General features: G+C 45.7%; 2 long non-coding RNA genes across 6 annotated transcripts; one reads left to right on the top strand and one right to left on the bottom strand.

Moving 5' to 3' along the window:
- Window positions 1-12367: 12367 nt before the first annotated feature.
- LOC132022804 (uncharacterized) lies at window positions 12368-26440 on the bottom strand. 5 transcript variants are annotated; one of them, XR_009405730.1, is made up of 6 exons: window positions 26211-26426; window positions 25989-26074; window positions 24245-24360; window positions 18932-19080; window positions 17303-17519; window positions 12368-13994 (listed from the first exon to the last, which is right to left on the bottom strand). It is a non-coding gene; the product is annotated as an uncharacterized LOC132022804 (long non-coding RNA). The 5 variants fall into 5 exon arrangements; XR_009405731.1 differs by having other exon boundaries at window positions 17381-17519; XR_009405732.1 differs by lacking the exon at window positions 12368-13994 and having other exon boundaries at window positions 17223-17519; window positions 26354-26440.
- Window positions 26441-61885: 35445 nt separating this feature from the next.
- On the top strand, window positions 61886-64113 carry LOC132022802 (uncharacterized). The gene is made up of 3 exons (XR_009405727.1): window positions 61886-62436; window positions 62930-63136; window positions 63602-64113. It is a non-coding gene; the product is annotated as an uncharacterized LOC132022802 (long non-coding RNA).
- The last annotated feature ends 7976 nt before the right edge of the window (window positions 64114-72089 follow it).

Genomic DNA, 72089 nt, shown 5'->3' with positions numbered 1-72089 from the left:
AGCAGAGAGCCCGATGCGGGCCTCGATCCCAGGACCCTGAGATCATGACCTGAGCCGAAGGCAGCGGCTTAACCCACTGAGCCACCCAGGCGCCCTCCTATGTGGTACCTTAACTTGGCTCAAAAGCTCTGCTGTTGGATTATTGTTCCCATAAACTGATGGAGAACCTGAGGCTCAGGAAGGTCAAGTCCATGTCCCGGTCGCCGGACGTCCCCTCCCTTATTCCACAAGTTTGCATTAAAAGTGACTGACATTTATCTCGTCTTTTTGTCTTTTTGTCAACCTGGGCTCCATCCCACCTTCTTGCCTCCATCTACCTCAGAGTGTGTGTGTGTGTGTGTGTGTGTGTGTGTGTGTGTGTGTGTGATGTGAACTCACTTTTAACTTGTCATGTCCCATTGGGATTTAGAAAGTCAATAGACGCTGCTGGGCACCCTGGGAACAGGTTTGCATCCCAGTCCTGCCTCAGAGTCTCAGTTTCCCCTGAAGGTCCGGGCCCTACAGCGCTTGGGGGAGGATTGTGCGCTGTGAGATGTAGGAAGCCCTTTGCTGGCACTTAACTCTCATCCATCATCATCATCATTATTATTATTCCCCCACCAAAGAAAAGGTTCCAAAGAAAATTTTGATCATAGACCCGTTGAAATGAAAAGAATTCATACCATTTGACCCAGGAAATCCAGAATTAGAAATCGGCGGATATACTCCAATAGAACCAAAATTCAACAGGGACGACCAGAAGGACCATAATGATGGTTAAAATGTAGGAAGGTTTTCACCCCAGTAGGCCAACAGCTGCTTCCCCAAGCTGGTCAATCCTTGGTGTCTCCCCAGAACCTTCCAGAGGGTCCCAGGGATGGGCAACTAAAGGGTTAACCCGGGCTTCACAGGGGACCCTCAGGACCCTGCTCCCACCCCCACCGACTGCCAGCTGCCTTCTGATTGGTGAGAGCCAGACTCTGGCCCCTGCCTCCAGCTGCCTTTTCACAAATTCAAGGGTGTTTCCATGTTTCTTTTGCTTCCTTGCACGTTGTTTGCTTTATGGCACAAGTCGGGAAGTAACCTAAATGCTTCATGAAATCAATGAGGATGTGTCCCTCCTACTTGGCCATGAGGCAGCCTTATGAAAAGGAATGAGTTGGCTCTTCTGGGTAGAAAGTAAAGGCCGCCGGGTCGTGCGTTCGGCCCCAAACGTGTGTATTGTGTAATTCCATTTGTGCAAAACACATCGAGCGGACAGTTACGGATGAGTATGTCTACGTAAAACATGCAGTGTGCTTCGAATAACGGCACTCAACTGGCATCGTTTATTATTATTCAGAAAAACTAAGTATCCAGGGAAGGAAGACCGCATCTTCTAACTTGATGCTACACATGGAAAATTTGAATCCATCCCCCTCTGCATGTGTGCTGCGCTTACCCACGTCAAGGCAGTCGTTGATCTGTAGAACCCGTTTGTGTTCAGGAGACGCTGTGGGCACTTGTGTCTTCCAGGCAGGGAAGCTAGGGTGCGGGTGGAAAGTGTTCAGACAACGGCTGGGTCTCACCTTCACACTTTGTCCTGTTGAACATTGTTGGCCCCGAGTCCATATCGCCATTATTATTACATTATTGTTGCTGTTGTTTTGCAAAGGACAGACTCAGAACAGACCACCGCCGGGGAACAACAATGAGGCAGAGAGGATGCGTGGGACCTGGGATGCGCCGGGAGGCACAGGGTTAAGCCCCCTTCCGGGCCCGCCTGCTGCCACTGCCTGCCATCCTGCAATTAGGCTAATGAAGCAGCGGTTTCACAAGTAGGATGGAAATGTAATTGGCCTCCGACACCTGAGCTCTCAGAGGTGGATGCTCGAAGGCTTCCGGATGGGTGGAGGCCCCGGCTCACTGCCCAGAGAGCCCAAGCAGGGGCTCATCGGTGAGGGCTCACTTTCCGGACTTCAGAGAAGGTTTGGAGCGCGCTGGCCCCCTCCTTGTGCTTTCAAAGGGTTCCAGTCATGGATGAATCAGTCCAGAAAGGAGTGAAAAAGAAAGTAGGAACTCTCCATTCGTTTGATTTTCTAAAGAGGGGGTTTCCCTACTCATCGAGTAAAAAGGGGGGATCTCTAGTGAAGGAATAGATACGATTGGGTTCTTTCAGGATGAGAAGACCGGCACTAAGCTTTGGGGATGGAAGGGCGAGCCCCCCCCAGGGGCTGCGGATGGTGGGAATGAGGCCGCCCCGCTGATTTAAGCTGTCCTACCACAACCTCTAACCTTTGCTGAGTGCCTACGAGGTGCCAGGCCGTGATCTGAGGCTTTGCCTCCGTTAATTCCTTCACCCGAACCTCCCAAGGAGCCCCACACTACCTTATTTCACGGAGTCTCCGGTATCTATTTTTGGCTTTGTAACTAGACCTGGCAAACAAAAATACGAGACTCTGATTAAATGGCAATGGTGCACAATTGTTTAGTATAGATGTGCTCAAAGTCGTGGGTCCCAAGTGGGATAAACTAATCCTAAAACATTTATTTTTTTTTATCTGCAATTCAAATGTAATTGGATGTCCTCTGTTTTATCTGGCCGCTCAGAACGTTCCTAAAGTCCACATAACTCTTAGAATCAATGGGCTCCTTATAACTGGTCACAATTTTTTTCTTTCTTAGTGGTTTACAAAATAATGTTGCATTTCAGTGACTTCTTTGATTGACTGAAATGTGATATTATTATCCCCATTGGACAGAGGGGCAGACTGAGGCTCCCGGGAGTTAATTAACTCCCCCAAGGGACAAACTTCCCAAAGCCAATGGCACAGTCAGGATTTGAACACAGGCTCTAGGAGCCACACCTAGCAACTGTGTTTCTTTTTTTTTTTTTTTTTTAAGATTTTATTTATTTATTTGACAGAGAGAAATCACAAGTAGATGGAGAGGCAGGCAGAGAGAGAGAGGGAAGCAGGCTCCCTGCTGAGCAGAGAGCCCGGTGCGGGACTCGATCCCAGGACCCTGAGATCATGACCTGAGCCGAAGGCAGTGGCTTAACCCACTGAGCCACCCAGGCACCCAGCAACTGTGTTTCTAATTAAGGAGCCACTAGGAGCTGAATCTTAAAAAGCAGTTAACACTGGATCACGAGGAGCCCCTTTGTTTACGTTTCTGATTTCTTTCTACTCAAAATTATATAAAGCGATGTTGAATCTGTATCTTTGGCTTCTTGGCATGGAGAGTTGGGTTTCAAGTTCAAGTCAGAGGTTACAGTCTTGACTTTAAGAGCTTCTCCGTCATTCGGACATGAAGTCGGTGAGGAGTGCTTGCAGCGCTAGGACCCGCAAGTCAGTCCAGAGGATATAAGGGGCGTGGGCCACGCTGCCCCAACTTTAGTCCCCAAGGGATGGTGGTTAAGGAAACAAGTTTTTAAATCATCCGTCAACACTTGTGCTCAAACCCGAGCGTTTACTCATCCGACAAATATTTCCTGAGGCCTCCTCTAAGCCAGGCACAGTTCTAGAACTAGAAACATGGCAGAGAGACAAACAGGAGAAAAAGGTCCTCATAGAGTTGAACCTTAGAGTGATAAAAACAGAAAATGAAAAACCAAATTATACAGAATGTTAGAAGATGATAAAACGGAGAAAAATAAAGCAAGCAAGGGAGAGAAATAGGAAAGTGATGAGAAGTGGTGATTTTAAATAGGCAGGGGGTCCTGGAGAGATCTCAGTGTGAATCTCTATGAAGATCTTAGAGGAGAACATCCCCTGCAGAGTGAGTGCAAAGGCCCTGAGACCCGCAGGTGTTTGTGCTATCTGAGGATGCCACTGAAGCAGCTCTAGGGCAATGGAAAGGAAGGGGACACCTGCAGGCCTTCACAGACTTTGGCTTCTGCCCTGAAGGCAATGGAATGTTTGCCAACCTATGTATGGCTTTAGGCAGGTGTCTTGATCTCTTGAAGCTTTGCAGATGTTTCTTCCTTTAAACAACGGAGCTGCTAATCGGACCCACCTCTTGGAGTAGTTATAGGAAGTAAGGCAGCAGTACAGTGCATATGAGGGGAGGTCCCATGCCACATTGCTGGGCTCACTATTGTACAAATACCCAACTTCTTAGTCCCTGGGCAAGTACACAGTTTTATTCATGCACCCAAGGGAAAGCGAGAAATTGAGATGGTGGTTATAGGTTGGAAAGAATGTTAATATCTTGGCTGATCCATTTGTTTGCGGACTCATTCAGTAAGCATTTCCTAGGTTCCTCCTTGGGTAGGTTCTGTGCTGAGTGCGGGGGGCTTGGGGATGGAAAGACAGCTCTGCAGACTCGGGAGGGTTCCACCTCTAGCTTGGGCTGTGACTGGTGGTCTGTGGGCCGGACTCACCTGGTCCATTCTGGGGTCTTTTTATAATCTAGAACAGTTGCAGCACTGAAAGATAGAAATCTGTCCTCCAAATCCAGATTTCCAGTTCTCTCTCTCTCTTTAGAGTTTTTATTTATTTATTTGACAGACAGAGATCACAAGTAGACAGAGGGGCAGGCAGAGAGCGGGGGGGAGGCAGGCTCCCCGCCTAGCAGAGAGCGCGACATGGGGCTTGATCCCAGGAACCTAGGATCATGACCTGAGCTGAAGGCAGGGGCTTAACCCACTGAGCCACCCAGGGACCCTAGATTTCCAGTTCGCTTAAAAAAATCAAGAGCTCTGGCTACGCTGGGCTCTGGTCCCACATGGCAACCCACAGCTAGACCTGAGCAGCACCCTGGGACCCGGGTCCCACTGTTCCCTCCTGGTCATACCTGGTCCACTGGACTCATTCTTTTTTTTTTTTTTTTTTTTTTTTTTTGACAGGGGGAGACCAAAAGCAGGCAGGGGCGGGCAGAGAGAAAGGGGGAAGCGGGCCCCCCGCCGGGCGGAGCCCCCCCCCCCCCCACCCAGTTCGGGGCTCGATCCGAGGACCCCGGGATCATAAAGGCAGAGGCCCAACCCGCCAAACCACCCAGGCACCCCTGGGCTCACTCTTAGAAAATTTTTTTCACCTTCTTTTTCACCAGTGTCCACCAAGATGGACACTGCCCATCTTGGACATCTATGTTTCGACCTCCAGGAGACAAGCTGCAGTGGAGGCAGTGATGGCCCTGGCTGGCTTCACGGTGGTGGGATGCAGGAGCTGGGACATGCCAGATCCTGGGTAAGGCTTCAGGACACAGAGGGTTCATGCACCGCCCCTCAAGGCTGCCACAGGCAGGTGATTTCCAAGATGGTACCTTCTGCCAGTGCTACGCTAAGTGGACATCAATTTGCAAATAAAAGCACAAAAAGGAAAACTGTAGGCATTTGAATCACATGGTAAACATGTGCCTAGACTACCTTTCATGAGTTCCCATAAAGCAGGGCAAGGGGAGGAGAGAAAAGGTTTAAATGAAGGCATCTTGGGGTCAAGGTTATTTCACCAGCAGGCATAAGCTCTGGAAGGAACCTGCGTTTCCACGCTGAGTCTGGTTCCTGCCTACCTCTTGTGATGGGAATGTCTCACCTCACTGAGTGTGACGCTAGTGTCAAAGGTACAGAACACTTTGATGAGGCGTCCCTGAGATACACCCCCCTCTTCTTCGTCCAGTACTGGCCGGGAGAAAGAATGAAGCTGCATGAGATCAGGGATCAAATGGCCATGGTCACACATGGCGATCTTATCTCTGTGGTCGTATATTGTAAAAGTGTTTGTGAATAAACAGGTGCCGTGGGAAGAAGTGTGTGTGCGCGTTGCCTGGAATTTGCACAAGTTAGTATTTGAAGGACCCTCAGCAGGAGCTCACCTGCCAGGGTGGGAGTTAAGCTCTTCAGGTGTACCGGTAGGGATTTTTTGCTGGAAAAATGAGTAGTGTCCAAGCAACCGTTGGTTAGAAATACCATTCGAGTACAACTATCTTTGCACGGCCTAAGAATACAGCAGACCCCCCTGTTCCTACTTCGAGAGCTGTGCTAGATATATTTATTTCCTTTGTTTTGTATATAATTTAATTGTAAGTTTGTAGAACTTAATTTTCAATAATGGGCATGTTGAACAACCGGCTTACAAAATTCCTGAAAATTTGGCAGTCCATCCTCATCAGCTTGTATGCACAGCCCGGCTGAGCACAGCTGGAGCCTGGATTTCCGACCTCTTTGTTGCCTACTTAGCACCTACCCACCTTCCTTCGGGTCTCAGCCAAGAACTACTTGGTCAGGGAATTCTCCATGCTTTCTGCCACAGGCCCCATCACACTAAGCTAATCACACTAATACATGTGATTATTGTTCTATTGTTCTTGACCCTTTATAATGTCAGTTCCGTGAAAGCAGAGTTCTGGTCTACCCTGTCTCCCATGCCGTCGGTAGGGCCTGGTACACAGTAGGTGCCCAAATATTGTTTGTTTAAGGAATGAATGACTGAATGAGATATTTACACGATGGCATTCTCAGCCTTTTACATGTGCAAGTTTTGTCGATACTGTAGAGAAATTACATAAAATTTTGTGCCCAAAGAGTGAATCATTTATTAAATAAATGGCCTGCTTCATAGCTCTTTACAAGAGCTCAATCTTTTTATGTACCACAAACCCTGTTGGGAGTCTAGGAATGCCTGTGACCCCCTTCTCAGAATTGTTTTGATATATATAAAGAATGTATAGGCTTGCAAAGAAAACCAATTATATTAAAATGTAGTTATCAAAAATATTTAACAAATGAGTGATATCGTAATATATATGCTTTTTTATTAACACACTAAATGACAAGACCCAGTAGGAAGTCTAATTTAGACTGTAATTTAAAAACAGCAATAACTATCAAAGATATTATCTATAACACTGATATGATATGAAATCATCTGGCTTCCACTGGTGACAAAGTTTGAAGTACTGCTAATACTATGTGCTTTGCCTACCTTCCAAGTGAGACAAATGACATGGTTCAGGTTATTGTGTATGTGTGTGCGTATGTGTTTATGGTGAATTCTATCCAAGAATGCCTGGGAGGGCCCACAGACCCCAGCTTAAGGATTCCCGTGGAGAAACCAATGAGCTCAAGGCCTCAAGGAGATTCAGATCAAAGATCTCCCCACCAGAAAGAGGCCGTCCAGATGAAGAGCCAGGATTTGGAGTCAGACATTCAGAATCGATTGCTGTGTCTGCTTCTTACAGGCTGTGTGACTGTAGACAGGTTCCTTAACTACTCTGAGCCCAAGTGCCCTCATCTGGGAAATGAGTCTAATGGCAGCCACCTCCCAGGAATTTTCTTTAAATTTAAATACAGTTGACACACAATAATGTTACGTTAGTTTCAGGCATGCAACCTAGTGATTCAGCGACCCAGTGTTACTCTGTGCTCACCACAGATGCAGCTACTGCTGGTCACCATGTAACACTGTTACAATATGCTTGACTATATTCCCTAGTTGTGTCCTTTGTTCCTGTGACTCATTCATTCCCGAGGAATGTTTTGCTGCGTCAGTGACATCAGTGACGTAGAGCCAAGCGTGGCATGTAACTGACACTCTGAAGACAATAGCTGCTATTTTTATACAACTCTGCCAGTTCTTTTGGACCTGGACGCCTCAGTGCTTTTGGCAGAATCAAAGTGGCTCATTGGTGACTCGAGATCCTACTCCAGTGACGACTAGGCTTGAAAACCAAACATGGACACAGAACAGAGGACCCATTTATCCCAACTGGATTCTTCAAAGAGGACTTTGAGCTTCTTAGCAGAAAAGTGCTTTGATTGGCATTCGTGTTGCTGAACAGCCCAAGAGAAACACACACGAGCGAGGGAACCTCCTGTCCCAGCGGGTGTGCACTGCCGCGCTATTATGATAAGGACTAAGTGAGATAATATTTTATTATAAGGATTAAGAGAAGGAACATAAAGTCACCCCTCCAGTGACTTCCATCCCACTTAAAATGAAACCCAAAGTCCTTATCACGGCTTCTGATGTCTTTCCTAATCCGGGCATGCTCCAACTTAATCCTCTGTCCCGCCTCTGTCTGTCCCTTCCCTTCGCCTCAGGCAGTGGCCTTCCTGCTGTTCCTCGCACACCCGGCTTCCTCCTGCTCTGGACTTTGCGCTTCCTGTTCTCTCTGCCTGGGATTCTCTTCCCCAGAGACATCCTGATCCTGCCCAGCCTCTGTGCCAATGGCTTCTCCTCAGAAAGGCCTTCCCTTATCACACCACCAGAAAGAGCTTCTCCGCCTACCAATGTCTATCCCTGGACTCCGCTGTACCTTTTTTCCCAACAGCATTTTCACTACCTGATATTATAGTCTATATGAATACATTTAGTTAAACAACTCAATTGTTTGCTTGATTTCTCCATTTATTTATAAAAGAAGCAGGTGCTTGGTTTTAATCAGCAGCCCTTGCCCCCTGTGCCCTGAAGAACGCCTGGCACAGCCCATGGGCTAGTCAGTACCTTCTGGAAGAAATGAAAACATCATACACAGCTACAGGGCCCTCAGAGCTCAGGAAATTGCCGTGCATCCTTGTGGCTACTCCCCCGCCCTGTTTGGTCTGCCCGTTCGTGAGGGGTGATTGTTAAATTTTCTGGAATTTCTCAAGTGGGATGAGAACAACCTTTAAAAAATTAAATTTGGGGGCACCTGGGTGGCTCAGTGGGTTAAAGCCTCTAACTTCAGCTCAGCTCATGGTCCCAGGGTCCTGGGATCGAGCCCCGCATCGGGCTCCCTGCTCAGCAGAGAGCCTGCTTCCTCCTCTCTCTCTCTCTGCCTGCCTCTGTGCCTACTTGTAATCTGTCTGTCAAACAAATAAATAAAATTTAAAAAAATTAAATTTGACAAACTGAGAGTTAAATACATGACGTGAAACACCAAGGATATGCTAAGGGAAATCAGCCAAACAGAAAAGAACACATGTGTGATGCCATTTTTACGAGGCACCTAGGATAGGCAAATTCATAGAGACAGAAAGAATCAGGGTTCGCAGGGACTGGGGGGAGGGAGGAAGAAACAGAGGTTCCTGTCTGATGTATACAGAGTTTCTTTTGGGATGATGAAGAGAATTTTGGAAATAGTGGCGAGGGCTATGTGACGCAGTAAATGTACTTAAAGCCACTGACTTGTATATTTTTAACCACTAAAATGATCATTTTAATATATATTTACCACAATTGCAACTTCAAACAAAGAAATAAATACTCAAAATTCATCACTTTCTGATGATTTTCCTATATCATGCTCCCAAGATTACTTACGTGGATGGTGGAAAATACGATGTGATCGTGTCAGTTCGCATCTCCTCCCAATGTCATGGTCAGTGGCTAAAGCCCAGCCGGCATGAGGAGGACCACCGCTGCCCAGTTGAGCCTCGTCAAGCCCTAGAATCAGGATGGAAATAAGTTATTCTTTAAAGCCACTAACTTTTTTTTTTTTAAGATTTTATTTATTTATTTGACAGACATAGCGAGAGAGGGAACACAAGCAGGGAGAGCAGGAGAGAGAGAAACAGGCTTCCCGCTGAGCAAGGAGCCCGATGCGGGGCTCAGTCCCAGGATCCCGAGATCATGACCTGAGTTGAAGGCAGATGCTTAACGGACTGAGTCACCCAGGCGTCCCTAAGCCACTAAATTCGATGTTGTTCTTATTGTGATAACAACAACAACTGCTTACCTTTAAGCTTCTCTATGAAAAAATAATAATAATAATTTCCTATCACATTTAAACTATTAAAATTGCTGTTTTCCTCGCATCCAAACTGGAACCTTATCCGTTTGGGTTGGATGAGGCCGGGTGAGAGCGAGAACAAGCATCACCATTTCTGACTTAGAAACTCAGATTTTAATCCCGAACGGGCTGTGTGACTTTGTCCGTCCTCTGGTTCTCTGGGTATCAGGATCCTCATCTGTGAAAATAAGATTTATTCATTAAAATAAAATTTACTAACTGCCGAATAAAATGTTGGTCATTGCTCAGAGGTTGCCTTTTCTAATGAGGCTTACAATGTAGCAGCATCAAACAATCAAGACAAAGGCCAGTAAAAAAGCCACTGAGAGCGCTCCAGTTGGCTAAGTGGGTGGAGCCTGCAACTCTTGATCTCGGGGTCCTGAGTTCAAGTCCTGCATTGGGGGTTGAGCTTACTATTAAAAAAAAAAAAAAAGCCACTGAAATAACACTGGAAAAGTGCATGAAAAAAAACACAGCCAGATGGGGCACCTGGGTGGCTCAGTAGGTTAAGCCTCTGCCTTCACTCAGGTCATGATCTCAGGGTCCTGGGATCGAGCCCCACATCGGGCTCTCTGCTCAGCGGGGAACCTGCTTCCCCCTTTCTCTCTCTGGCCGCCTCTCTGTCTACTTGTGATCTCTCTCTCTCTGTCAAAAAAATAAATAAAATCTTTAAAACAAAACAAAACAAAACAGAACACAGCCAGAGGAAATAAGAGAGTGGTGGGGCAGAAGGAAGGCAGAGGATGGTCTCTTCAGAGAAGGAGGTAATTAATATTCTATTTGAGCAGCACTCTGAATGGAAGCATGCGGTGGCTATGTAAAGACCCGAGAAACAATCTTTCCAGGCAGAAGCAACAGCAAAAGAGCTAAGAACCTTTTCACGGTTAAGAAACAGTGAGAAGCCTAGTGCGGATGGAGCAAAATGAGTAAGAGAGTGGTAATAGATGAATTTGGAGGCGTTTAAGAGCCAGAATTAAGCAAGCTCGAGGAAAGGCTGGTCCACACAGGGCCTTGTATATAGACCACTGTTGACCTTGATCAGTGGTTACCAAACTTTGGGCCATAGGCCCCAGAGATGGTGGAAGTTGGTGAATTTGCAAAGATAGGAGATTATTACGAAGAGCCTATGATTTCGTGTACATGCAAAATAGTATCTGCCAACAAATTAAATGTGGCTTGTATCTTGTATGCCACCAGCTTTTAACTACATTGGCAATGCTATTATAATTTCCCAAAATACAAACCTGCAAAAGTACTTGAGAATTTATAATTGCACATTTTCCATTATACTTTTCTCCATCAATGAAAATGAAGAGCTTAATTCTATCATCTGACCACGAACTGACTGGTGGAAAAAAAAAAAAAAAGCATTCATATCCCCACCTAGAAGGACAAATCTTGGGAATGTCCAGACACTTCTATTACTAAAGCCATAGATGATTCTGCTACGAGAAAATGAGCGGAGGCAAAAAAAAAAAGAGCACATGGTGGGTTGTTTTTTTTTTTTTTAACCATTGTTATTACTGTGGCAAGAATTTATTGAGTACTTACTATCACCGATGCAACATTGTGTTTTCCTTTCAGTTACTTATCTAATCTCCAAAACTGTTGTGTGAAATAAGCATTCCAATTCCCATTTCACAGATGAGGTAGCTTAAGGTTCAATAATGTTAGCTAAATGGACTGAGTTCCCATGGGTAGTAAATCGGAAAGGAACAGGTGAAGACCTGTCCTAATAGAAATGTGTCAGTTGGGTTGGTGAGAATGCAAGCTGGTGCAACCACTCTGGAAAATGGCATGGAGGTTCCTCAAAAAGTTGAAAATAGAATTATCCTACGACCCAGCAATTGCACTGCTGGGTATTTACCCTAAAGATACAAACCTAGTGATCCAAAGGGGCACATGCACCCGAATGTTTATAGCAGCAATGTCCACAATAGCCAAACTATGGAAAGAACCTAGATGTCCATCACCAGATGAATGGATAAAGAGATGTGGTATATATATATATATATATATATATATATATATATAGGAATACTATGCAGCCATCAAAAGAAATGAAATCTTGCCATTTGCGACAACGTGGATGGAACTAGAGGGTATTAGGCTTAGTGAAATAAGTCAATCAGAGAAAGACAACTATCATATGATCTCCCTGATATTAGGAAGTGGAGAGGCAACATGGGCGGTTTGGGGGGTAGGAAAGGAATAAATGAAACAAGATGGGATCAGGAGGGAGACAAACCATAAGAGACTCTTTTTTTTTTTTAAAGATTTATTTATTTATTTATTATACAGACAGAGATCACAAGTAGGCAGAGAGGCAGAGAGAGAGAGAGAGAGAAGGAAGCAGGCTCCCTGCTGAGCAGAGAGCCCGATGCGGGACTCGATCCCAGGACCCCGAGATCATGACCTGAGCCGAAGGCAGCGGCTTAACCCACTGAGCCACCCAGGTGCCCCATGAGACTCTTAATCTCACAAAACAAACTGAGGGCTGCCGGAGGGGAGGGGGGTAGGGAGAGGGTGGTGGGGTTATGGATACTGGGGAGGGTATGTGCTATGGGGAGTGCTGTGAAGTGTGTAAACCTGGCGATTCACAGACCTGTACTCCTGGGGCTAATAATACATTATATGTTTATTAAAAAATTTTTAAATTATAAAAGAAAGCAAAAAAGAAAATAAAAGCTCTGGGCATAAAAAGAAAGAAAAAGAAAGAAAGAAAGAAAGAAAGAATGAAATGTGTCAGTTGGGAATTGGCTATGTGATGTATCATCCTGAAACGCAATGTCTGAAAACAATAAATGATTATTATTGTTTATGGATCTATGGGTTGAGCCAAAGGGTTCTTCTCTCCAAAATCGAGCTCACTTGTGCTTTCGTAGTCACCCAGGAGTTGAGTGGAGAGCGGGCTCTCTCTGCTGCTAGGACATCTGTTGGCTGCAGAGTAGGTCATCCACGATTGCTTCAGCTGGGACAGCTGAGCCCATTCCGTGCACCCCTCATCCCGCAGCGGGCTGTCCCAGGCTTGTGCATGTGGCAGTAGCAGACTTCCACGGATGAAGCCTCCTCCACTTTCTGGAAGACTGCGATTTCCACTGCACTGTGTGGGTCCAACCAACGAACCTGACTGATATTCAAGGAGTGGGAGATAGACTCCAGCTCTTAAAGGAAGGCACTACCAAAACCATATTGCCAAGGGTGTGGATATAGGGAGGGGCGAAGAGATGCACCTGTTTCTTTGCAATTGCTCTGCCCAGACAAAGAAAAAAAAAAGCAAGCTATGCCTGATTAGAGACCGGATAATGAGACACACAGTTTGATCAGGAATCTCAAAACCAAGTAAGTTCCAAATTGGAAAACAGGTGGCAGTTCCTGATACATACAAAGAACTCACACCTGCCCTATGACCCAGCAATTCCTTCCCACATACTTCCCCAAGGAAAATAAATAGACACGCCCTCCAGGAAGAGTCACACGGATGCATCCACTCCAGCTGTATTCACCATAGACAAACACTAGAAAAGAAATTATAAAAGTCTTCCAACAGTGAGTGGAGAAACAAAGCCCTGTACATCCATGACCCAGAAATAGTTTTAAAATGAACTTAGAATGAATGAATGAATGAATCTCAAAAACATGATAATATTGAAAGAAGCCAGACACAAGAGTATACACATTTTGTCTGGTCCCATTTCTTTTTTTTTTTTTTTTTAAAGATTCTTATTTATTTATTTGACAGAGAGAGATCACAAGCAGGCAGAGGCAGGCAGAGAGATGGGGAGAAGCAGACCCCTCACTGAGCAGAGAACTTGATGAGGGGCTCGATCCCAGGACCCTGAGATCACAACCTGAGCCGAAGGCAAGGACTTTAACCCCCTGAGCCACCCAGGCATCCCTGTCTGGTCCCATTTCTATGAAGATTTGGAATTGGTACATCTGAGCTCTGGGAATAGAAATCAAAACCACAGGGATGGGCATATTATTGCTGGAAAGAAGCATAAAGGAGCATACAGGAGGGATGGAAGGTTCTATACCGATTAGGGAGGTGGTTCTAAGGTTGCAGACATTTGTTGAAACTCATAAAACTGTACTTGAAATCCTTGCAATTCACTGTAGGCAAATTGGACCCCGATTAATAATAATAATAATCATAGTAATAATTAATAATAAAGCCAAGCTCCCAAAGGTTTTTGAAGAAAGGTTTGGAAGAACTGACAGGGTTTCACTGTAAACATGATGTTCCCTGAGTCACAGCATTGAAGAAGCATTCTTGCGGGGGGAGAAGCCGTAAGCTTCCTCCATCGTGTCCTCACCTGATCTGGCTGTAACAGAAAGAAAGATAATTCATTTACATTTTCAAGGGACACACAGGAAACATCGACAAAATGTGCTTGTAAGTTCACTGCAGCTAACCGCTAACTGGGGTTATGGGGATTTGAGTCGAGGGAGACCCGCTCTCTTTTCCTGGGAGGTTGCTGGCAGGGGGAGGCTTAGATGCCATCCCGGAGTCCCGGAGTCAGATGGCAGGAAGAAGAGGAAAGATCCACAGGGAGGCTTCTGCAGGACTCAGACCTCACACAGAAAGTTGAGAATCAGGTTCCTGGTATTTATGCTGCCGAAGAGCCAATAATTAGAGAATCGCTCAGAATGCGTCCAGGCCTTTGCTCAGGGAGACCCAAAGTATTTCTGAGCTCAGATTCAATGCGAGCAGCGGAAACGAAGCATTCTGTCGGAGAACCACCAAGAGTGGCTCAAGGGGCAAAGCTGGGATCATGGATTGTGGATCTTTGCTTTGGGGCTTCCCCCCCCCCCATTTGTAACTCATCATCCTGTTGCAGAATGCAACATTTTTTTTTTCCTGTAAAGATAACATAGTCTAAGTTATTTTAAAATCCCTTGGAAACCAACCGAGGCCCTGAGAACAGGCTTTAATAATAGTTGGTGTGTTTTTGAGCAGCCCGTGTGCATTATTTCTGCTCCATTCTCTCCAATCCCGTGACGGAGCGGCTGTTTGCTCCACTTCACACACAAGAGAACCGTGGCTCCGACTTGCTCCCAGCGTGTCTGGTGCTCCCTCTGGATGCTTTCAGTGTTTCGCAAAGTGAGGTTTTGGAGTCGCCTCTAAGGAGATAGTTTACATGTTCTGCTCTCTTTTACAAACAATCTAAAAATAATCTCTCTGTATTCTAACAGAGCATCCTGCTCCCTCCGACTCTTGGGTTTACAATGACTGGCCCCGAGTTATATGGCTTTATTTGTGGGTTGAATGGGAAGAAAAGAGAGGCAGGCTGAACGTGTCCAGGAAGGATTTGTGCCCCAGGAAGCCTTTGTTTCTCTCTGGTTCCGAGGGAGAAAAGTGGTGGGCGGGCTGAGCCAGGCTCCGCAGAGTCAGTCCTGCCTACAGGGATTGCGAGATGGGACTTCCTCGCAGCTTTCCATCCACCATATTAAATCACTGCTGCTAATTTGGGTTGAACAGTCTTCAGGGTTTTGTTTGTATTGATTCATAAACTCGCTTTGATCTTTGGGTTTTTTTAAGAACTAGAAATGTAAGTTCTCTGACGTTGCCGGGCATGTATGTTGTAGAATTAAATATACATGTTAACATCCTGAGTCTACAGGATTTTTTTTTTCCTTGAAATCGGTCTGAATAGGCCTCATATTTCGGAACTCTGTCTCTCACCACCGCTCGCTGCCCGACTGCTTCCTTTGAAGCGTGTACATTTCTTGTATGTTTCATAAACAAATTTCAAACTCACTAGTCTGCAAAGAAATGTAAATAAAATCCAACTATGATTTCCTCTGTTATATGGGCAAGATAGGTGTGTGTTGAGTTAAAAGCCCTGAGTTTCTTGGAAGAAACAAATATATCCATCCACACAACACCGGTAGAACATAAATCGATACACCCTTTGGTGGGAATGCAGTTTGACAGCTTGTATCAGACTTAAAAATATGATAATTACTACTCCAGCGTTCACCTGCTAGGAATTTTTCTTGAGTAAATAACACAGAAGAGGAAGGAAGAGGGGAGCGGGAAGGAAGCAAGGAGAGGGGGAAGGGGAGAGAGAGGGAGAGAGAGAGGGGGGAGGGAGAAAAAAACACATCCAGAAATTCTAACAATGGGAGACTGTTTAAAAGTCCTCCACCAGAAGGGCACCTGGTGGCACAGTCAGGTAAGCATCTGTCTCTTGGTTTCAGTTCCAGTCATGACCTCAGGGTGATGACCTCAGGGTCGTGATATCAAGCCCCATATCGGGCTCTGTGCTCAGTGCAGAACCTGCTCAAGATTCTCTCTCCCGCTCTCTGCTCCTCCGCTCATCTCTCTCTCTCTCTCTCTCTCTCTGAAATAAATAAATCAATCTAAAGCAAAAAGTTCCCCCACTAAAATGTGATCTAGTCCTTTCACATGCTAATGAACAATAACAAACATCATAATGGAAAAGTTTTCCCAACTGTCGAGAGAAAAGCATGTCTCGTCTTTTCTAGAGTACCCATGTTTTTAAAAAAGACTGCATAATTCATAACAAAATGTCAACACTGGTAGTTGCTAAATGGTAATATTAGCCATGATTTTGTTTTCTTCCTTTTGTTTTTAGATGTTTTACTGCCCTGCTTTGAAGGGACATTAATTTTGGAAATCAGTATGGAGAAGGAACGCCAGGGTAACACAAACTGGGGTCTTTCTGAGTGACCCTGGAGAAGTTACGTAACCTTCTTGGATCTCTGTGTCCTCCTCAAGCAAATGGGGGTGATGTCTATGCCCATTGTAAAAAGCTGTGAGTATTCAAATGAGATCACAGGCATTGAGGGACTTAGCACTGAGATGGGCAAATGTTCTGAGTTCAGTAAGTATCACTTGCAATGAGGGAAGGATGATAAAAATGTTTTCTTTTAATCGGGGATAAGTAATAATAATAAGTAATAATGTTTAAGTAAATAAGTAATAAGTAATAATGTTTAAGTAAACATTTCCCGAGACTTCTAAGTGTGCTCCCCAAACATTAAGCTTCCACTAGGAAGCTCTGCTAGTGGGAAAATAAGAGAGAGGAATAAATGTCCCAGCATGTTTTTACTGGCCTTGTAATCTAAAGATATTTCTTTGGAGCTCTGGAAGTCATTGGTAAGCTTTTATTAATCATAGACTAGTGGTTCTTAACTGGGGAGGGGTGGGGGTGGTGTTCCCTCCCCAGGGGAGATTTGGCAATGTCTGCAGACATAGCTGGTTGTCACAACAGGGCTGTCCAGTGGGTAGAGACCAGGAATGCTGCTGAACCTCTTACGAGGCAGAGGACAGCCAGCCCCCCACCCCAGCCCCGGCAGCCTCTGAGCTGCCAGAAGGTCAACAGTGCTGATGTTGAGAAACTCCGCTCTCTCGTTATCATGTATGATCTGACTGTTAAAGGAGCGTGTGACAAAATGAGCCTATTGTCCTATCACTTTTTGATCCATTATATGTCGGTGGGTGGAACCGAAGTGAACACGTTTGAGAAGCACCTCCTCTCCCCGCCCCCTCACCCCAGCCCACACCAACCGTTATGTTTCCCGCTCAGTCCCGCAGATCTCACGGCCCACTGTGCACAAAATCTCGGGTTTGTAACCAGAGTTAAGGGACGAAGTGCGTCTTTACCTCTTTACCTCTTGACCTTCTTTTCACGTCTTTTTACCTTTTTGAAGACAAACAAAGACAAGCTCGTAGGCAACTCACTGAAACCCAGAGTGATGAGCGGCAGGCGGTTTGAGTTTTGAAGTCTGACCAATAGGAGTCAAAACTCCGTTTCTTCACCTACTCCCTCTGTGATCCTGGATCAGATTTTGTTTCTTCTTCGGAAAGTTCGTTCTCTTATCTGAAAAAATGGAGCCAACTGTATCTAACTCCCAGGGCTACAAGGATTCAATGTGGGAGACTCCTAAGCTCTGAGTCCCAGGGCAGGGACAGGCATGGGGGAGGAGGGGTGAGCCCTCAGTAAATGCTGGCCGCCTCCGTAACTGAAATAAAAGGAAGAGAAGAAGGAGAAAAAAGGAAAGGAATGGGACAGCTGGGTGGCTCAGTCAGTTAAGCATCTACCTTCAGCTCAGGTCATGATCCCACAGTTCTCAGATCGAGTCCCATGTGGGGCTCCTTGCTCAGCGGGGAGCCTGCCTCTCCCTCTGCCTCCTGCTCCCCCCCTGTTTGTGCACTCTTGCTCCCTCTCTCTCTTTTGCAAATAAATAAACAAAATCTTAAAAAAAAAAAAAAAAAAAAAGGAGAGGCACTCCCAGCCATGATTTTATGAAGAGGCGATTTTTTGGTGAGTCGCTCCAAACGTCCATCAAAATCTCATGCATCTGACCTGAACGCCAACAGCACCTCGATCAAAGAAATCACCAGGAAGATGACAAACACAAGTTGCTGGACAAACCTGTTTCTAAAACAACAAGTGCTGAAGCAGTGATCATAGGTGCCAACGAAGGAATTCACCGGGCAGCCTTTGCCAAGAAATCATTTATCAGATAAGAAGTAAATGTCACTGGCTTGCCAGCATCAAAACTCAGCTCCAAATTGTGAAGCTGGAGAACATCTTCTTTGCAACTCGTCTGACAGACACTCATTTAATAGCCTTAATATGTAAAGAGAACTCATAGGTGATTTTTTTTAAAGGCAACACTCATACAGAGAAGTAGAGGCGGCCGGTCAAGGAATGCAGCTACATCAATCACGGGCCTCCAGGTGGGGGAGGCGGTGCTGGCACTCTAGTCTACGTGGGCTGCTCCCCCAGAATGGGATTGTTCACAGCCAGCCTGACCATACTCGGTATTCCTGCTTAGTAACCAACAGCATCGATAGTAGTAATTCAAGTAAGAACAAGAATGTTGTAATTTTTTTTTTAACATAAACTCTGTGCCCAGTATGGGGCTTGAACTCACAGCTCTGAGACCGAGCATCACATGATCTACTGACTGAGCCAGCCAGGAGCCTCTGTTGTAATATCGGTGGGATTTTTTAAAAAGGCTTAGTGGTATATACTTGACTTGCAATACACTGTGCTTATTGAAAAGGTATAACTTGCTATTTTCTGTCCTATGTATATACCTGTGAAACCATCACCCCCAATTAATTTAGTGAGCATATCATTCATCCCCTAAAGTTTTTTTTATAATCCTTCCCCTTCCTCTCCTCCCGACCCCCTATCATCAGACAACCAAATCTGCTTTCTGTCACTGCAGATTAGTGTTTACGTTCTAGAATTTTATATAGGTGGAATCAAACGATATATACCTTTTTTTTTTTTTTTTTTGGTCTGGCACCTTTCAGCGTAACAATTTTGAGATTCATCCTTATTATCACATGTACCATCTGGTCATTCCTTTTTCTTGCCGGGCAGGATGCCATTGTGTGGCTCGACCATAGTTGCCTAACCCATTCACCTGTTGATGGACATGTGGGTTATTTTCAGTTTGGGGCTACTGCAATTATAGTCACTATAAACATTTATACACAAGCCTCCTTATCGACGGATACTTTCTCTTCTCTAAGCGTGGACTGGCTGGATCATAGATTGGGTGTATGTTCGACGTTTTAAGAAACTGACAAACTATTTTCCATTTTACGTTCCTACCAATGGCGTATGAGTGTTTCAGTTCAACATATTTGCCAGCCCCTGGTAACGTCAGTATTTTCATTTCAACAGAGAATATCATAAATAATAAAGTAATCTAACAATGAGAATATTTTTAACCGTAAAACTGGCAGAAGAAAGTCTTCATTGTTAATACCCAGTGCTGGCAAGAGTACAGAGGAGAAAACGCTCTTGTTACTGAGGGGAGAAATGTAAATTAGCATCATTTTCTGGGAACCAGCTTGGCCGTGTGTACCAAATGCCTTGAAACCTTTTATTTTATTTTCCTGAGCAATTCCACGTCTGAAGATTTCTCCCTATAAAACAAGGCTGCTTGCAAACATATCGCACAGCCCCCTTGTCTGCGGCGGGAGGTTTGGCATTCATTCGACTCCTCGAGAAGCAGCAACAGCATTGAACGCGAGAGGTGAACGCTGTCCGCGCTTCGGCTGGACCCATCCTTCAGATCTGATTTCTTCGACCCTCACAATGGTTTTAAATTATTTGAATTTCTTGCCAGCATTTCAAAATGAGGAGCTGTCGCATAAAAATCTATTTTCCAGCCCCCCCCCTCTTTTTTTTGACAAATTAGGAGCTTGGACACACCCAGGGCCCACAGGGAAACAAAAGGCTGGCAGTGTCTTTCTGTGCCAGCCTAATTCACAGAATTGATTGTCCTGTGCTATAAACTGTGTCTTGGCTTGTCACTTGTACACTGAGAGTAGGGTGACCCCAGGATTTATTCTCCCCTTCCTGACCCCGCCCCAGTGTCTGACACAAAGAACAAATATTTGTTGAAAAATGAATGGTTGGAAATTACACTCAGTTCAAAGTATGTAATTACCGGGGTGCCCGGCCGGCTCTGTTGGAAGAGCGTGCGACTCCTAAGCTCTGGGTTGTGAGTTCGAGCCCCACGTTGAATGTAGAGATCACTTAAAAATAAGATATATTTTTCAAAGTGTATGTAATTACTTAAATTTAGATCAGCTAAAGGACAGAAGGACCATATTCTGTTGGGAAAGGTGTCAGCAAGCTGCAGTCTCTCCTTGTAGGTGAGAATGTAAATTAGTGTTTTGGGAGGACCTTTGGTAACACCTAGAAACATTTTATTTTATTTATTTATTTTTTTAAAGATTTTATTTATATGACAGACAGAGATCACAAATAGGCAGAGAGGCAGACAGAGAGAGGAGGAAGCAGGCTCCCCGTGGAGCAGAGAGCCCTATGAGGGGCTCGATCCTAGGACCCTGGGTTCATGACCTGAGCCGAAGGCAGAGGCTTTAACCCACTGAGCCACCCAGGTGCCCCATCCTAGCAGCATTTTAAAGCCACGTGCTATTTGACCCGGTTATATCAGTTGGAGGAATTATCAGACAAGTATACATGAGTATATGAGCATATGTGAACAAGATTAATCAGAGGGACACCTGGGTGGCTCAGTCCGTTCAGCGTCTGCTGTCAACTTGGGTTATGATCTCAGGGTCCTGGGATTGAGCCCCAAGTCATTGGGCTCCTTGCTCAGTGGTGAGACTTCTCCCTCTGACTCTGCCCATCCCCCTGCCCCCTGCTCCTTCTCTCTCTCTCTCTCTCTCAAATAAATAAATAAAATCTTTTTTTTTGAAAAAAGGAATAATCACAGCAATTTTTTATTGAAGCATAATTAACATACAGTGTTATATTAGTTCCAGGCATATAAGAAAACGATTCAGTAAGTCTCTACATTACTATAGCAATATTGTTCATTTGCGGAAGCTGGAAACAATGTAAATGTGTCTCAATAGGGGACTGAGGAAATGAATGACCCATCTATCCAGCAGAATATTCTGTAGTTTGTAAGGATCTGTATGTGCAGGTACTTCTCCAGAGCAAAGGGACAAAGACAAGACAAAGTCAAGTGTATGGTCTTATCCACAGTTTGTACATGGCAAGGGCATGTGTGTGCAGGTGTCTGTGTGTGTCGCTTGTATTTGCTAATACACATACAGCAAGAATCCTGAATCTCAGCACTGGTGGTGTTTGCGGCCAGACAATTCTCTGCTACGGGGAGCGGTCCTGCGCTGTTGTAAGATCTCTGGCTTCTACCCACCAGAGGCCAGGGGCACCCCTCCCTCAGCTGTGACAAACAGAAATGTCTCCAGATTCCGCCAAACGCCCCCAGAGTCAAAAATTGCCCCCCAGAGTCAACATCGTCTGCTGGTTTGGAACCATTGGCCTAGAACATCTCTGGAAGAACAGACCAGGACCCAGTAACCGTGGTCTCCTCTGAAGATGGGAACAAGGAGACCGTGACCAAGAGAGGAAGGGAAACTTCATTTTCACCTGTTTTAACTCTTAGGCTTAAACTTTTAATTCTTAAAATACAAATATTATGAAAGTTTTGTTCGTATTTTTTTCTGGCGTCCAGATACCTTCGAATCAGAAACTGTTTTTGGAGGGCGCCAGGGAGGATCAGTCGGTTAAGCATCTGACTTCGGCTCATAACCTCAGGGTCCTGAGATCGAGCCCCGTGGGGTGTCGGGCTTCCTGCTCACTGGGGAGTCTTCTGGTCCCTCTGCCCCTGCCCCTGGTCGTGCTCTCGATCTCTCTCAAGTAAATAAATAAAATCTTTTAAAAAACACAAACCTTTTTTAAAATGGAAATGTATCTGCCATGGAACCTTGTATAACTTTACAGTGTGCAACTTTTTGACTTGATAAATGTATACATTGCATGCATGATTGCCATTGTAGCGTTAGCTAACACCTCCATTACCCCCCAAAATTACCATGGCTCCTTTGTGGTGGGAATAATGAAGACCTAGCCTCCTAGGAAGTTTGGTGTTTATAACAGTGTTGTTGTCTGTAATCACTGCACTGTGCAATAGACTCCAGGATTCATTTCTCTAGTAGTTGCAGGTTTGTATCCTCAGAGAGCATCTCTCCTGTCCTGTCACTGCTGCCTCCCGCCAGCCCCTGATATCCACCATTCTATTCCCCAAAACAGAAACCACTTAAGAAAATACAGAAAGGGGCACCTGGGTGGCTCAGCCGTTAAGCATCTGCTTTCAGCTTAGGTCATGATCTCGGGGTCTTGGGATCAAGCCCCGAGTCAGGCTTCCTGCTCTTCTGGGAGCCTACTTCTTCCTCTCCCTCTGCCTGCTGTTCCCCCTGCTTGTGTTCTCTCTCTCTCTCTCTCTCTCTCTCTCTCTCTCTCACTCTCTGTCAAATAAATAAATAAAATCTAAAAGAAAATACAAAAAGTCCTAAGATACATTGGTAAGGAATTACCCTGTCTACTTAGCCCATTTTTTAAAAGTAACAGAATAGATTGTCGATTGCCTGAACTCATCCAATGTGCCCCATTTGCCAGATGAGAAATGGAGTCTCAAAGGAGTCCTAAGCCCATCTGACTAGCGACGGATCTACAGTAGCACCCCGAAGCCCTGAGACCCAGCCTTCGCTGCCATTTTGGATTTGCCTCCAGCGTAGAAAGCAGATCTTGACAATGACTTAGGAACTCAAGAAGGTAATGCCCATGACTCCGAGGTAGAACCATAGCTGCTCCCAGTCAGCAAGTGTCCATCTTGGCTCTGAGGCAGTTGGAACGGTGAAGTCAGGCTCCTCTACAGCCCCGAGACCCGATGTGAGACTCTTTCCGGCTAAAAATTGGCATCCAATCTCAAGCTTTTATTTACAAGAGAGGCCACAGTCTCTGGGTTGACCTGCTGATTATGCTCGTTGGGCGAATTATCTATGAATGGTAAGTAATATTTGTATGGTGCTGTGGAAAGCGCTTCTAGTTATGATCATGGCATCACAGAAACCTTACCAGAAAACTATGAACAAACTCTAGAGACGAAGAGGTAGCCTTGGACAGCTGCATTCACCAGCCCACCATCACACAGTGACTTAAATGCCGGAGCCAGGTTTGGATACCAAGATCAACCGAACCTCTACTCTTTACCCTTCATAGGAGTCTTACACGCGCCAAGAAAAATCCTATAAAAAAATAAAAATAATTTCCCAGCTAGGGAGTTCAATTCTTAACCAAGAACATACTAGTGAATAAGATAGGACAGTAAAGCAGGTAGCATCATGCCAAGTATATAATAAATCCCAAATAACCGTTTGCCATTAGGATGAGTCACGTATCTTCAAATGTTAAGAAGAAGAGTAGAGTATCATAGTTTAAATTGGTAGTGTAAAGTGAGATGAACCCATCAGGCTATATTATGTGGTTGCATAAAGGTTTTTTTTTTAAATATTTGAATTGGGGGCACCTGAGTGGCTCAGTGGGGTGAAGCCTCTGCCTTCAGCTCAGGTCATAATCTCAGGGTCCTGGGATCGAGTCCAGCGGACCCTCTCGAGTTGCCTATTTGTGATCTCTCACTCTCTGTCAAATAAATAAATTAAATCTTAATAAATAAACAAATAAATAAATATTTGAATTGGTTTCCAGCATTTCAAAATGGGGGCATTTCACATGAATAATCCCAACGTATGCCATCTGTTGGAAAACCCGCGCCTATGGGCTGGGTCTACGGAGCCACCATCCCTGTAAGATCGCCCCAGTCCTCTCTGGCTTACCACAGACTCTGCTCGGCTGCAGTAAGACCTGTGGGTTTGCCATTCCTCACCGGTGGGTGAGAGAGAGGGCTCTGGAGGGAGACGATGAGTCCTGCCTGGTTTTTGGCATCACTGCTTCCTAGCTGCCTGCCTCAGGGCGGATGATTTTACCTTTCTGAGTCTATCTTTTGGAGCTGTGGGGACCCGTCAACAGGATCACTTGCCTGAAAGTGCGTAGCCCTGGACCTGAGGCACAGACAGCTTTCAATAAAGGTTAGCTTTTTGTGCTGTTAGGTGGAGGAAGTTGGAAAGTGGCTCCCTAAAGATGGTCACATCCTAATCCCTGGAACCTGCGAATGGGGTACCTGGTGCAGCCAACGTGATGCTGCCGAAGAGACTGGGTTCCAGGGAGTTCCAGGGAGAGATTACCTTTGATGATGCAGGCGGGTCCAGGGTAATCATGGGGTCCTTGTCAGTGAAAGGGGGAGGCGGGAGGTCAGTGTCAGAGCAGGCGTGAGACAGAAGAGGGGTTGAAGAGGGGCGCTCTGCAGGCGGAGAGAGGGGCCACAAGTCAAGGAATGCACATGGCCTCTAGACGCAGGAAAAGCCAAGGAAGTGGGTTTGGGTTTTCCTCCAGAGCCTCCAGAGGGACACCGCCCTGCCAACACCTTGGCCTTCACCCAGGAAAGCCCATGTTGGACTTCTGACCTCCAGAACCATAAAAGAATAAATCTGTTCTGTTTTAAGCCGCTAATTTGGGGGCAGGTTCTTACAGCAGCAATCGGAAACTGACACATCGTCCCCGTTCTCGAAGATACGCCTGTTCTCCCCATCGTCCAGAAGGAGGCGCGGTAAAGGGGAAGAACGTTGCCCTCCTGTCCCGCAGCTAGAAAGTGCAGGGCCCAGAGTCAATGCCAAATCCTTCTGAAACCCAAGTCCAACCCAGTTCAGCTTCAAGTGGCTCCCAGTTATAGGGTCGTCCAGCTTCCATCTGAATGATCCCAGAAACAGACATATTGTTCCCTTCCCAAGGCTACTCTTTCAGCGGTTGGACAAGATCTACCATTATGTCGCCCATACACTGAGCTATTCTCTGCTGCCCTCTGAAAGACTTAAGATACTTTTATTTATAGGGGCGCCTGGGTGGCTCAGTCAGTGAAGCGTCTGCCTTCAGCTCAGGTCATGATCCCAGGATCCTGGGATGGAGCCCCGCATCGGGCACCCTGCTCAGCGGGGAGTCTGCTTCTCTCTCTCCCCCTGGCTGTAGCTCCTCCTGCTTGTGTGCTCACTGACACACTCTCTCTCTCTCTGTCAAATAAATAAATAAAAATCTTTTTAAAAAAAATTTATTAAAAAAAACAAAAAACAAAACACTTTTAATTACAAATGCAGAAACCCGGTTGACCTAGCATAAGCAAAAAGGGGGAATTATCACCAGGATATAAAGATAAGCCATGAGCCCGTGTCCAGGAAGGCAGTCAGGCTTTAGAAGAACCGAAACCACGAAATGGGAGGCCGAAAAAAATTCGGCCATCCAGGCAAGACCTCTGCTTCTCGGTATCTCTGCCTCATTCTTTTCTGTGGTTGATTTTCTTAGCTACTCCATTGTCATGAGAGCAAACGGCTGCTCACGGGCCCCAGATTTCCACATCACAGATCGAGTTCTCTGGAGACGCAGACTGACTGTGCCTCAGGGCAGATCTCACATTCCCCAGGGAGACAATCCGATTGTCCTGGCCTCCAGCAGCCATCCATCCCTCGGCCCATCAGCTGTCAACAGGAAGGCCAGTGGTGAGGAACAAATATGGCTTCCGGGAAGCCGCCTCCCTGGCAACTGTGGAGTGAGGGGCACGGGGGAGGGGTGGGGAAACTGTGAGCCGAGATGATACACTCAAAAATGAGTACCTCACATTGATTTCCCTAAGGCTTGGAAACACACACACACACACACACACACACACACACGAGATAGTAAGACGGCCTTAGAGCTTTGGAAAAGCTGTCTCTTCCCTTGTGGTCATCTCTTTTCCTGGGAACCATCTAGAACTTGCAGGCATTCCTCATTCTGACAGTTCCCAGATGACTCAACAACCTGACTACCCCCCACTCCCCCTCAGCCTACAAACTTTGGCAACACCTCCATTCAAATGTGTGATTTGTCTCCATAACTTACCTTCCTGCTCCGGACGTGCCTGTCGAGCTCATTTAAAACGGTTTTCTTGCTTTACCTTCCTTGAATCCACGATGCATACACTGGCTCTGTAAATGCAAGCTAAGATGGTGTCCTTGGCAGCTGTATACATCTGGCTCAAATTGAGCTTGTGGCCAGCTAGAAGCCCCAGATCTACTTCCCAGGAACCGCTGTCTGGCCAAGTCTCCCCATTCCCAGACTTACATAATTGATGCCAGAATCCACATCAATCCCTGGAAAATATTCTCTTATTAATTCCTCTAATCCTTGATCTGACTCTTTAGAGACCATAGTGAAGCATGATCCTATCATCCCAATTTTTTGTCTCCTAGAGTTTACCTGTATACCTGAATTTTTTAGTCTCCAACCAAAATGATATCCCACATGCAGCAAAGACACACCAGTGGACCCTTCCTAAGCTGCCACAACTCCATTAATCCACATCAAATATACTGAAAAAAATGCTGCAAATAGTCCAGGATCTTTTATTCCTGGAACAGGAAGGGAGGCTGCCCAAATTCCTCAAATATTTTGGATGTTTAATTTTTATAACAACAGAAAAGATCTAGCACGGTTATAAATAATCTAGGGCATCAAGCATATGGGAAGACCTCTGGAAGGCTTTCATTAAGATGACTCATAATAACCCAGCAGCCCAGAAATATTCATATTCCCGTTTTATAGGTATGTAACCAAGGTTACCCAGAAAAAAAGTACTAGAGCTGAGATTTGAATGCAGGCTGTTGATTCATAGCCCAAGCGTTTAATCCCAGCACCAGGAGTAGGCAGGATAATTTTTTTTCTGTAAAGGGCCAGACAGTAAATATTTTAGGCTTTGGGGACCATACAGTCTCTGCCTTTATAGAGCAAAAGCAACTGTAGACAATCCATTAACAAACGGGCATGACTGCATTCAAATAAAACTTTATTTACAAAAACCGGCAGTATGCCTGATTTGGCCCTCAAACTGTAGTTCGCCAGCCCATCTTAGAAGGCTCTGCCTCCCCCACCCGAATGGCAAAATCCTGCTCCAATATGCAGCTCAAACATGCCTTTTAAGTTGCAATACTGGACATAGATGGTTTTCAGCCCGTGGTTCACAGATTGCCAGCCCATTCTCAACCATCTTGCTTTCTGACCTGATAGGTTAATTTATCTCACTGAGGGGCGCCTGGGTGGCTCAGTGAGTTAAGCCTCTGCCTTCGGCTCAGGTCATGATCTCAGGGTCCTGGGATCGAGCCCCACATCGGGCTCTCTGCTCAGTGGGGAGCCTGCTTGCTCTCTCTCTCTCTCTCTCTCTCTCTCTGCCTTCTTGTGATCTCTGTCAAATAAATAAATAAATAAAATCTTAAAAAAAAAAATTATCTCACTGAAGGACCTGGAGTTACTGCCTAGTGTAGATCATGGCCAGAGCCAGCAAGACTAACAACTTTCAAAATACATCAAGATTCACTAATCTGGGGAAGCCTATGGCTCGGTCGGTTGATTTGGGTCATGACCCCAGGGTCCTGGGATCGAGTCCTACATTGGGCTCCATGCTCAGCGGAGAGCCTGCTTCTCTCTCTGTCTCTGCCAGCTTGTGTTCTCTCTCTCTCTCATCCTGACAAATAAATAAAAAAATAAACTATTTTTTTTTAAAGTCACTAATTTGTGTAATGCTGCAGCATGAGGAATACAGCAGTAATTCCTCATGGGGCTACTTGTTTTGATACCATTTGTCACAAATGCCCAAATAAATTCATAGCAACACACACACCTCCTATTTCTCATGCTCCGAGCCTCTCATACGATCTCAGCTTCCTGGTGGTTATGTTCTTTCCCTCTGGCCAGAGCGTTTTACCATTCCGTCATGCACACCGAAGTGCTGTACTGAGCCTGAGTCCTGAGGCCCATGCATTGAAAAAAAAGAGAGAGAGAGAGAAAGTGTTCCACTGGAAATTAGCATGCAAGCACATGCAAGGAAATAGCCCAGGAAGCAGAGTGGAGCAGACTGATTCCAGCATGACGGCTGTCCCGCCGTGGGGTGAAGGGGCTGTAAACACCAGGGTAACCGGGGGAAGAGTCACCTGCAATTTTGAAGAGCAGGTGGAAGAAATCGACGAGAGCCCGAAGAGAAGCTCGAGCAAGCGGAGGAGAGCAAAGCAGGTCCCGAATGCTGGTCTGGAGAAGCCCACTGTGGCCAGAGATGCCTCCTCTTGCTAACAGGACGGGCACAGCCTTGCACTACTCACTGGGCCCTTGGCAGGAAAGCCTACCACACCAGCTGGTGGCCTGCTTAACCTTCCGTTTCTCAGTGTAAACAGTTTCCGGGCAAACTGTGTGGTGGGACGCTTTAACCTTTAGAAACAGAAAATATCAACAGTAAAAATGCGCTGGTTCTAATAACAGAGGAAGACACGGGTGCAAATAACAGTAGCTTGGATATCTTGTACTGGGTTTATTATTGTTTTTAATGCGAACATAAAATGTGTTTGTTTGTTGCCCAACAGGCTTTAACAGATATGACACGGCAGAGCGCTTAAAGAGAACAGGAGGTAACACCGGACAGCTCTAAGCACCCAGCTGAGCTCCACTGTTTGGTAGCTACGCAACTGTGGGGTCCGCCCAACTTTTCTGGACTTGACCTTTCTCATCTGGGAAATGGGACTACAAATAGAACCTACCTCATTCATGTCATCCGTACCACCGGGTGCTCCCAATTTCTCCAACCCTGCAGACACTCTAGATATCCGCCCCCCACCTCCCCTCCAAGACAGTGGAATGAAGCCCAAATTCATCAAGTATCTAGAGGAAGCGGAGGTTGTTCCTGAGGACCCCCCCCCCCCCATCTCTGCCCCTGAGTTCACTCACTAGATATCTCTGGTCGTCGTGAACCTGCCTCCCACCACCTCAGCTCTCTCCCTCCCATCCTGGACCTCTGTATCTCGCTCTCCAGGTTCATGAGACTTCGACCCACCTCGAAATTCCACGATGCCAGGCCTGGACGGCTGCACTCTTCTACTCAGAGAAGCCATCAGGGTATCTGTCAAGAACATTGTCCTTTTGACCCCAGCCCTTCTGTATGAAATGAGGGTTTCTCTCTCTCTGATGGGTTCAGGAAGAGAATGGACACAGGCTGTGCGTGTCAGCGCTGTGGATAACAGACAAGAAAGAAACAACCCAAATGTCCAGCCACAGAGAACGTGTTAAATAAACCTGAGTGTAATCGTAGGTGGGATATTCTTTGGCTATTAAAAAAAAAGACGGGAGAAGTTCCGTTGGCACTACTGCAGAAAGATACCGGGGAAAGCTAAGTGAAAGAAGCAAGACGTCGGGGAAGGGAGACGGCGTGCAGAGTTCGTCTCCAGAAAAGGACAGAAGAGCGAACGGGAGCATGTTTGTGTGGGTTACATCCAGAACAACTCCGGGGCACCTGGCTGGTCCCATCAGTGGAGCATGCCAGTCTTGACCTCGGGGTGGTGAGTCTGAGCCCCATGTTGGGTGGAGGGATTATTTTAAAAAATAAAATCAAATCGGGGCACCTGGGTGGCTCAGTCGGTTAAGCATCTACCTTCAGCTCAGGTCATGATCTTGGGGTCCTGGGGTCAAGCCCCATGTCTCGCTCCTTGCTGGGGGTGGGGTACTTCTCCCTCTCCCACCACTCCTCCCCCAACTTGTGTGCTTTCTCTCTCTCTATCAAATAAACAAAATCTTAAAAAAATAATAATAATAAAATAAAATATTTTTTAAAAAAGAACAAAACAAGACAATTCTGAAAAGACACCCAGGAAACTCATCGAAAGGGATCCATGGACACCGTGATGACCGATGATGACCTTTTCACACTGTTTTATTTTCAAACCATATGAATGTGTTAACTATTCAAAAGCTTGAATTTTTTAAAGCACTCACAAGAGGTGTGCAATAATAACAATTCTCTCTAAGTGTGTGTAGTTACTAGACGTAAAAATACTATTTTTATTTCTCCGCACTAGGCAAAGAGTAAAATTGAAATTAGCTATATAGTGTGTTTAGGCTGGTCCGTCCTGCCTGGAATGTGGTGCGAGTTGGAACCGTGGATGGCAGCACATACAGGTGTCCAATGAGGAAAGCCCTAGAAATCATTCTCATCGTACTGGCTGCATATTCACGTGGCCCAAAGTGAAGAGCTTGAACTTAGACCTCAGATGGCCTTGGGTGGCGTCCAGATCTAGCACCTGCTGGAGGCGTTGCCCAGTTCCAGGGCCTGGGGAGCTCTGAACCGTGGGGATGACAGCACCATCTACACGGGGCTGATCACTCATTCCTCCAACTGGCAAGCAGTTGATCCCCGGTGTAGATGCCAGGCACTGTTTGGTGTTTTGTTTCAGACTTTAGTTTCTAGACCAGCGCTTCTCAACAAGGACCAGTTTTGCTCCCCGTCTCCACCCCGGAGACGTTTGGCAATGTCTGGAGATGTTCTAAGCTGTCACCAGTTAGGGGGGACGGGGGAAATGCAACCAGCATCTCGCGGTGCTGGGCAGGGACACCGCGGAACACCCAGGACAAGGCACCGGAGGGTCTCTACACCAAAAACTTGGCCTGGGCGCAATGTCAGTAGTGCTGAGGCTGAGAGCGCTCGCTCCGCCCTGTTCTAGAAGGAAAAAGAGAGAACACACTTAGAATATACAAATAAAAGACAATGCCAGATGTGGCTCAGTGCTCCGGGACACAATGACCCAGGCAGCTGTTTGAGCTGGGTCAAGGGGTGCCGGGAAGTCTCTCCAAGGACAAAACAGTTTTCCTGAGCACTAACAGTTACCAAGGAGCCAGGCAAACTCGGCCTGGGAGAAGGGCTCCTGAGCCTCAAAGGAAAGCAAGCGCAAAGGCCCTGAGGCCAGGACAAGCGTGGCTTGTTCAAGAAAGAGAAAGATGGGAAGCGCAGCTCAGAGAGTGAACACGGGTGGGGGAAGTCAATGTGTTGGGAGGAACCAGGGCCAGACCTCCTGTAGAGAAATTTTAATTTTTTTTTAAGATTTTTATGTATTTATTTGACAGAGAGAGATCACAAATAGGCAGAGAGGCAGGCGGGGGGGCGGCGGGGGCGGGGAAGCAGGCTCCCCGCTGAGCAGAGAGCCCGATGCGGGGCTCGATCCCAGAACCCTGAGATCATGACCTGAGCCAAAGGCAGAGGCTTAACCCACTGAGCCACCCGGGTGCCCCAGAAATTTTTATTTTTGCCTGAAATCCAATGAGGATCCATGGAAAGGCTGTTTGTTTGTTTTTAAAGTTTTATTTATTTATTTATTAGAGAAAGAGACCGAGTGAGAGAGAGCATGAGTACGGGGTGGGGGAGCCGGGATGGGCAGAGGGAGAGGGGGAAGCAGACTCCTCACTGAGCAGGGAGCCCGAGGTGGGGCTCCATCCCAGGACCCCGGGATCATGACCTGAGCCGAAGGCAGACACTTAACCAACTGAGTCACCCAGGGGCCCCCCGTGGAAAGGTTTTAACCATGGAGCTGGCATGACCAGCCGCGTGTTTTTAAGTCATTAGGGTTGCCCTGTGAGCAATGGGTGAACGAGACCCAAAGCAGCTGGATGGGTTTCAAGATGAGAGGATAGCAGGGCTGGGAGGCCGGTGGGGACCCTAGTGGAAGGGTCTGGGATACGCTTTTGGAGATAGAACCTGCCAGAACACTGTGGAGAGGAGAATAGAATGAACTGGATAGCACTGGTCAAGTGAATCACATATGGGAACCGCCTATAGTCAGGAACTCTAAGAAACAAAAGGCGTTTTAATCCTTCAATCTAAAAATTAAAACGTAGTTAAAACTAAACTGACAAGTGCAACCTAAGTGACCCAGCTCCCCCCGGTTGCCCCAGGGTGGCCAAGGGTCAGAATGAGCTGGCAATTTTGACTTGGAAAGTTTGGGGTAAAGAGCACTGAGGCTGAGCTCCGGGAAAAATAAGAAATCTAAAAAAGGCAGCAAGAACACCCATTTCTGGAAAGCTGCAAGAGACAGTTGATGCACCGAAAATGAAGGAACTATTTCAAATAAGAATCTTCTGGAAAACATGGGTCTCTAGTTAGGCATCTGAGGCTGGCATAAACAGTTGACCGTCAGCCCCACGGACAAAGGAAGATCCAAGTCAAACAAGGCATTAACTGTAGTCCGCGTCAAGCTGCTTACAAGTGGCCGTTTAAAGATTTTTAAACACAGGGGATATTGTTTATGAAACGTAATCTGATCGCCCAAGCAAAAATGACAGAAATTCCATGGCAACTGTAGAGATTAAAGAAGTGTTTTAAGGACAAAAATCCCTTATCTACCACCCCTCTTGTAAATTTACTCACCAAATTAAGAGCTCTCAGGAAAAACACTGGAGAGAAAGACAATTCACTCCATGGAGAAAGACTTTCAGAATCTCATTTTGTAAACTGGTGGATAAGCACCACCAAAATGGTGGGATTAAAAAGCATAATTAGGCATTATTATGCTTTGTACAGTGTCTAACAGTAATAATCAGTAATACTAATAAGAGCAGTTGCCATTTACCGAGCTAAATGTTTTATGTGCATTAACTCTAATTCTTGAGTAGATTTATGACTTTCCCTTATCAATGAAGGAAATGGAGCCCAGAGAGGCCATCTGACTTGCCCAAGGACACACAGCTTTTGAGCAGCCTCTAGGCTTCGGACCCTTGTAAGTCACTCTCCAAATCACCCTCCTCGTCACATCTTGAGCAAAGGATCGGTGCCTTTCAGCATGGAGGACAAAAGAACATGCTTATGGCGTTCAGAGACTAATAACAACAAGGCTTACCCGAAGACCTTCGGTGTGCCTGCAAAGCTGAGTGCTTTACTTCAATCATCTCATTTGGTTATGATGATAACACTGTGGTCGGGCGCCTGGGTGGCTCAGTGGGTTTAACCTCTGCCTTCAGCTCAGGTCATGATTCCAGGGTCCTGGGATCAAGCCCCGAATCCAGCTCTCTGCACAGCAGGGAGCCTGCTTTCTCCCCCTCTCTCCCTGCCTGCCTCTCTGCCTACTTGTGATCTCTGTCGGTCAAATAAATAAATAAAATCTTAAAAAAAAAAAAAAATCACACTGTACTTCTGTTATTTTCCTTCTACTGCTCAGGAATCTAAGGCTCGGAAGGGTTCCGTAACTTTTCCAAGATCACACAGCCACTGAGTGTAACACAGGATCTGAACCCCTATGGCTGAACTGTGAGTCTGGAAAATTTAGCCAACATGCTGTGGGAAAGTGAGTAGAAAAGGAATCACAGGTGGACAAGACATTCGATAGTTTAGGAGCAGCTGTGAATAGTCTCATTGCATTCCGGATACATTTCTTTTGATACCAAGTATCAAAATGGTAGTTAAACTGTTATTTGCAGAATTATTTGTTCAGTGTTAATTATCTGTAACAACTTTGTCTCCCTTACTATCTTAGGCCCAGTACCTGTTAACACAGGGGACACATATCGATGCTTCACCAATGTCTCTTGTTTTACTTTTTGGGGTTTTGTATGTTTGGTTGGCTGAGTCAATGAAGCAATCATTGGAAAGGCGAATGGGAAGTATGGAGAGGCACAACCTTAGGGACGTAGAAATCATGTTCCCAAACCAGAAACCGGGACAGTCACTTTTTACCTTCCCAAATACAATCTCATTCTTTCTACCAGAGACTTGATTCAAGCTCCTCTGTGATCACTAGATCACAAACTATTCTCCATGTTCCCCATCGAAGAGGGCGACTTAGGAAGCAAAGGCCACCTCTCACACACTCGGCTCCAACCTTGGGTATCATCAGGTTTATCTAAAATAAGAACAAAATAGTGAACTTCTCAGTGAGTGACAGCATGGGACTGTCATTCCTTTTATATCAGTCCCTGGGATGTAATTCTTGTCAGCTGGGGTCAGAAGGTGTTCTGTTCCAAGTCACTGTCATGTTGATTCTCATTGACCTACCTTCCTCTCTGCTCCACACATCTCTGTGGCATCAAATGCCACCCACCCTGAAAGTGACCATGTAGCATGACCAAAGCCAACACATTAGAAGAAACTGCCTCCAGCAGTCCTACTTGGCCATGGGACATGGTGTTGCCTAGTGGTTAAGTCTAAGTTAGCAGGAGACAGACCTAGGATTCAAAGCTCAAGACACCTGGTCCTAACTGGCTGCCTACCTGGAAAGCTCATCTTTCCTCCGTCCACCATTTTGAGGAAATAAATGGACTGGGAGGCACACCTGTCCACATGCCCTTCTCCCAATGGGATTGTAGTCTTAGATTTTTGAATCAAACGCACCCAGCTTCAAAATCTGGCTCTGCCACTCTGCAGATGGGCAGCTTCCTGAATTTCTCCAAGCTTTGTCTGTATGGGAATATTAATAGGACCACCTTACAGGGTTGGAACCAATACTAAATGAGATAAAGAGTAGAGAGCATTTAGTCCAATGGTTTAAAAAAAAATGGTTTGATAATTATTTGCTCTTAGTGATGTTTATTATTATTAACATCCGTTCATTTACAGAAAGAGGTTTTGGAACTTCATACAAAACAGAAATCTCCACTTTTCTTTCATATTTTTTTTCTTCCCCAATAGAAATCGCAGCCAAGACAGAAATGGTAGCTCTGCTGTAAGCCAGCACAGTGGTTTACTTCCTACGTCGCTGTGTTTATACTGGGATGATACCAGAGTATCTGGTAATGCCTAAAGCAAAGAGAAGTGTAGCACAGACATTCTAAATGACATCCCTGAGTTTCATTTTTTATTTAAAGTGCATTTTCTATCTCTTTCTTCCGCCTGGTCTCCTAGCGATCGGTTGTGTTTTTCAGGTATGGTTTTTTCTGGATAAATCCCACCCACCCTACTTTTTGTGAGCGTGAAGATTAAGTGGACAAAGACAAATTCAATTAAGCTGCAGGCTTTGGTGACCAGAAGCTATTTTTCTTGAGGAACTGAATGCAGACGTCTCAGGGGTGGGGACATGTACGCAACTGGCTTCTGAATGGAAAGGAGGCAGCAGTTGAGTATAAATCACGCGACAAACGGAGCCCTCCTGTATTAATCTTTTATTCAGAAACAGACACTGTTTTAAGGGGAAATTAAAGGCAATCAATAAGCAGGCTTGCCTGGGCGGCTTCTGAGCTTGAGATGCAAATATTATTCCAAATTCTAGATTCCAAAGAGATCCCTCCATTGATATGTTAATCGCCTCCTCGTGTTTCTGTGACCTCAAATCCTGGCAGGGCACGAAGCTATACTTACAGGAAACAAAAGAAAAGCACGTCGTAGAATAAACATTTGCTAAGTGGACTTTGACTGTAAACCCCAACTAGTCATGGTTAAGGACGGAATTCTCTAGGAGGCAGCTACTGATTCCCAGAATGTTTAATATGTTTCTGTGTTTAAGGAGCTGCCATGACTGACTCATTCTCTGGTGTCACCTGACATTCCAGCTTCACACTCCCGGTGCACAGGACAACAAATGCTCTGGCCTTGTCATCCCAAAGAGAAGCAACCCTTGGCAACCGGAAATAAGCAAAATTCAGCTGCCTATAAATCAAAGGTGATTGCCACCAAATGTTGGTCACCTATTTGTAAATTCAGAGATGGAGACAAATTCAGAGAATATTTATTTAGCACCTACTGTATGCAAGATACTGAGACATGATGGATGGAGAACCATGTTTCACAAGGAGATTGTTTTTCAGGGCAGATGGACAAGAAACAATTTAAAGATAAAGATAAATCAGATTGTGGTGAGTGCTACGGAGAACAAAGGCAGGTAGTGAACAAGAAGGGGCTAGAAGACAGCTCCCTTACAAGTGTATAGAAATTCAAGGAGGCCCCAGCACTGACGGGTTCTCTGCAGGACTAGTTTCCAGGCAGAAGGACGGCAGGTGCAAAGGTCCTGAGGTAGGAAAAGGCCTGTGTTTGAGAATCAGAAAGTCTCCTACTACAGCTATAGAGTGGTGGGTGGGTGAGATTACATCACATCACCACATAGGAGCCAAGAGCATGTTAGGCCTTGTAGCAAATACTGCTTTATAAAAAATTAAGTGTAAAAAAAAAATTATGTCATCCTATCAGCAGGGGCACTAAATCTCTAACTCTGGACACACTAAAAGAATCTCAAAGGTTGACCAAAATGCACTTTTCTCTCTCTTTTTTTTTTTAAGATTTTATTTATTTCTTTGAGATGGAGCACAAAGAGGGGGAGGGGGCAGAGGAAGAAGAAGAAGCAAGCTCCCCACTGAGCAGGGAGCCTGTGTGGTGGGGCTTGCTCTCAGGACCCTGGGATCATGACCTGAGCCCAAGGCAGATGCTTAACCAACTGAGCCACCCAGGTGCCCCCAAACATGTACTTTTAAAGGATTTGGGTATACTAATATTTATTCATTTACCATGTTCTTATATTACACATACGAAACTCTAGAACCACATATCTGATATCTGTTCACGAAACTTGAGGTTTCTAGCTAATTCACTTTTTAAAATCGAAATTCAAATAGAGACTGACCTCGTATGTTCTGTTTCTTATCTTTTACATGAAAGGAGTTTGTAATATTTCCCAAGAGCATTAGTTCTTTCCAAGTGAACTAATCATCTACAATGTGAGGCTGAATCTTTCATAAGAACAGACTTTCTAGTCAATGTCTATATTCTTCTAAAAGTTTTCTACAATAAGGGGCACCTGAATGGCTCAGTCAGTTCAGCATCTGATTTTAGCTCCAGTCATGATCTCAGGGCCCTGGGATCAAGTCCCAGGTTGGGCTCCCAGCTCAGCACGGCGTCTGCTTGGTCCTCTCCCTCTCCCTAGGCCCCTGCTGCCCCCACCAGCTCCTGCTCGCTCTCAAATGGATAAATTATTTTTTTTAAGTTTTTTTTTTTTTTTTATTTGACAGAGAGAGATCACAAGTAGGCAGAGAGGCAGGCAGAGAGAGAGAGAGGAGGAAGCAGGCTCCCTGCTGAGCAGAGAGCCCGATGCAGGACTCCATCCCAGGACCCTGAGATCATGACCTGAGCCGAAGGCAGTGGCTTAACCCACTGAGCCACCCAGGAGCCCTCAAATGGATAAATTAAAAAAAAAAATTTTTTTTAAGTTTTCAGGACGCCTGGGTGGCTCAGTCGGTTATGCTTCTCCCTTCAGCTCAGGTCATGATGCCAGAGTCCTGGGATGGAGTCCTACATCCAGCACTCCGCTCGGCAGGGAGCTTGCTTCTCCCTCTCCCTCTGCATGACACTCCCCATGCTTGTGCTCTGTCTCTCTCTCTCTGACAAACAAATAAAAACTTTTTTTTAATCTTTTTTTTTTAAAGATTTTTATTTATTTATTTGACAGAGAGAGACACAGTAAGAGAGGAAACACAAGCAGGGGGAGTGGGAAAGGGAGAAGCAGGCTTCCCGCCGAGCAGGGAGCCCGATGTGGGGCTTGATCCCAGGACCCTGAGATCATGACCTGAGCCGAAGGCAGACACCTAACCAACTGAGCCACCCAGGAACCCTAATAAATAAAATCTTTTAAAAAATAATAATAACCCTTTCTACAATGAAAACACTGATTTGAAAAGCCATTTGCATCCGTACAATCATTATAGTATTATTACAGTCAAGATATGAGCACCACCCAAGTGTCCATCAATAAATGAATAGATAAAGAAGATGTGGTGTAAGGGCGTCTGGGTGGCTCAGTGGGTTAAGCCTCTGCCTTCAGCTCAGGTCATGATCTCAGGGTCCTGGGATCGAGCCCCACATCGGTCTCTCTGCTCAGCAGGGAGCCTGCTCCCTCTCTCCACTCTCTGCCTGCCTCTCTCTGCCTACTGTGATCTCTGTCTGTCAAAGAAATAAACAAACTCTTTGGAAAAAAAAAAAAGATGTGGTGTATAGACATATATATACAATGGAATATTAGTCAGCCTTAAAAAAGAATGAGATCTTGTCATTTGTGCCAACCTAGATGTAACTAGAGGCTATTATGCTAAGCAAATAAGTCTAAACAAAGGTAAGTGCCATATGATTTCACTTCTATGTGGAATCTAAAAAGGCACAACAGGCGCGCCTGGGTGGCTCAGTGGGTTAAAGCCTCTGCCTTCGGCTCAGGTCATGATCCCAGCGTCCTGGGATCGAGCCCCGCATCGGGCTTTCTGCTCAGTGGGGAGCCTGCTTCCTCCTCTCTCTCTGCCTGCCTCTCTGCCTACTTGTGACCTGTCTGTCAAATAAATAAAATCTTTAAAAAAAATAAATAATAAATAAATACAAAAATAAATAAAAAGGCACAACAAAGAAATAAACAAACAAAACAGAAACAGACTCATAGATACAGAGAACAAACTGATCGTTGCCAGAGGGGAGTGGGTGGGGGATTAAGAGATACAATCTTTCAGGTATAAAATAAGTAAGACGTGGGGGATATAATACACAGCATAAGGAATATAGTCCATAAGATTGTAACAAGTTGTATGGTGACAAATGGTAACTAGACTTATTGGAGTAATTATTTCATAATGTATGTGAGTATTGAATCACTGTTATACACCAGAAACTAACACAATATTGTGTCAATTATTCTCCAATTAAAACAAAAGGTTACTGTAATACTGTATTTTAACTAAATGGAATTAAAATAAAAACTTTTTAGGGACGCCTGGGTGGCTCAGTTGGTTAAGCAGCTGCCTTCGGCTCAGGTCATGATCCCAGCGTCCTGGGATCGAGTCCCACATCGGGCTCCTTGCCCCGCAGGGAGCCTGCCTCTCCCTCTGACTCTGCCTGCCACTCTGCCTGTGCTCGCTCTCTCTCTGACAAATAAATAAATAAAATCTTAAAAAAAATAAAAAATAAATAAAATAAAAACTTTTTAAAGGTTTTCTACAATGTATGTTAGTGTGCCAACCAGCCTCTGAGATGGACCCCGAGCTCATGATCTCCACATCCCTGTGAGATCCCCTCCGGTCTTCCGGGGACTGTTCTGTGTGATCTACGGAGTACACAGCAGTGCCACGATGTCATTCCAGGATTAGGTTATTAAAGACACGGCCGCAAATCACAGAGTACAGCCATCTCCAAACTCTTGCTGCGTCTTTCAATGGTGGATATTTCTTTGGATTTCCAGAATGGCCTGTTTTCAACAGGTGACAACAACTGACCTTGGCAATGCCCTTGGAGGAAAGCCCTAAGATTCCTGATTATTCCAAGTCAAGAGGATCCTGGAGATGGAGAAAAATGAGACTTCTTCTGTTCTGGAGGGAAGATTTTCAAATTCTGAGTAATATTGAGGAAGCAGGATGGCAGGAGAGCAGCAGAGTTGAGCGAGTTAGCCGCCCTGGTCTCTGTCTGGTTTTGCACCTCCTCGCTGGGTTAGGGTTAGGGTTAGGGTTAGGGTGCCCTCTACGCTTCAGGGTAAAGGTTCGTTATCTATAAAGTGGGAACAAAACAATAGTTGTTTCCTATTGCTATATGATCAGTACTTGACTTAATTTGTGGAAAGCACCTAAGTGGCATGTGTTAGACCTATTTTTGCAAATTTTAAGAGACACAATAAAGGAGTGTTTCGAGCACTATGCTGAGTTAGGTACTACGATAACTCCCATTTACAGATGAAGAAACTGAGGCTTCGGGGTGTGAAGCACCTGGGCTGCTGTCCCACAGCTCACTGGGGGTGGCACGGAGATTCAAGCCCATCATTTCTCCTCTTTGTATCTGTGCTATGGTTGGGTCCCAAGATTTTTGATCTATAAATTCAAGGAGAGGAAAACTAGTTTCTAAGGATATTGTTGTATTATAACTTTTATAGTGATTGATGGGAGGGTTTTGTTCTAATTTGTTCTGGTTTCGTTTCGTCCGTCTGTGTACAGTTCCTTCCTGCTTTCCTTCCTTCCCTCCTGCCTTTCCTTCTGCCTTTTTCCCTTTTCATCTCTCTCCCCAACAATAAGAGTATGTAATGTAATGATTTTTCTTTAAACAATAAAGCTAAAATATACCATGCAGTTTGTCCCCAGGGGACGTTTAACAAAGCCCGGTGACATTATCAGTTGTCATAATTGTGGGGACGGGGGATGCCACGGGCATCTAGTAGGTAGGGACCAGGGATGCTGTTAAACACCCCCCAGCACACAGGACACCCCACAACAGTGGATCATCTGTCCCAGACTGTCCATGGAAACCCTGCCATAGGGTAAAGCCCCTTTGGTAAGGGGCCAATTCTCTGCAAGAGCTTCTCCTTCTGGGACACTGTGGACCTTGATGAAAACTCTCTCTTCCCTCCCGAGGTCATGCTGAGATGTGCTCCGGATCACAAGCTAGAGCCACAGACTGGAAAGGGCTGGAAAGGGTGTGATGGAAAAAGAACACATAGAAATGTTTACTGAGACCTTACACACGCTCCAAACTAACTTCTTTCCAGCAGGTTATTTTTTTGTTTCAGTAAGCTCTATGCCCAACCTGGGGCTTGAACTCAACACCCCAAGATCAAGAGTTCTGTGCTCTGCCGCCTGAGCCAGTCACACAACCAGTGCTTTACATAATTTAACCAGTACAACCCTGCAAAATAAGTGGTGTTTTTACATCCATTTTGTGGATGAGGAAATTGAGGCTCAGAGAGGTTAAGTAACTTTCCCAAGGTCACATATCAAGGAATTGGGAATTTGGGGATTCTGACTCAGGCTGCCTGAACTCTTCGTTTTCTTCCTAATGAACATTCTGTGAAAATATCCAAGTATGACCCACCGAGGAGCCATCAAAATGGGCCATCACGACAGCCAACATTTTCCAGTTGTTCTACTCAGACTACGAACAAGTTACATCAACTCCAAGTAATGTCAGAGCACAATCTTTTATCACAAAATATTGATCACCAGCTAGGCTATTTATTTTTCTGGAACGCAAGTCTATCATCTACCTGCCAGAGCCGTAAGTCCATAAAGAAAGAGTTCCCCATTCCAGAGACATTTACAGAGGACAGTAAAATCTTAATTCACTGGAAAGTGACTGCAAGAACCCACCTCCTTTTCCTCCTATTTTTGGCCCCTGTGCCCCATTTTTAGAAATCATGCAAACTGCAGGAAAATAACGTAATATTCAGATTTTGTTTTCAAACCACAACCAAGGAAATACCCCTTCAAGGGAAGTCTTGAGGTTAGTGTAAGTGTGGCTCCATTGGAGCTAAACTTAGGTCACTGGGTCCAGTGCGACAGCCCAGGTCAGACCAACAGACACTCCAGAGGGACTCGGTGATGCTCAGATACTTACTCAGAAAGGCAAGATTCAAACATGCGGAAAAGGTTTTCAACCACAAGGGATGATGCGAAACAAGTTTTCTGAGTCTCCTTGTGCTCTGTGACGAACGCCAGCCACCAGGAAAGGTCACAACACCTGAGCAAGGCGAGTTATTGAGCAAATTTCTTGAATAGTATTTGAATCAGAGCCCCTTGCCTACCTGGTCACACCTCCCCCCCCCCCCCCCCCTTGCTCCGGTGTTGTGACCTTTCCCCCCCCCCCCGCGTCCCCACCAACAAGGCTTGCCTTGACCACACCCCCTGGTCACGTGGGCCTCGTCCCCGCCCCTGAAATGTGCTCCTCGCCTTCCTTCTGCTCAGGTGTGTGCACCTGCTACCGCATCTCTCCCCTGCAGAGCTTTCGTCAGACCGCTGACCCCTTCTTATCCCTCAGGTCTGCGCCGGTCCCCTGCGCACCCACCAGTCACACTCCCCACCATCGCGCAGCCGACCTTCCTTGTGGCACATGGCAGGTCCTGTCTTCATCTTGGCCACTTGCCACTTGCTCCTACAGATCCTCGGGAACGCACTCTAAAATTCATATGGCTGGATTCAGGCTGACCTTCAAGTCCCGCTGGCCACTTAACTGCCTCTAGAACTTTTAAAAGATACTTAACACTTTGATTTTTTGATTTTTTGTTTGTTTGTTTCTTTATTTGTAAAATAAGGAAGCTTAAAGGTGAGTTGATCCATGCAGAGTTTAGGATCCCGTCTGCCATGTAATCCGTATTACATCGAGGTTTCATGTATCAATAAATACAATTATTTTAGTAATTGTAATTATAATGAATATAACAGTATTCTCTTCAGTTCAGTATTGATTTATAGATTTTTTTTTTTCCTTGTGAAGAGCTTTATTAGCCTTCCTACCCGAAAATAAGTGTCACAAGAGCTGGGACCCTGGGACGCGGTACCTGGCATGCAGTAGGTACCCTGTAACTATTTGCTGAATGAAATGAAGCAAAATGGTGTATTTTCTTTCACCAAGTATGGCGGTGAGACTTCCAGCGGGGCCTGGGATAATCTAAACAGAAAGGTTTTACAGATTCTGAGTAGAAAGTCCTGGAAGGTGATGATTTAATGGGTCATCTTGAGAAGTGGGAGAACGCCGAGCCACTGTGTCAGGCGAGGGCTCCTGCCCTGGAGAAGCTAACCGCACGCAGCCAGCGCTCTCGCCCAACGTTCCTCGGGAAGCTGGCTTCGCTGCTGCTCCCTGGAGAATCGGAAAGTAGTAACCTGCATCCTTTCGTTTCTGAACCTGGGTTTATTTGAGTTGGAAGGGAACTTTGAAAACAAACTTAAGATGTGAAGCGTAAGACTTCAAGGGGAAACCAAAAATAGCAAAGTGGGATAATCCTTTCCCACTATTGCTGTTAGCAGTATTTATGCCAGTGGGCCTTGGGAAGGAGGAGAAATAATGCCTTTCTTCGGAGGAATGTGGGAGGATTTGCAGTGGCAGATGGCCCGTGACCCCACGCGCGGGCACACACCGTCTTTAATAACATCTGTTTATGCAGAATGTTCTCACTTTCTTACCACTGACCTGGGCAGACAGCGGTTCTGAGACATTTGGTTTTTTTACATTTTTCACAATTCTCCCACATTTTGCCTGATGAAATATTTCAGGTCTCACGTCCAGTCACCTTGGGAAAAGCAAGGCCAGTGGCTCCTGGGGGCAAGGCCACCGCCTTTAAGGAGAGCCCAATCCCGCTGCCCCACTGAGGTGCAGGCCCCCCACGACACCCTCAGAGCTGCATGTTCATTACAGCTTGTCCCTAACAAGTAGATGAGATCAGGTTTGTTTTTTTAAAGATTTTTATTTTTAAGTAATCACGACACCCAGCGTGGGGCTCGAACTCACAACCTGGCGATCAAGGGTCGCAGGTCTTCTCTGACTGAGCCAGCCAGGTGCCCCGAGATAGATTTGGGGGAAAATTCTTGACTGATGCAGAAGTGGAGGCTCCATGAAAGCCTTGAGCAGGTCCACACAGCTAGTAAGGGGCAGGCCAGAGTTCAAAGTCAGGTGCTCTTGAGCCAACTTCGGCACTGGATCACCAGAATCCATATATTCATTATATGGAGAGAGAGAGAGAGAGTGCACGCGTGCAACCACTGTGTACCAGATGCTGCAAGAGGAACTGGCTCCAGGGGTCGACAAGAGCAAAAATGCTTTTGCTCTCATGGCCTTACATGCTACAGTGACGCAGTCAAGAAGTAAAGAGGGGTGTCTGGCTGGCTCAGTCAATGGGGCATCCGACACTCGATCTCGGGGTTGAGGGTTTGAGCCCCACCCTGGGTGTAGAGATTCTTAAAAAAAAAAAAATTAATAAAAATTTAAAAATAAAGAAGTAAGGGGGTGTCTGGGTGGCTCAGTCAGTTAAGCATCTGCCTTTGGCTCAGGTCATGATCCCAGGGTTCTGATCCCAGGATCGAGCCCCGCATCACGCTCTCTGCTCAGCACGGAGCCTGCTTCCCCCATCTCTCTGCCTCTACCCCCACTTGTGCTTATTCTCTCTCTTTCTCTCTCTAATAAATTAAAATCTAAAAAGAAGGAAAGAAGGAAGGCAGGCAGGCAAGAAGAAAAGCAGCGGGAGGACGTGGTGGGGTGGGGGGGACGAGCTGTGCTTTAGATGCGGAGTAAGAGAAGCCTCTCTGATGAGCTGATGTTTGAGTAGAGACAGAGTCAAGTGGTGGGTGCACCTAAATGGCTCACTGGGAGGAAAGCATCGGCGCAGAGGCAGTAGCACAAGGCGGGTGCCTACAGCAACAGTGCTCCTGGGCGAGTGAGGAGGGAGCCAGAGGAGATGAAGTCAGAGATGGTTATTTCTAGTGTTGAAAGGTACATTCACTCAAAACAATATTGACCCGTTCTACTGACGGTCACAGACAAAAGTATTGGTTAAAATCCCGTAGGGTGCAAGTAGCAGAAAACCCAGCCCACAGTAGCTAAATAATAAGGCATGTTATCATCTCACATTTAAAAAAAAAAAAAAAAAAAAAAAAGTCTGAAAGAAAAGTTTCAGCTAATTCGGCAGCTCAGTGGCCTCCCGAATGACATGGTTTTTTACCATCTTTGCGTTATGTCAACCCCAGCACACGGCCCTGTCCTACCACCTCAGCTCCCTTCACGTGTGTAGTACCATTGCCGGGGTCCAGCCATCACATGCTCACACAACTACATCCAGTGGCCGAAAAAGAGCTCTTCGGTGTCTTAAGTCTCTCTTTAGGAAGAAAGAACTTTTCCCCCTAAATTCCTTGGTACCCTTTCCTTCAAATCTCATTGCCCAAAGGGATGTCCGACATCAAGACCTAAATTAGTCATTGCTAAGAGGAAATGGATCATTCCAAATAGTTTAAGCCAATTCGAGCCCACCTCCTGGAGCTGATATGAGTGTCCTCTGAAGCATATGGCCCCTAAAGAGGAAAGATACCTGTTAGGGAGAGGGGAATAGTCAGGTGGCAATTGGTAGACATTGCTAGTTGTTTGACAAATATCCTTTCCCTTCTTTCTTATTAATAGAATTCTAGAATTATTCAAGATGCCATTAAGCCCAACTAAAAAACAAAACAAAACTCAATATCCCTAATGCCCTCTGCTAGCATGCCTGTCTGTTACCTCCTCCTCTTCTTTTCAGGTGGACTATGTCCCCACTCTTTTGTTTGTTTGTTTGTTTAAAGATTTAATTTATTAATTTGACAGACAGAAATCACAAGTAGGCAGAGCGGCAGGCAGAGAGAGAGAGGAGGAAACAGGCTTCTTGCTGAACAGAGAGCCTGATGCGGGGCTCCATCCCAGGACCCTGGGATCACAACCTGAGCCAAGTGCAGAAGCTTTAACCCACTGAGCCACCCAGGCGCCCCCTATGTCCCCATTCTTGCGATGGAGCAGCCATCACAGGATCATGGAGATGATGGTAGACCAGGAAGACAGAAGGAGTTTAAGCCCTTGGTTGCTGCCTGGAATCGAGGACTTTTTATTACGTGAAGGGAAAAACAATCCTATTGGTTGACTCATCATTTGATAGCCCTTGCCACACACAACCCACAGAGCTTGCGGTTAGAAAACCAGGGGAAGGGCGCCTGGGTGGCTCAGTGGGTTGAGCCTCTGCCTTTCGCTCAGGTCATGATCTCCAGGTCCTGGGATGGAGTACTGCGTCGGGCTCTCTGCTCAGCGGGGAGCCTGCTTCCTCCTCTCTCTCTCTGCCTGCCTCTCTGCCTCCTTGTGATCTCTCTCTCTCTGTCAAATAAATAAATAAAATCTTTAAAAAAAAAAAAAAGAAAAGAAAACCAGGGGAGTCTGGTACATGGAGGAGCCTGGGCGTTCATATGAGGCAAACTCATAATCTAATCCAGTCCACTCAGCACAGCTCAGGGGGAAATGTCCTTCTCAACATACAAGAGTATAGAGTAGAGCTGCAGGATTCATGCATTAACTTACCAAATAAGCAGAGAGAGAGAGAGAGAAAGTCCTTTGCTGGCTTTCAACAAACTTCCAAGTTCAACAACCTTCCAAATTCAGATGAGACTTTGGCATTTGACCCATCCACAGAGAAGAAAAGCCAGAGCCGAAAGCTAAGAGAAAAATAAGGAGTGTCCATCCATGACTTCTGAGCCTCCAGGAACCCTGGTCCTGGCAATTAAGTGATGGAAGATGCCCGCTGACCCTCTGCCCTTGATCTTTTTCCTCGTAACAGAAACTCACATGCGAGTCTGGAACTAACCTTTATAATCAGTGAGTGGCTGAGGAAACCTATTGCATCCTCTAAGATGGCGGGCAAGACAACACAGTTGTCCACAGTGTGCATTTATTGAGAAGGTTTCCTGAGGTTGAATTTCAGAGAATTTAAGAAAAATCAAAAAATGCCTGTGCTGCCTTCGATCTACATTCTATTTAATAACCACCATCACTTAAGCCAGCTAACATTTTAATTTTTTTAAGTCATCTCTACACCCGGCATGGGGCTCGAACTCATGGCCCCCAGATCAAAAGTCACATGCTCTTCCAACTGAGCCAGCCAGGTGCCCTGCCAGCTAACATTTTATGAGCCCTTAGTATTCTGCCATGGATGATTTGACACATCTCATATGAATTTTTCTCACTTACTTCACACGTCTCTGAAAAGACCATTATTATCCCCATTCACTGAAGAGGAAGCTCACACAGAGCGTGGCTAAGGAACGTGTCCAAAGTCACACAGCTTTTAAGGATCAGCTCTGGGAGGCACATATGGGCCATCAGATCCCACACACTCACGCATATATCACACATAAAATCTGTGAGTCCGTTCGAACTCCCTGAAAGGCATTCTGAAGGCAGTTCCTAAATTTAGAGTCATTCAAGACAGCAATCCCAGGAAGACAGTCCACTGAGAAGACAGCTTAATTGTACACGTGATTCAAGCACCAACACCTTTGGTGGTAAGAACTGAAGACACGATCTATTTCTTATAAAACACAGTGGCTTTCCTGTGAAATGTCCTGCCCACCATATTTCAAAATGAGTCTCTAAACGTCTGCCTCCTGCTTCCAAGGAGTTTATGATCCAATGGGAGGTGAAATTGAACTATCTCCTGTTTGATTCTGCCTGCTGAGTGCTTCTGATATGCCAGGGAAATTCACTGTGAATCCTCACCACTAGCCTCTGTCTGAGGATAACAGCATCATTCTGGTTTTTATTATTTTTTTAAAGATTTTTTAAAACTTATTTGACAGAGAGAGCACAAGCAGGGAAAGGGAGGGAGAGAAGCGGGCTCCCCGCTGAGCAGGGCTAGCCCGTAGGACTCACTCTCAGGGCCCTGAGATCATGACCGGAGCCCAAGGCAGACGCCTAACTGACTGAGCTACCCAGATGCCCCAGCATCATCCTGATTTTTTTTTCATCTGGATTTTTAAATGAAGAAACAGATTCCAAGACACTGAGGAGGCTGCTCATAGTCTCAAAACTAGTGTGTGCAGGAGTCAGGGCCCTACCGCGAGCATGAGGCTTGGCCCTACACAAGGACACCTAGCGCAGAAAGGTGAGTTTCCGCTGAGTTCCTCCACATGCCATGCGGGGGGTGCTCCCCGCCCCCCCCAAAGACGTCCCATCCAGCCTTCAACTCAAAGATGCAGCACCTGCCTGGAGGGAGCACCTTTTTTTTTTTTTTTTAAGATTTTATTTATTTATTCGACAGATCACAATTAGGCAGAGAGGCAGGGGGGTGGTGGGAGGAGGAGACTCCCTGCTGAGCAGAGAGCCTGATGCGGGGGCTCCATCCCAGGACCCTGGGATCATGGCCCAAGCCAAAGGCAAAGGCTTTAACCCACTGAGCCACCCAGGTGCCCAGGAGCACCTTTTTCTAATGAGCACAAAGATACCAGATGGACTGGTTTGGGCCTGGCCAACTAAAATGGAGTCATAGATGCCAAAACATATGTTCCTAAATATCTCCGAGGCAAAGATGAGGCCAGGACTGAGGTTTTTCTTCATCACCAGGCCCCTAGCATCCACCTTATCCGGTTGATGTGAGCATTTAATGAGATAGTCCTTGCGAAGCACCAGAAACAGCACCGGACACACAGCCATCCGTAAGCCATAATTATTCTTTTTTTTTTTTTTAAAGATTTTATTTATTTTATTTGACAGGCAGAGATTACAAGTAGGCAGAGAGGCAGAGGCAGGCAGAGAGAGAGGGGAGGAAGCAGGCTCCCTGCTGAGCAGAGAGCCTGATGCGGGGCTCCATCCCAGGACTCTGGGATTATGACCTGGAGTTGAAGGCAGAGGCTTTAACCCACCGGGCCACCAGGTGCCCCAGCCATGATTATTCTTCACTATAAATGTTATCCTCGTTGATTTTGCGTTATTTTTGTACATACGTGAAGCCTATGGGCCCTCCCTTCCTCCCTCCCTAAATTTCTGACTTGCACATTGCGCATTAGAACTGGGTCGCTTTTACTTGTTTTCTCTTAAGGGAAAAACCATGCAGATCATCCCAGGAGACCTTCAGCTCCTGCCTTTTGAGTCACTGTTGTAAATGCAAAAGGACCCAAGTTTGGGATCAAAGTCTACCTTTCAGACAATGCTGTGTAAAGGCGAAGCAGGGAAATCCCACTCTTTTGTTACTGCTCTGCTCCAGACCCGCTGTGTCATCTTGTTTTCCATTCTGTGATTCAGTCTTCCTTTCTGTAAACGAAGGGACACACCCCTTGAGTAAAAGAGAGCCTGCGATTGTCTAGGATTATTAACTCTGTCTTGCAGAATCCTGTCCCCACCCACTCACGGCAATCTCGTGTGGTCCTCAAAGATCAAGCGTTGTACAGTCACCGCGGTAATAAACAAGGTATAAATAGACAAGTTGCCGGTGGGGCTTGCGAACGCTCCTTGGTGTGTCCCTGATGACAAAGGTGGAATGAGTCCCTTCCCCAAAGTCTGAAGTAGTATTTTAGGGTGAATCATGCTTAAGTAAACCTCTTCTTTGGATTTTATTGTGCTCTAGGGATTTTTCCACAACCTTTAGCATAAGAGGAACCCCAGAGATGCCTTGAACTCCACCCACATTAAAACCTGATAAAAACTATGCCTGCCTTCACTGAAAGCATTGGGCAAAAGAGACTGGGAATCCTAACTGCTCCCTAGCTAATTGTTTCCATGCGCGGGTTAACCTGTATGCTCCTCGCTCCTCCTCCGTAACATGAAGATTGCTGCTTCTGTCCGCCTCTAGGTTGCTATGAGGATCTAATAAAAAATATTATGATAATAATGCTTGGAAAAGGACAACAACACAATCTAGCATTGGGATCATGTCAAAGGACCTATTCTTTATCTCATGAATAAAGACAAGATTTCTTCTAAGACTCTCCTTTGATAGACACAGATTCCAGAAAGGGGGGAGGGGGTACGAAGAAACTTTTCTAGGACTATGCTGTAAATCTGACCGTCTCGGGGAGAGTGACAAACTTATACCAACCAGTGGTTTCTCCAGTAAAGTTATAAATCCTCACCTTGAAAAAATAATGTGTCATCCCCACAAATCCTAATCAAGATGCACCCATGCTGGTCGTTTACTGTTTGGGCGCTACGATGAAATGTCCAGTAATTAAACCTGCCTCTCTCCAGCTCTCGGACTTGTAGCTGGAAAAGCTGCTAAGCCTGCGCTTCGCCAGCAGCCACATTTTGTTGAATTCCTGGTGTCTGTGCAAACAGAGATGGCAGTATTCCTCCGCACCTCCATCCTCTCCATCCCCAGGCTCCGGACACACCTCCCATCTCCTCTCTAACAGACTGATAAGGAATAAATTCAACAAAAGTAACAATCCAATGAAACGTCTACTAAAAGATAATCTCAAAGTAAGAAAGCAATCAGGTTGCTTTACACTAGACTGACAAAAGGCCTGGGGTGCCTGAGTGGCTCACTTAGTTTTGTATCTGTCTGCCTTTGGCTCAGGCCATGATCTCCAGGGTCCTGGAATCGGGTCCAGGGATCCGATCGTGGGATCGGGTCCCCGTGTCAGGCTCTCTGCTTGGCGGGGAGCCTGCTTCTCCCTGCTTGTGCTCTCCGTCTCTCTCTCTCTCAAATAAATAAAATATTTTGAAAAAACAAAAACAAAAGATCGACTATTTTGTGCCCGACCTAAAGGACTCTCTCAGATCTGTCGCATCCCTGTCTTCGTCTCCGAAGAAAGAGATGTGATTTTCTTTTTAATAGTCAAGGGTTTCATTTGATACCTTAAGCTAGTGGGATGTGTATTTTGAAAGATAAATTTAAAAAAACACCATTTGGGATGTTTCCTATTTCTCAAAAAAAAAAAAAAAGAAGAAGAAGAAGAAGCTTAATAACTTTAAGCAGAGTATGAGAGAGAAGAGGGGGCGGCATTCATTTCCCTTTTGTTCAACAGCGAAGTTTCAATAACCGTTGTAAGAAATCCACCGTTTGGGGACAAGGTGAAGTTCTGTCAGGGTTCCAAACGTGATTTAACTAAGGAATGCCCAAGCCAGGAAGCCTTTGTGCCCGTGGTGTCCTCGTCGTTAGAAGGAAAGGAGCTTTCTGTTTATTATAAAGCTGATTCCTTGCGGGGGGCAGGGGTTTGCTTCTGCAAGTTAATTTTATTTGGGTTTTGCCTTGTTTAGATGATACAAGCATAGGCAGAATGCTGCCGCATCTGTGACTGAAAATGGAAAGTGGCCCAGCTCTCTCTGTATGTCATGTGTCACTGCCCCAGCCCCGCGTGTTTCTCCTCTACTTCCTGTGTTAATGGTGAACGTATCCTCCTTACTTTTTTTCTATATTTTTACACAAATACAAATGTCTATATTTTACACACACACACACACACACAGAGATTCATGCCTTTTCTTTTCTTTCTTTCTTTCTTTTTTTTTTTTTTTTTTGGACACCATAGAGTCGTCACCTGTCTACAACTGTGTTTTATTTTATTTTTTAAAGATTTTATTTATTTATTTGACAGAGAGAAATCACAAGTAGTCGGAGAGGCAGGCAGAGAGAGAGAGAGGGAAGCAGGCTCCCCGCTGAGCAGAGAGCCTGATGCGGGACTCGATCCCAGGACCCCGAGATCATGACCTGAGCCCAAGGCAGCGGCTTAACCCACTGAGCCACCCAGGCGCCCCGACAACTGTGTTTTTAAACATCATCCTTTGTGAACCTGCGGAGCCCATCTCACGCCTCCAAGCCTTTCTGAAGACACTCTTGCTCGCTTAGAACCACGTTAATTTTCCACTGCCTTCTCGAGGCCTCTTGACATCTTGTCAAGGAAGCTTTCAAGCCCACGAGAGAAGGCTCACTTCCTCTCTTGCCTGGAGGAAATAATGCTTTCATGCTTTGGAAACAGCCTTACTATACTCCGCTGCCCTATTCCAGTCTGAGTACCCAACAGACAAATTATACTTTTCCTGTTCGCCGTGCCTTCGCGTTCTTGGGACTTAGCGCAGCCCCCTGAGCCAGAAAACAGTAATAATTTTTACAAGGTGCTGTGCCCTGATCGAGCCAGAGGTTTAACCACAATGACAAACTGCTGAGCTCTACCCCGCCTGCCTGGAAAAGCATCTGTTTTCTTTCCCCAGCCTGGTTACTAGTGGGTTTTGTCACCTGATTCATAAAGATGAGATTGCTGAAAACAACGGGCAGCCATAAGGCTCCAGGAAATATAATAGTGTACAGCTCCTCTCTGAGTTGCATGTATCTGTGCGTGTGTGAGTGTGTGCGTGCACGTGTGTTTTGCATGCACATTTACAGCAGCAGCAAAGATGTTCCGCCCAGGAGAGGCAGGGATCTCACCGGGCAGCAAGGAAACCAGCCCAGGGGATGGAACCAGGCCCACTCAGCTTCATTTACTCCTTCATTCATCCACGCAACAAGCACCAGCCCCTCTTTTAAAAGAGCCTCCCCAGGGATCAGATTCCTGGATTCAAAGCCGTGCTCTGCCGGGCACTCATCCGACTTAGTCTCCTAGTCTCCATATTCCACAGCTGCAAAGGAAGGAAAAATACATGTGCAAATCTCTTACCCAAATCCTTAGACCCGGATAAGGTTAGGAATTCAGAATGCTCAGATTTTTAAAAAACGTGATCTGGTGCTTCTGCTGTGTTGCACAGGATCTTCAGCGGGGCCCCGGGACAGCACCCCGGAATCGGCCTCATCCGTGTGCCTGCAGAGAAACATAGGACAGTTGGATTCATGAGATAAAGACAGACAATTAAGACCCTCACATCATTCAAATCTTATCAGATCATTTTGCTGCCAAAGTATTTTTTAAAAGGATGTCTTTTGGAATTCCCGGTTCGTGGATCCTGAATGCATCTTCTTTAGGGAGTGGTAAGGAGGGTTAAATGGGACAACACCTATCAAAATGTACTTGAGAAATGCTCAGGAAGTATCTGCTGGGCACCCACTGTGGCCCGACTCTGCACCAGGGCAGCTGAGCGATAACCCCAGCAAGGTCAGCACGTGTTTTCCAAAAAGGGTCAATATCCTCATTTTGTGGACTATTTGATCTCTATCACAACTGAACTCTGCTGCGGTAGACCAGAAGCAGCCGTGGACAATACGTGAAAGAATGAACATGTTTGTGTTCCAATAAAACTTTATTTACAAAAAGGAACAAGAGGCCAAATTCAACCCACACACTGCAGTTTATGAGCCCTGATCAAGACAGACATGACTAACTCTTCACAGTGCTTGCATTGGAGGGCAGGAGACAACCAACTCATCAACTAATAAATGTCCAATCTGATTGTGATAGATAATAAAAGGAAATACAATGTGCATTTAGCAAGATCTGCAGGCAATCCGTGTGTACCTTCAAGTCTCCGAGGTGCTGGTCTGGTCTACCGCTTCCTTCCATAGAACAGGTTTCCCAGTCAGTGAGGATTGCTTTAATCTTTATAACTCCCCTAAAAGGTGGGTCTCATGATCCCCATTTCACAGATAAGGAAACTGAGCCTCCAGGAGTTTAAATCCCTGATCTCAAATCTCCTATTTTGCATATTCTGGAGTCAAGTTTTATACTCAACCTTTCAGAATCCCAAGCCTGCACTCTTAACCATAATTTTTTTTTCTTGCTTTGTGAGAAATAAGAGGAAATAGTCTCCCTCCAGTAAAATCTCCAGGAAAAGAGGCATGATGTTGCCCAAAGCCAACAGTTCTCAAATGTTTTGGTCTCAGGACCCCTGAACACCCTTCAAAATTACTAATGAGAAGTGCCTGGTCGGCTCAGTCAGTGGAGTGTGTGATTCTTGATCTCGGGGTCCTGAGTTCCAGCCCCACATTGGGCGTGGAGCCTACTTTAAAAAAAAAGAAGTTAAAAAATATTTTTTTTAATTACTGATGACCCCAAAGAGCTTTTATTTATCAAAGTTAGACCTGTCTATATTTACCTACTCAAAATTACGTCTGAGAAATTTTTGAAATGTTCGTTTTTTTAATCCATTAAAAAATATGAAAAATAACCCCCCCCCCCCCCCCCCAAGTTGAGTGAGTTAGTGAGTAGATCACTTCGGTTTGGGCTTTTGGTTTTACGTTCTTATGCCTTTAGTGTTCAGCTTTCTACAAAGTGTCTCTCGGGGTCATTGAATTTCACACATCATACAGTCCCTGGAAAACACACCTTAACAGGTGCAAGAATGGGGAGGGGGGTAAGACGGGAAAGAGTGTTTGGTCTCTTGGCCAGGCTTGATACAAGGTTGGCTCCTCCCGCAGATTCTGAGGGAGAAACGATGCAGCCCAGAATGACATCCAGAGTCACACTGAGATGGTCTTGTGAAAAACAGCACCAATGTCACCCCAGGGCTCCAGACCAGGGACCAGCAAACTACCGGCATGGGCTGAACCACACTGCCATGTTATTCTAAGGGCCCGCGAGCTACAGATAGTTTTACCTTTTTATTTATTTATTTATTTAAAGATTTCATTTATTCATTTGACACAGAGAAAGAGATCACAAGTAGGCAGAGAAGCAGGCTCCCCACTGAGCGGAGAGCCCAATTCGGGGCTCGATCCCAGAACCCTGAGATCATGACCTGAGCTAAAGGCAGAGGCTCAACCCATTGAGCCACCCAGGTATCATGGTTTTACCTTCTTAAATGCTTGTGTAAGTATCTGTGTAATCACCTTGGTAGCTGCCTCTTGCCTAGCAAAGCCTAACAAAGCAATCTGGCCCTTGACAGAAAAAGTCTGCCTGGTGGGAACCCTGCTGTCCACACCGGACCTAATACCAACACTGGTTCTGGATGTGGGGTTCTGCTATTAGAACCACAGTCAGGGCCACCAGTGGTCACAGGACGCTAGCATCGCATGTCGCTCGAGTGGACCCCACAGAGTCCCTCCTGCTGGTGCATGAGTAGGTTCCAAGCCAGAGTCTGGGGCAGTTGCCTCTGATTGGCTAGTCCGGCCAAGGTCCACACCTTCGCTGCAAGGGGCACTGAAAATCAATTTTCTCCATTTTCCATTTCTGCGGTGAAAGGCGGGCTCTCCAAGAAGAGTTACTCTCCAGATTTAGGAAGTAGTTCAGGTGGTGGATGAATTATAAAAAGGGATAGACATGCTATACCTAGTAAGGACACCTCATCTCAGAACTTTCTCTGCTGGACACAGAAGAGCAAGTCAATTTAAGTCAGTCTCCACTGTCCAAAGACCACAGTTACATAGTTTTCCAATGTTCTCATCTAAGTATAAAAATTGAACCTCTGATGGGTGTTCTTAACTTCCTAGAGAAGCCTAAGATCAAAGATTTGGGGCACCTGGGTGGCTCAGCAGGGAGCCAGCTTCCTCCTCTCTCTCTGCCTGCCTCTCTGCCTACTTGTGATCTCTCTCTGTCAGATAAATAAATAAAATCTTAAAAAAAAAAAAAAAAAAAGAGATTCACCCAGGGGCACCTGGGTGGCTCAGTGGGTTAAGCCGCTGCCTTCGGCTCAGGTCATGATCCCAGGGTCCTGGAATGGAGTCCCGCATCGGGCTCTCTGCTCAGCAGGGAGCCTGCTTCCTCCTCTCTCTCTCTCTCTCTCTCTCTCTCTCTCTGCCTGCCTCTCTGTCTACTGTGATCTCTCTCTGTCAAATAAATAAATAAAATCTTAAAAAAAAAAAAAAAGATTCACCCAGACGCCGGGAATATTACCATCAGTGTGGGCCGTGCTGCCCGGGGATACTGCTCTCCCGGGCTCCCCCTCGGTCTTTTAGGAAAAAGGACGTCAGCTCCGGATCTTGCCTGAAAATCAGAATGCGCGTCACAGCAGATAATTTACTGAGATCTCACGATGCATGGATGCTGGGCTCCTTACTTGCCACGAGCTCCACTGTGCCCATTTTGCAGATGCCTCGAGGTTTTTTTGCCTCCAGAGAGCAAAACCAGGAGCGCCCTAGTCTCCCTGGGGGCGGCGTAGCTGGAGAGCATTAGTACTTACCCGGGTTCACACAGCTAGGAGACAACACCCAGGTTCGCTGAGAGCAGGGCCTAGGATACGTTTTCTTTTCCATCAGTGCGCATTTCCCGGCCTGTGCCTCTGTCGCATGGAGTTAGAAACTTACCTAAGCACAGGAAGTCAGAGGGCTGACAGCTCACCGAACGAAACAATTTTAAATATATCATCTCACTTCGTGCAAACACCCTGGAGCAGACACAGGTGATTACCTCTCATTACAGAGTCTGTCCTTGAAAATACTTCAATATGATCAGTGCGAGAAGCCGTCCGCGCGCAGTTCAGTTAGTGGAAACTCAGCAGGAGGTGGTTAGCTAACGGGCGATGGAGAATGCACTGTTGGGGGAGAGCTAGCCAACCAACACACCGCAGGAAGGACCACACTCCGGCAACAGCTATGACACATGCTTCTTGCAATTCAGAAATGGGGGTTTTACTAGTGAGACTGGTGGCGGATGAGAACTAGCCTGACGACCTTAGAAACGGGTTTGCCTTGGTAAAATTAAAGGTATTCAAGACATGGGAGTTGACTAGACTGCATTATAGGATACAGCAATCCGTCCTGGACCTACACCCCTCGCCACTCCTTCCCTGACTGGTCCCATGTCCAGCCACTTGTTAGGATTTCTGACCACGTCATGCCGACCAGAAAGCATGGAATCCCGCTTTTGGAAATATTGTTACACCTGCTGTGAATGAACCTTTCACTCAGGGTGTGACCAGAGCCCCAGAAAGAATATCAAGCTTCCAGAATAGGCTTTATAAGCTGTTTTGTGCCTGCTTTGCTAATGAATGTTTGCCTATAAGAGCAGAAATTTGGGCAGATTATGATAAGTTATAGCTAGGCTTTGGGGGAGTGCCTACATCTGCCATAATTAACCTAAGAATGGTTCCATGTCGACCTGGCTTAGATTACAACAGTTTGCCTGGTACCCCATCCCCTACCCGGGCCTGCCTGGCTACCAGAATCCCTACTGGTTCAGCTTTTAGTCAGTAGTTCATCCAGAGAAGATAGGTCCAGGACCAGGAGATGAACCATGATTAGCCTACACCAGGCATCAGCAGACTATGGCCCACAGGTTAAATCTGGCCCTCCACCTGGTTTTGTAAATAAAGTTTTATTAGAGTACCGTCCCGCCCACTTATCTATGTGTTTTCTGTGGCTTCTTCCATGCCACTGAAATAGCAACTTGAGTAATTGATTGCCACAGGAACTGCGTGGCCCACAAAAGCTAAATTATTTGTTATCTGGCCCTTTATAGAAAGTGTTTTTCAGGGGCACCAGGTGGCTCAGTGGGTTAAAGGCTCTGCCTTCGGCTCAGGTCATGATCCTAAGGTCCTGGGATAGAGCCCCCCATCATGCTCCCTGTGATCTCTGTCTGTCAAATAAATAAATAAAAATCTTAAAAAAAAAAATAAGAAAAGAACATGTTTTTCAACCTCTGGTATAGAATAATGTTAGTCCAAGTGTGTTCTATGGAATAAAAGCATCGGCTTCACCCGAGAGCTTGATAGAAATGCAGACTCTCACGCACCACCCAGACCCAGCTTGGAATCGAATGATGGAGGGGGTTAAACTTCCCACAAAGGAGAAGATTTATGATTCGCTTAAACCAAATACCCTTCATCCGTTAGAGCTGGGTGCATTGCTGCCCAAACTAAACACCGGTTCTGGTAGGAGAGAAGAAGAAATAACCCAGTTGCCCTTAGGGTCCATTCTCCTTCGGTTACAGAATTTTAACATAGATAAACTGAGCCCCAAACGCCAAGAGTTTATATGTTAGCGCCGAGGGTAGTGGAACAAGGGACGTCACTGGCAAACTTGGTTTGATGCACACACCTTAGACAAATCCTTTTATTTCCCTGAACTTTGGAGAAGTTCTTAATGGAAAATAAGGACACTAGTTTCAGATATAAGGTTTGTATCACATGGGATCAATCCAGTAGCAAGTAATGCAATAGCCTGCAAAAAGAGACAAACTATGGTCTCCCAAACATGAAATCTGGATCCCAGGACCCTGAGATCATCACCTGAGCTGAAGGTAGAGGCTTTAACCCACTGAGCCACCCAGGTGCCCCCAGAGTATGGATATTACTATCAAAATGATAGCCTCTTACATTCACGACTTACTCAACTTGCAGCTTTGGAAATAACAATACCGGGGCGGGGGGATGTATGTCTCCTAAAACGCTGTATTCCATTTCTTCATTATTTTGGAAATTACCCTAGAAATTTAGGGTTTTTTTTTTTTTAATTTTATTTATTTCTTTGACAGAGACAGATCACAAGTAGGCAGAGAGGCAGGCAGAGAGAGAGGAGGAAGCAGGCTCCCTGCTTAGCAGAGAGCCCGATGCGGGGCTCGATCCCAGGACCCTGAGATCATGACCTGAGCCGAAGGCAGAGGCTTTAACCCACGGAGCCACCCAGGCGCCCCTTTAGATAAGTTTATTTATAGGAAGTTTTGTTAAAGCTGATAAGGCAAGGAAGGTTTTTTGGACCATTTTAAATTTAGAATTTAAAAATTTCACATTTGGAGACAAAAGAAAGGATAAAGGAAGAAAAGTTTGTTGTTAACATTCTGGGGCCCTTAACAGCAGATGCCGTTCTCCAGTGACGGTCACTGCTTCCGATATTTTAGGTTCTCTTTCCTGTTTAGGTACCCTAAAAAACGGGTACCTGGGTGGCTCAGTAGGTTAAGCGTCTTCCTTCCGCTCTGGTCTTGATCGAGAGTCCTGGGATGGAGCCCTTGCAGCACGTTCCCTGCTCAGTGGGGAGTCTGCTTGTCCCTCTCCCTCTGTGCTTTCTCTCTCAAATAAATAAATAAAAATCTTTTTAAAAATAAAATGAAAAAATAAAAAGGCACTTTGGGAGCAGAGGGAAACATGGGGTTAAGTGCACTGGCTTGGGTAATCTAGAGCAGGGATCTCCACATTTTTCATGTAAAGGAATTGGTAGTAAATGTTGCAGGCTTTGCAGGGCATAGTGTCTTTGCCATTGTTGCTCAAGAACAGCCACAGATGATAATACAACCAAGTGAGCATGACTGTGTTCCAATAAAACTTTATTTACAAAAACAGGCATTGAACTGGGTTCAGTCATCAGACTGTAATTGCCAAGGGTCCAGAAAGAATTATATTCTGCCTCTACCATTTCCTAGTTGGGGGGTTGGCCCATTCTCCATTCATTTGCAAAATGGGCATCGTAACTAGGCTACCTCATTTGGCTCCGAGGATAACAGGGATCAGTGTGTAACTTATTCCCTCTAAGAATTCTACAGATCTTACTTCTCATTAGTAGTATTATTCTCTCCTCTTACGGTAAAGAAGTCATGCAGTTAGGAAGGGTCACACTCAACCCCACCAGGCAGCCTCAGGAAGAGGAGGCCGTTGTCTGGGGAGTTTAACTTCACCCTCCTTAGCTTTTGGTTACAAATGCCTTTTCGCTCTTTCCTACGCCAATCCACTCAAGGGAGAGTCCTGGGGGGGGGGGGGGGAAGAGGAGCAGAGGACGTAGGTGACCCAGACAGATTGGGCTCATGGGGAGAACGAGAATTCTACCCCTACCAAGTCCTCCTTCTGTCGCAGGCTCATCTCCTTTCTGGTGGAAGACTCTGGTCTCTGACTTCACCCCACCTTGTCCTAAGGCTCAGGCTGACCTGGGAAGTGCCTCTGAAGCTAGTTTCCTCGCACACAGCCTAGCTTGCGGGAGCACCATGGCAAACCCAACATTTATTTACTCCATTCGACTACATCATCACAAAGGAAAAAGATCTTCTGGGATTTTGTTTTCCTTTTTTCTTTGGGACATGTTCCCTGCACTGTTACCCACTTGAGTTTTTAGGATCTCTGGCATCAGGCCTTTGGCTTTGTCTCTCCTTTCTTTTGTGCTGATTGTCACATGCCCACATATTATTTACACCTCCCGGTCTCTCTGGGGCTTCTAATCCCTCCCTTTCTTATTACTAGCATTTCTTCCTGGGCCTCGCCTCCTTTTTTCGAACCAGCAGGAGAGCTCCGTGAGCCTCCCGATAAACAGCAAACAAGATTGTGAATCTCAATGACAAATACAGCAGGCGCTCAATTTCCCGGGCCCCATGTAATTTTTAACGTGGGGATGGTAACTTCTTTGGTTTTCCTGCTCCGAACCTCGGCAGGCCTGGTTCCTCTTTCATTTTGGCCTTGTCGTATCTCTTCCTGAATTAAATGTTTCAATTAGCTTGCTTGTTACAAGGCGCAGGGAGCTGCCTTCCTCTTTAACTCAAATTTCCTTCTTCCCGGGCGTAACAGAAATTTGCTGTACACACTGCAAGACAAAGAACAGAAAGACCTCACGGGCTGAGCAAAAAGATTCGGTTGTATACATGATTTCGCCAGGTTTCCAACTGTATAATGAAATCAGACTCCTCCCCCGGGAGGGGCGTTCCCTCCCCAACCTACTGGGCTCACAAAATCCCACCCACTTCTTTCCAAGGACACACTTTGTTCTAAATCCCCAAGGCTTCACTCTTGCACACAAAAAAGAACAGGAAGCTGCACCTAAATTATAAAAGTGAGCTGCGATCCTTCTCCGAACCCACGGCGAAAAGAGGAGATGGGACAGAGTTACACAATATACAGCAGGCGTTTGTAACACAGGCATGCCGCGCTACCGCAATGACCTTGGCAAAGCTGGCCCCTTGGGTGGGGTTGGAAGGGGGGTGTGAACGGGAAATCGGACTTTTTTTTCCCTTTCTCATGAGCCTCTCTCCCTCAAGCTGGAGGGAAGATTAAACACTACAGGAAAGGGCACGTGTTCATAATAGATTTTTAATGGGTTATTAATTCTCTGTTTTAAACCCTCATTTAAAAAAAAACTTAATTCTATCAATTCTCCTTCGGATTCAGGCAATTTAAGGACAGGTGTGGAGTCAAGCTCCTGCTTTCAGGGAGCGGTGAGTGTGTTTAAGCAAAGAATCACAGGGTGTGCATTAGACTGGGTGTTTATTACATCCCTGTTTGCAGAAGCAAAGGCTGAAATCCACACCAAGTCCATTGAGGGGACAAATAAAATACAGCAAGGAACATCCTCCGAAGAAATACTATGCCGCCATTTAAAAGCCCATTATTTCTAACACGAAATGCTCTTCAAATGATCTGAGTGAAAAATGCAAGGTAAAGACAAAGAAAGGTGTATTCGATATACATACATGCTGATCTATGCGTAGACTGTTTCTGGAATGATACACTGAAAACTTACTACTAATTGTCTGTGGGGGAGGGGGGAGATATGCCCTGCCCCACAAACCCTCTGATTTGAATCTCCCCCTAACCAGAAGCGTGTATGACATTCTCCCCAAAATTTGTAGCTCATTTTTTTAAACTGCATGTCATTATAGAAAATTGCCCACGAGAGTTACTTTAAGTGAAAAAAGAAAGTTGTACAAGTGTCTACAAATATGATTCTGGTGGTATATTTAAAGCGAAGAGTTTATGTATACATACACACACATTCTCTCTCTCTCTATATATATATATATATTATATATATATACATATATCTATGCACACTTCCATATTAATGTCAGCAAGGATATGTGTCACACTATTAAAAGTACTTATTGGCTATCTCTAGTAAGCTCATGAGCTAATGGAGGTGAATAAAGGGAAGGAGGAACTTTGGACCTTTCTACCTGGGTTTTATATTGTTTGAGCCTTTTAGAGGGCTTATGTGTGGTTTCTATTAAAAATTTTGAAAACTATGATGAGGGTCGCCTGGCTGGCTCCGTCAATGGAACATTCAACTCTTGATCTCAGGGTCGTGAGTTCAAGTCCCATATTGGGCATAGAGCTTCCTTTAAAAAAAGAAGAAGAAGAAGAAGAAAAAAAGGAAAAGAAAAAAGCTGAAATGGGAAAATAAGAGAAGAAAATGGTCAAATATTGACCCACCTCCATGAGAAACGTGGTCCATGTCTTTTCAGGGAAATGAAACGTTCAAGAATGTTCAAGGTAAATTTCTGCCTTTTGCCTCCTTAACAAATAGGATATTAGGGGCACCTGGGTGGCTCAGTGGGTTAAAGCCTCTGCCTTCAGCTCAGGTCATGATCCCAGGGTCCTGGGATCGAGCCCTGCATCGGGCTCTCTGCTTAGCAGGGAGCCTGCTTCCTCCTCTCTCTCTGCCTGCTTCTGTGTGATCTCCATCTGTCAAATAAATAAATAAAATCTTTAAACACACACACACAAATAGGATATTATACATTATTAGATACGCAGGAGGTTTTTCTCTTCCCCCTAAATGCTATTTGCTGAGATTGCTCCAAATTGCTTTCCGAGGTGTGCTGTTGGCGTCTTTGTTCCAGCCAGCGTGCCTGGAGAAGCAGGAGTCTCTGCCTTCTGGGACATGGCAGTGCAGAGTCGAGCAAGAGGCCTGACTCAGTAGACGCAGGTCTCATACTTCTATTTACTCTCCTGCCTTGTGCAGTTGAGCTGCACTTGAATGACTTCATTAACAAGAATGAAGTTCCTTGATGACAAAAATCCTGACTTTGGCTGTCTGCTGTTTGCAGTTATGCTGCCAAACGGCTTCTGTGTAAGTCATATTAGATAGGCTGTCTCCAGTGTGAGCCCTGGAAATACCCTCTCCCTCCTCAATTAGCTCTAGGAAGACCTCTGTTAACATTTTCTTCTGCCTTAGGCATGCGCAACAATGATGTAGGAAGAGACACACTGGAAAGAAAATTGTTGAGAAAGTCTTTATGGGAGTCCCAGTTTCCAGGCATTTACCCTGCAATTTACCACCTGAAATAAACATATTTTGCAAGGGAGCATGATCTGTCTTCTGGGATTGATAACAAACACATACAGTCAAACAGCAGCCCGAATCATTTCTGCAAGGGCACTTTTCTGGCAAAGGGAATGCCAAGAGCGAAGTTTACAATGTAATCTTCCAGCATTTCAGGGGGGGTTCTGTCCCTGGGGCAGCATTTTCTTGCTTCCCCGAAGTTCTGTTGGAAGTGCCTCTGCTCCCTCTCCAACAGTTATTTGGAAATTCTCAGCATTTGGTTGACGATCTTGAGAATTATTTTATTGAGGAGGGAGGGGTTATGTTTGGAAGCCCAGTTTTTGCCAATGAGGATGGTGACCGGACAATCTCTGATTTGAAGTTGGAAGGGGGGAGGGGGTGATCTGTCCCGCCCCCGTCTTCCTCACTGACAGATGGAGTTTCTTCTTATTTTGGATCCCTTGAAATGACAGCGGTTGCCGTCTGCAGGTGTCGTCATTCAGGTGTCATCGTTTAGGTCACTCGTTTAGGTGAGGCATCCTTCAGACTCCTTTCAATTTAGGCAGAATGTTAAAGGGAGAGTTGACGGTCTCTCAGGATTCAAAAAGGATCCGCGGGCTATTGTCTGACCTCCTCAGTGTCTGATTGACTAGTAGAAAACGCATCTCCATGGGAACAGATAAATGTCTGCTTTTCACGCCATGACATAACCAACTCAGCCCGCAGAGCCTCACCAACCTAGCACTTTCTTTGGGCGGCTCTAAGCAGCCTCTGTCTTTTCATGTTCAGCCAAATTATCTGCCAGAATTTCTTTTCAAGTCTGGGGAAAGGGAAAAAAAAAAAAAAAAAAAAAAAGAGCTTCCTCCCTCCCTTCCCCTCCCCCTTCTGCATGGAGTTAATTACTGTATTTTCATCTGAGAGGGTGGGAAAAAAATACACACTGAAGCTCAATCGCTCACAAAACAAGGCTGGCGTTTCGTATCTGCCTGTTGTCTATGCTGTTGGTAATTTTTTTTTTTTAAGGTATGGCGGTCTGCTGCTGTATTTGGGTCATGTCAGGAAGGGCGACCCTAGAGCCTGGGAGGCAGACCTGGGGCTGGCTGTTGTGGACTGTTTGTTTACGTTTGTGCCAGTGTGGGGCTGTGTGACCTGAGGCAAGTGGGCAGCAGCTCTGATTTCATACTGCGATCTGAGATGCCGAGAGAAGCCGAAGGATAGGAAAAATGGCTGGTGAGTCTCAGGTATCTGCCTTCCCTCCCCCCTCGAGCCCCCAACAGCTGCCATTTTAACTCCCTGATCACTGATCCAATGCTCTGTGCCAGCAAAATTCGAGAACAGCTCTCTGGAGAGCTGGGACTTTCTCGGGTGATTCCAGACACTTCTGCTTCTGTTCCTGGTTAAAAATACCACCGGAAGCGGCATTTTCTGATGCGAATGCAGCACTTCCAATCCAGTTTCTGGAGCAGAGGAAAAAAATAATAACAATAAATGAAAAAGGGGAAGAAAAATAGAGGTGAAATGTACATATACACACACAGAGACACGTGTGCTTTTTCAACACACAAGGTCAAAATCCTAGAGGGAAAAATACCTTAGCCTGTTTGATTCTAAAACTGGACTCAAGAATATGGGCAGGTTCCTTATTTTGCTGGAATCCATTCCCCGTTCTTACGATTCTCTCCTTTCTCGTTTCAGCTCAACGTGCCTTTGTCTCTCTCTTCGTCCTCAGCATCCACACCCACCCACCCACCCAACAAGTCTGAGCAGGAAACGTTCAAAGACCAGTGAACTGCAAACCCACTTGGCATTTTTCAAAAGAATCCAACTTAAAGATAACCTTCGGTCAAGATGAGGCGATCAAGTCTCAATTCCAGCTCTTCCGTGGACGTGGTTCCTAAATATCGAAACCCCAGTGGTCTTTATCTGGACCAGCTGCTTCTGATGTCTAGAAGGAATGTGGCACATCAAGTGTGTGAACACTGCCTCTATTGTATCCAAACAGGCTGATTGAAGCCTGGATAATTGGCATGTAACCTTCTCTATTAATAGTGCAGACAGATATGTGAATTAGCTGAATCCCTCCGACATATGCCATGCATTAGCTAAAGGGGCTTACGATTCTCCAAACATCTCGGCTAACTATTACACCAATAATTAGGCTTTAGAACTTGATAACTTTGGGGGGAAATCAATAAATAATGGCAACACTCCCTACTGCCTCTGAATAAGAAGTACCTCTGTTTTGTTATTACATTTGGGGTTGAGGGCTTGGGGGTTTGAGGGGGGTGTGTGTGTGTGTGTGTGTGTGTGTGTGTGACTGATGCTGAGTTTCTGGAGGAGACTGGTAAATTTGGGGAGTCTTTGTCTGGCTTCTATAGTCAGCAAAGTATTGAATAACAGCATCCACTTGTCATGTCCTATTTAAACATCTTGTAGAGGAATATACCCTGAATAAGGCTATTTAGAAACAGACATTTCTAAATAACTGGTTGGTCTCACATCAATTCCTAAGACTATGTGGGCTGATGGGTAAGAGAATAAATGCAGTCAGATCTCCTAGGTTTGAAACTCTCTGCCATACAAGCTTGTAGCCCTCGGCACTGGTTTAACCTCTCCATGCCTCAGTTTTCATATCTGCAAAATGGGCAGAATAAATACTCCTATCCCATCGGGACTTCGTAAAGACCTAATAGCTTATTCTTCATCAAATGTTCAAACAATACAGAATAAAAGTATTTTCTTTTTCTTTTTTTTTTTTTAAGGTTTTATTTATTTGACAGGCAGAGATCACAAGTAGGCAGAGAGGCAGGCAGAGGGAGAGGGGGAAACAGGCTTCCCGCTGAGCAGAGAGCCCAACGCGGGGCTCGATCTCAGGACCCTGGGATCATGACATGAGCTGAAGGCAGAGGCTTTAACCCACTGAACCACCCAGACACCCCGTATAAGTATTTTCTTAATAAATAAAGTATTAATAAAGTATTATTAAGAGTTAATAAATAAATTGCCCATTTATTTATAAACAGGCATTGAAAGTATCTATTTTTCAAACTGCAGGTTGTGACCTATCAGCAGCTGGTGAGAGCAATTTATGAATCCCAGATAACACTTTCTGGATAGGATAGGATAAGGTAAGATAGGGTGTGTAACACGCAGGAAGGGTAAACATTGGTCAAACTTTTTGGTGTGTAAGTGTGTATGTGTGTGTGTGTTTGTATAGCAGATTCCAATGTAAAAATGCACATAATTCTCTTAGTGGGTCAAGTTTAAGAAAAATGTGAAAAACCTGCAATCAAATCATTGAAAACCTAGAAACAGGTGGCACCTGGGTGGCTCCGGGGCTTAAAGCCTCTGCCTTCAGCTCAGGTCATGATCCCAGGGTCCTGGGATCGAGTCCCGCATCGGGCTCTCTGCTCAGCGGGGAGCCTGCTTCCTCCTCTCTCTCTGCCTGCCTCTCTGCCTGCTTGTGATCTCTCTCTCTCTCTCTCTCTCTATCAAATAAATAAATAAGTAAATAAATAAAACCTGGAAACAGGGGCTCCTGAGTGGTTCAGTCAGTTAAGCATCTCTTCAGCGGAGGTCATGATCCCAGGGTCCTGGGATCAAGGCCTGCAATGGGCTCCCTGCTCATAGCGAGCCTGCTTCTCCCTCTCCCTGTCCCTGTGCCTACTGCTCTGCCTGCTTGTATTCTCTGTGTGTGTGTGTGTCAAACAAATAAATAAATAAAAATAAAAGTCTTTAACCTCCTTTAAAAAAAAAAAACCTGGAAACAAATACATCAATAGGAGATTGGTTTAATAAATTCAGCTACATCCATTCAATGGGTTACCAAGCAGTCGTTCATAAGAAAAAGGTTGGTCTCCCTTTGCTGATTTGTACTTGACCCCCCAGAAATAATATTTTGTAGAAGGCAAAAACATGACAGAATGTGCTTATTTCAATCCTGTTGATATAAATAACAAGGGCTTTGTTGTGTGTGTGTTTGTTGGACTAAGTTGAGCCTCAGCCTGGTGACTGTTCAGACCCTGGGTTGAGTGGGATCCCGTCTTCCTCGGGGTTCGCCTGCCTGGTGACTGGCACTACCGTCCACCCAGGTGAGCAAACCAGAGCTCTCAGAGCCACTGTTGGCATGCCTCCCTCACTCATCAGAAGTGATTCGAACTCCATTCATGTGGCTTTATCTTTAACCCTCAAACCCTAAGCCAAGCTACTGTCATTTCTCCCCTGGGAAACCACATCAGGCTCCTAACTAGTCTCCCTGCAGCCTCCGATCCCTCTGAGCCACCTAACTAGCCTCACTGCCACCTCTTAACGAGCAGCCTTCAGGCACCTAACTAGTCTCCCTCCTTTCCTGCCGCCCCCATCCTTCCCACTGTGGCCAGAGAGACGTGACCAGTGCCTTTGCCATCTTGCTTAAATTCTTGCCATGCCCCCCAGTTGCTCTTGGGACAAAGACCAAAATTCTACAATAGCTTTTCCATTAGTTTCCTACAGATGCTATAGCACAGCACAGACACATACACACACACACACACACAAATAAACCTGGGTGGCTCAGTTGGTGAAGAGGCCAACTCTTGACTTCAGCTTGGGTCATGATCTCAGGGTCATGAGATCGAGCCCCGTTCGACATTCTCGCCTCCTGCCCCTCCCCCCAACTCGCACGCACTCTCTCCTTCAAATAAATAATAAATAAATCTTTTTTTTTTTAAGATTTTATTTATTTATTTGACAGACAGAGATCACAAGTAGGCAGAGAGGCTGAGAGAGGAGGAAGCAGGCTCCCCGCTGAGCAGAGAACCCGATGCGGGGCTTGATCCCAGGACCCTGAAACCATGACCCGAGCCGAAGGCAGAGACTTTAACCCACTGAGCCACCCAGGTGCCCCCATAAATAAACCTTTAAAAAACTGGTTGATTCAGACACAGGTAGAAAGACATAAGAAAGGCTGAGGCCCAGTGCCTCCCTCAAGGTGACCCAGATAATCAAGAAGAAGGTGGGACCGAAGTGCCAGGCTTGATCTTGGGGTCATGAGTTCAAGCCTCACATTGGGCATAGAGATTACTTAAAATTTTTTAGAAATAATCCATCAATAAATAAATCGATCGAAGGAGGGCGAGGAGGAGGGGAAGACGAAGAAGAAACGGGTGAGCCTCAGGTGAGGCACTCGGGCTCCAAAATCTCCTCACGGCTTCTTAGCTGGGTGCGGCCTCCGTGGACTCATTTCACCTCTCGGAACGTCTGCACAGCGTCCTCATCTCTGTGAGGAGAAGAGCAGAGCCTCGGGGAGCCTCGCATCGAAGGAGCTACTGCAAGTAGAACTCCCGCAAGCCTGCGAGAGGCAGCAATCATTCACACACTCTCGGTGGGACACGTGCCCCTGACCGTGGGGGCTGTCGCGCTTAGGGCGGTGGCGGCAGCCACAGGTCATTTTCAAATGTTTTCTTTGGCCCAGAGGGTTTTATAAAGGGGGGGAATTCCTTCTTTCAAAATGTGTATTTTTAGCTTCACCCACGGGTCAGAAGTTCTGGCCACCCGAAGGCCATCTCCGTGGCCTGAGGCACCAGAGCCAAGAAGCACCCGCCACTCCAGGCGCCCTCCTGAGCGCCACAGGCCCCACTCTTCTCTCTCGCCCTGGGCTTGCTCGCTCTCCATTCAGATCTTGCTCTTGTTGGCAACCGGGTGCGCGGGTCAGGATCGGAGCAAAAACCAGAGACCCTCCGGAAATAGGACAGGTGTCTACGCGAGGACTTCAAGGGCGAGGATCGTTCAGAGAAAGAAATCCGGAGTGGAAAACGCTCGGAGGCTAGCAAAATCCTGGCAACTGTAGCTGTCCCCCAGGGTAGGAGACGCGAAGTCGGGTGTGGTTGCCAGAATCTGAAGCAAGTCATGGAGGGAGAAAGTCCCCGAATCACAGCTGTGACCTTCCGTTTGGGAAGCAGACGACAGGGGGCAGGCAGGGAGCTGCGGAACCAACCCGCCCCACCCCCACCGGACCTCGCTGCCCCCCTAACTTCACTGTCCCCCCCACCCCAGTCTCCTGCAAGGGCCTTCCACCGGCCAAACCCAAGTGGAAACCGGAGCAGGGGAAACTGTCAGTAGAGTCCAGAAAGGGCCACCATAGAGCAGGAAGGACAAGATGGAAGAGTAGATCGAAGGGGAAAAGGAGCAATATTTAATACACCGCTGATGGGACGCCTGGGTGGCTCAGTGGGTTAAGCAGCTGCCTTCGGCTCAGGTCATGATCCCAGCGTCCTGGGATCGAGTCCCACATCGGGCTCCTTGCTCCGCAGGGAGCCTGCTTCTCCCTCTGACTCTGCCTTCCACTCTGTCTGCCTGTGCTCGCTCTCACTCTCTCTCTCTTACAAATAAATAAATAAAATCTTAAAAAATAATAATAATAATATACCACTGATTTTCAGATTCTTCCTCTTTTTATTTTTGGCTATGAATAACAGATAATATTTTAAAAACCACCCTCTCTGTTATTCCTGTCTTAGATCCCAGTCCCTCTACATCGGCAGAGCCTTTGCAGCCAACAGAGGAGAACCAAACCCCCTGCGTCTCGCCACCGCACCCCCGTCGCATTTCCAACATCCACCCAACACTTTCTTTTTTGTGTGTGCTTAATTGTTTTGCAGGTGGTTGTTGCTCACTGAAGATAGGAACGGTCTTATTCATCTTGGAACTCCCAGAACCTAGCACTCTGTCAGACATATAATAACTTCTAAAAACCCGGAGATTGTGGGTGGATTTCCATGTATTGTTCTGGTAATGGCGGGGAGGCCCAAGAAGTCAGTGGTGGAGAAGAAATGTCATCACTTTCTTTCACAGAAATGAATGGCCACTCACCAGACCAACAATTAATGGTAACCGAAACAATGATATTAGACTCTCTGAGGAGGCACTATGTACGCACATATGTATGCATTTATCTGTGGTCTTCCAATCATACTGTACACCATGTCATATTATTCCTGTTTTGCAAAAAAGGAAACAGAGGTATTAAGAGGGTAATTATCCAAGGTCAATACTGGAGGCAGGATTGGCCACCAGATCTGATAGACTCAGTCTTCAGTCAAAAAGCCTGCCTCTTTGGTATCGTGCTAAGCAAAGTAAGTCAACCAGAGAAAGACAATGACCGTATGATCTCACTGACATGCGGAATCTGAGAAACAAGGCAGAGGATCATGGGGAAAGAGGAAAAAATGAAACAAAACGAAACCAGGGAGGGAGACAAACCTTAAGAGACTCTTAATCTCAGGAAACAAACTGAGGGCTGCTGGAGACGAGGGCTGGTGGGAGGGACGGGGCGGCTGTGGGATGGACACTGGGGAGGGTGTGTGCCGTGGTGAGCGCTGTGAATTGTGTAAGACCGATGAATCACAGACCTGCACCCCTGAGACAAACAGTATGTAACATGTTAATTTTAAAAATAATAAAAATAGTAATAGTACTTAAAAAAAAAAGCTAGAATATTTGGTGACACATAATCGGGATTTTTTTCAGCTTTATTGAGGTATAGACAAATAAAAGTTGTATGTATTTAAGATGTGCAACTGGATTTCCTAAATGTGTACATGGTGAGATGATTATCACAAGTTAATTAACATAATCATTACCTCACATAGTTACTTTTTTCTTTGTGTGAGACAAGAACATAAGATGGGATTTTTTTTTAATTCTACTCTGTTATTGGTAAAGGAAAATGTTTTATAAATGTCTATTTCTTGGAAGACATCAGAAACAAATAAACAAATAAATAAATCCTGACCCTTTATAGTTAATAGCCTTAACTTACTGTTACTTCTAGTATTTGTAAGCTGACTTGTATGTCTGTTATCCCTTTTTTAAAAAAAATTTTTTTATTTTTCATTTTTTAATTTTTTAAAATATTTTATTTAATTATTTGACAGAAGAGAAAGAGCACACAAGCAGGGGGAGCAGCAGAGGGAGAGGGAGAAGCAGGCTGTCCACTGAGCAGGGACCCTGATGTGGGACTTGATCCCAGGACCCTGGGATCATGACCTGAGCTGAAGGCAGAGGCTTAACGACCGAGCCACCCAGACCCCCTATGCCGGTTATCCTTATCAACATGTAGCCGAAGTTTGGTTATGCAACAAGTAGAGATCTGACTTAACCGGTGGCTTAAGCTTATAAGGGTTGTTTCCTCTATATAACAAGAAGTCCAGGGGTCAGTTACCATGAGCTTAATTGGCTCAAGGATGTAAAAGGATGAGTTTTCCGGGTTACCTGGCTGGCTCAGTACGTAGAGCATGTGGCTTTTCATCTCAGGGCCATAAATTCGAGCCCCATACTGGGTGTAGAGATTACTGGGAGAGAGGAAGGAAGGAAGGAAGGAAGAAGGTGAGAGGAAGGTAGGTAGGTAGGTAGGTAGGTAGATAGATGAGGTTTCTGACCTGTTCATGGACTTTCCCTCTAAGTCACAAAATGGCCACTTGAGTTCCAGTGATCATTCCTATGTACCAAGCAGGAAAAAAGAGAAAAATGGAAGGCAAAATATCACCTACTGGCTAGATGAGGTCTCTTGACAGAGCCTTCCCAGACAGCTCATCTATGTTTTCTGCTTTCACTTCAAGAGTCGCCTTTAAGTGGAAAGAGCGATGAGGACATAGAGACGCATCTCTGGAGGCATTACTGGCCTCCACAGCACGGAGGCTCTGTCCTTAAAGAAGAAGGGGAAATTGATGGTAAAGAGGCCATTAACATTCTCTGGCACAATCCAAGTATCCGTTTCTATCTCTTCCTATCTATATCTTTATATATTTACGCTTTACTCCAGGGTGTGATGAACAAGGCCCGCGGCCTGCCTTTGTAAATAAAGCTTTATTGGAAAACAGCCACGCTCATTCATGGATCTGTTGTCTATGGCTGCTTTCACACAACAAAGACAGGGTTTAGTAATTCCAACAGAGGCCATCTGCCCCTCTGAGCCTAAAATAGTTAATATCTCGCCCTTTCCAGAAAAAGTTTGCCGATCCCTGTTTTCGTCTCTATCTTTGGAAAAATGCATTGTTCCTCGCTGTGACTCACTGGCTGAGATGAGAATAGGCCCAGATATACGAGGGGAGCCACGAAGCGGTCCGCGGTCATGATGGCAGTGTCCCCTCACCGTCCCTGCTGTAGCTCCCATTAACAAAGAGCATTCAAGGAACATCTGAGATTGAAGAGGCATTTCCACTGACATCTGCTGCAAGGTCTGGGCCATTCCATCCTGTCTTCCAGCATCTCTCACGACAAAGGCAATCATTTTCACTAAAGAATAAACATACTTTTCGCCTCCAGATGCCCACAGACGTTCCGGGAGACTCACACACAGGAACAATCTAAAATTATCCAGCTTTGTATGCTATGGAAATAGCCTCATTCAAAGACAACTTCGTATTTGTTGAGATAATTACAAGTTTGATAAGTGCAAATTATCTGAGGAATAATTTGTGAAGAATTATGCACGAGCCTAGGGTATTGGTTAAAGGATAGTTTATAGCAAATCCATATAGATTGATATAAATCAAAAATATTTATGTACCTATAGGCACATAAAAATCTGCCTGCCACTTCCATTCAGTTATCCACGCAGGGCCTGTGTATTTTTTGCCAGGGATTTGCAACTGAATAAATCTCATAATTCAAAACGTTTCTCTTCACCAGTTTACCAGCATTGTCGTGGGGCCATACCATAAACACTTTATAGTCCACTCAACTTGTTAGCTCCAAAATTGTGTTTCTTGACCAATTTGAGAGGAAACTTACAATACATCAAATTTTGAGGTCAGACATTTTTAATATCTTATATAACATTATTTTAAATGCTTACTTTTAATTTTTCAAAAAAAAACATGATGTAGAGTTCAAATTCTCACAACGTTAATCATACTGCATTTAATTTGACTATATGGATCCCAGAAAAAATACAGGATATAAACATACATCTGAAATGCCTTGGATGGGACTACTTGTCCGTATGTCACAAGATTTCTCAAATGTGGCATTTTTGACATCTGGGTCTGGAAAATTCTTTACTCTGGGGATCTATCCTGCACACTGTAGGATATGCAGCAGCACCCCTTGGCCTCTCCTCGCTAGATGCTAACAGCACTCCCCACTCTGTTGTGACAACCAAATATGTCTCCAGACATTGTCAAGTGTCCCCTGGGAGGCAAAA

The sequence above is a fragment of the Mustela nigripes genome, chromosome 7, assembly GCF_022355385.1.
Source record: "Mustela nigripes isolate SB6536 chromosome 7, MUSNIG.SB6536, whole genome shotgun sequence".
NCBI lineage: Eukaryota > Metazoa > Chordata > Mammalia > Carnivora > Mustelidae > Mustela > Mustela nigripes.
The sequence above is the reverse complement of the archived record's forward strand: the minus strand, read 5'-3'. Positions and strand labels throughout refer to the sequence as shown.